The 57,663-nt window shown below is 33.5% G+C and overlaps 7 protein-coding genes and 1 long non-coding RNA gene across 15 annotated transcripts; 3 read left to right on the top strand and 5 right to left on the bottom strand.

The window, feature by feature from the left end:
* Positions 1-8,176: 8,176 nt before the first annotated feature.
* LOC110618625 (probable protein phosphatase 2C 30) lies at positions 8,177-10,159 on the bottom strand. The gene is made up of 4 exons (XM_021761799.2): positions 9,634-10,159; positions 9,068-9,412; positions 8,792-8,971; positions 8,177-8,686 (listed from the first exon to the last, which is right to left on the bottom strand). The coding sequence occupies exons 1-4, from the start codon at positions 10,066-10,068 to the stop codon at positions 8,522-8,524; spliced, it is 1,125 nt and encodes a 374-aa protein (XP_021617491.1). The 5' UTR covers positions 10,069-10,159; the 3' UTR covers positions 8,177-8,521.
* Positions 10,160-13,535: 3,376 nt separating this feature from the next.
* Positions 13,536-33,317, top strand: LOC110619217 (anaphase-promoting complex subunit 1). Of its 8 annotated transcripts, none has more exons than XR_002488623.2 (39): positions 13,537-13,867; positions 14,394-14,457; positions 14,894-14,978; positions 15,522-15,805; positions 15,915-16,020; positions 16,122-16,282; positions 16,642-16,829; positions 16,942-17,011; positions 17,567-17,737; positions 18,240-18,721; positions 19,103-19,562; positions 20,870-21,208; positions 21,525-21,608; positions 22,130-22,222; positions 22,335-22,394; positions 23,446-23,544; positions 23,792-23,932; positions 24,137-24,217; positions 24,395-24,466; positions 24,934-25,005; positions 25,781-25,874; positions 25,969-26,051; positions 26,228-26,284; positions 26,437-26,514; positions 26,653-26,774; positions 26,863-27,023; positions 27,839-27,915; positions 27,998-28,111; positions 28,207-28,308; positions 28,841-28,981; positions 29,299-29,472; positions 29,666-29,729; positions 29,811-29,950; positions 30,042-30,199; positions 30,744-30,822; positions 31,017-31,115; positions 32,092-32,543; positions 32,669-32,778; positions 33,176-33,317. XR_002488623.2 is itself a non-coding variant. In XM_021762508.2 (37 exons), exons 1-37 carry the CDS (start codon positions 13,641-13,643, stop codon positions 32,485-32,487), a joined length of 5,478 nt encoding a protein of 1,825 aa, XP_021618200.1. In that variant the 5' UTR covers positions 13,537-13,640; the 3' UTR covers positions 32,488-33,288. The 8 variants fall into 8 exon arrangements, 3 of the variants coding, with proteins under 3 accessions (XP_021618202.1, XP_021618200.1, XP_021618203.1); XR_006351175.1 differs by having other exon boundaries at positions 32,884-33,288; XR_002488622.2 differs by having other exon boundaries at positions 32,092-32,778.
* Positions 33,318-33,558: 241 nt separating this feature from the next.
* Positions 33,559-36,528, bottom strand: LOC110619218 (protein trichome birefringence-like 30). Its single transcript, XM_021762512.2, has 5 exons — positions 36,086-36,528; positions 35,757-35,928; positions 34,618-34,820; positions 34,376-34,534; positions 33,559-34,092 (listed from the first exon to the last, which is right to left on the bottom strand). Exons 1-5 carry the CDS (start codon positions 36,511-36,513, stop codon positions 33,744-33,746), a joined length of 1,311 nt encoding a protein of 436 aa, XP_021618204.2. The 5' UTR covers positions 36,514-36,528; the 3' UTR covers positions 33,559-33,743.
* Positions 36,529-37,979: 1,451 nt separating this feature from the next.
* LOC110618875 (protein ESKIMO 1) lies at positions 37,980-40,674 on the bottom strand. The gene is made up of 5 exons (XM_021762150.2): positions 40,008-40,674; positions 39,735-39,906; positions 39,041-39,240; positions 38,763-38,921; positions 37,980-38,632 (listed from the first exon to the last, which is right to left on the bottom strand). The coding sequence occupies exons 1-5, from the start codon at positions 40,580-40,582 to the stop codon at positions 38,284-38,286; spliced, it is 1,455 nt and encodes a 484-aa protein (XP_021617842.1). The 5' UTR covers positions 40,583-40,674; the 3' UTR covers positions 37,980-38,283.
* A 2,106-nt stretch (positions 40,675-42,780) lies between these two features.
* On the bottom strand, positions 42,781-44,779 carry LOC110618612 (gibberellin 2-beta-dioxygenase 1). The gene is made up of 2 exons (XM_021761786.2): positions 43,952-44,779; positions 42,781-43,308 (listed from the first exon to the last, which is right to left on the bottom strand). Exons 1-2 carry the CDS (start codon positions 44,729-44,731, stop codon positions 42,970-42,972), a joined length of 1,119 nt encoding a protein of 372 aa, XP_021617478.1. The 5' UTR covers positions 44,732-44,779; the 3' UTR covers positions 42,781-42,969.
* Positions 44,780-47,159: 2,380 nt separating this feature from the next.
* LOC110618574 (eEF1A lysine and N-terminal methyltransferase) lies at positions 47,160-50,356 on the top strand. Its single transcript, XM_021761730.2, has 2 exons — positions 47,160-49,049; positions 49,577-50,356. Exon 1 carries the CDS (start codon positions 47,340-47,342, stop codon positions 48,741-48,743), a length of 1,404 nt encoding a protein of 467 aa, XP_021617422.1. The 5' UTR covers positions 47,160-47,339; the 3' UTR covers positions 48,744-49,049; positions 49,577-50,356.
* A 2,428-nt stretch (positions 50,357-52,784) lies between these two features.
* LOC110619516 (omega-3 fatty acid desaturase, chloroplastic) lies at positions 52,785-55,326 on the top strand. Its single transcript, XM_021763019.2, has 8 exons — positions 52,785-53,499; positions 53,667-53,756; positions 53,877-53,943; positions 54,039-54,131; positions 54,204-54,389; positions 54,467-54,547; positions 54,639-54,776; positions 54,874-55,326. Exons 1-8 carry the CDS (start codon positions 52,979-52,981, stop codon positions 55,057-55,059), a joined length of 1,362 nt encoding a protein of 453 aa, XP_021618711.1. The 5' UTR covers positions 52,785-52,978; the 3' UTR covers positions 55,060-55,326.
* Positions 55,124-57,252, bottom strand: LOC122724104. Its single transcript, XR_006351376.1, has 2 exons — positions 57,026-57,252; positions 55,124-55,904 (listed from the first exon to the last, which is right to left on the bottom strand). It is a non-coding gene; the product is annotated as an uncharacterized LOC122724104 (long non-coding RNA).
* Between the last annotated feature and the right edge of the window lie 411 nt (positions 57,253-57,663).

The raw sequence follows: 57,663 nt of genomic DNA, 5'->3' as shown, positions 1-57,663 counted from the left end.
TCTTGTCTCTGTGACAAGTTTCTTAGTTTTATCGTTTTCTGTATGTCTCGTTGACTTCTGTTATGGCTGATGAACGGATGGAGACGGATCGTGCCTCTGTTGATATGGCTAGTTTGACTCTAGCAGATGATGAGGAGGGTGTGGTGATTGTGGATGACGAAGTGGGGCAGGAGTATGGGGATTCTGACCTTTGCGTTGTTGGTCGTTTCCTAAACGCTCGACCGGTCAATTTTACGGCAATGAAGCATACTTTGGCTGCACTTATGCAACCTGCCATGGGGATGTCTGTGAGAGAAATCAATGGAGGATTGTATGTATTCCAGTTCTTTCATAAAGTCGATATGAATAGGATTCTTGATATGAGTCCTTGGACCTTTAATAACAATCCTCTTATAATGGAGAAACTTGGTGATTTTGAGAATCCATGGGATGTTCCACTGAATCATATGTATATGTGGGTAAGGGTCTTTGGCCTGAAATCTGGGTTTCGCTCGGAAAGCGTGATGAAGACTTTGGGGGATGCGTTGGGGGAGTTTATCGAGGCAGACCCAGAAAATTTTACGATGAAATGGCGTGAGTATTGGAGGATTAGAGTGCGGTTAGATCTCAGTAAACCAATCAAAGAATCGATGACACTGAAGAAGGAGAAAACAAAAGAGGCTATGGGTATCAGTTTTACCTATGAACGAATCCCTACATTCTGTTTTTTATGTGGGATTATTGGCCATGGAGAACGATTCTGCCCTCTCCTAGTTAGTGTTAATGGTGCTCTCATACCCAGAAAATTTGGCCCCCACTTACGGGATAGCTACCGGCGAACTAATAGTTTGATTGGTTCGAAATGGCTCCGGGATGAGCCTGGCATGGAGGAGGCGGTTACCGGCGGGAAGGAATGTGGGTTTGGTGGTGGAGGTGATGGAAAAGGAAAGGCGGATTCGAAGGGAGTCAACCATCTCGCTAAAGGAAAGAATCCCAATAGTTCGGGAGGAATGCAAGGCGGGGATGAGGGGGTTTTAAAAGAAGTGAATCCTTCTTTAGTTAATACAGATAAGTCAATGATAGAAGAGGAGATTCTGGATGATTCTATCCAAATTAATGACCCTAAAAGAAGGAGAACTGGGCTTGGAGAGCCTCTGGAGGGAGAGGAGATTGGCCCATCGGGAGGTGATGTTGAGCCCATTGAAGATGATAATCTTTTTAATGATAATTCTAGTTTTACAAGTACCCATTCAAGCAAGGGACCCAATGCTTCAAAAAACGGGGGGAAGGCGGGATCTGGTTTCCAGACCCGCCGCAAGAAATGAGTTGCTTAAGCTGGAACTGCCGCGGACTAAATAATGATAAAGCTGTCCAATTCCTTAGACAGCTTACTATGGAGAGACGGCCAAATTTTATTTTTTTAATTGAAACTCTTTGTTTGTCTTTGAAAATTGAGGAAATTAAAAATATTTTGCATTATGATGGTTTCTTTGCTGTTGATTGTCATGGGCGTAGTGGGGGCCTTGCCCTCCTCTGGAAAGGTGTTGACGCTATCCACTTATTGGGATCATCACCTAGATATATTGATGCTGAAGTTAGAATTTTTGGTCTTGATCCTTGGCGGTTGACAGGTTTTTACGGGGAGCCTGATAGGAACCGAAGGAATTTGTCGTGGGATGTATTAAAATATCTAGCCTCCTGTAATACATTACCCTGGGTCTGCATTGGGGATTACAATGATATTATGGGGCTTAGTGAGAAGGTTGGAAGACTGGGCCAACCTAATCATCTAATTCAGGGATTTAGGGAGGCAGTTGGGCATGCTGGGCTTGTGGATATTAAGTGTGATGGCTATAAGTTTACTTGGGACAACGGACGGCAAGGCAGGGACCACGTTGAAGCTAAGCTTGATCGCTGTATGATTAATGCTAGTTGGAAACAACTCTTTAGCCACGCTACTGCGTCTGTACTTGATATATCTTCCTCTGATCACTTGCCCATATTATTAACCTTCCGGATTTATGTTCGAAGAGGGCGGGTTCAATTGTTTCGATTTGAAAATGCTTGGGTCAAGGAACCTGAATGTGTTGCTCTGGTGGAGGATTGTTGGCATGACCTGCAAACTGTGAATCTCATTCCTAAACTTGCATCTTGTAGTCGAGCCCTAGACCGTTGGGGGAAGATTTATAAGAGTAAGTTTAAGGATAGTATTGATTCTTGTCGACAAGAGATTGCTCGTCTTAGAGGGAAGAGGGGGACTGAGGACCGGCGTAAATTTTTGGAAGCTAAGGCTCGATTTGGTGAGCTGCTCCAGCAACGAGAAATTTTCTGGAAGCAACGAGCTAAGGTTGAGTGGTTACGCGAGGGGAACAGAAATACAAAATATTTTCATGCTAGAGCCACTGAGCGGAAAAAGAAAAATAGTTTTGAGCAGTTGCGTAATAAGGAGGGTGTGTGGTGTAATTGGGAAAATGGTCTACAAGGAGTTATTTCTGACTACTTCTCGGAGCTGTATACATCCCAAGCCTCTGATTCTTCGTTGATCCTCAACTACTTGCCAAGAGCTGTCTCTGATGAGGATAATATGGAGCTGCTTCGGGGCTTCACAAGAGAAGAAGTTCGTGAAGCAGTCTTTGATATGGGGGCAGAGAAATCTCCTGGGGATGATGGTCTGAATCCGGGATTTTTTCAGCGATTCTGGAATATTATAGGGAGTGATGTTGCTGATTTTTGCATTTCTTGTATCGCGAGTGGGAGAATTCCAGATGAGGTGAACACAACTTTACTTGTTTTGATTCCTAAGAAACAAACTCCAGAGCAGATGACGGACCTACGACCGATTGCTCTCTGCCAAGTCCTTTATAAAATAATGGCCAAGATGGTAGCGAATCGGATGAAGCACTTGCTACCAAAACTAATTTCCCCTTATCAAAGCGCCTTTGTTGCTGGACGTCAAATACAAGACAATTCTATTATAGCTTATGAAGTGTTGCATCACATGCGTGGTAAGAGACAAGGTAGAGCGGGCGAGGCTGCCTTAAAGATAGATATCAGTAAAGCCTATGATAGGCTAGAGTGGGGGTTTCTAAGAGATGTTATGATTAAGATGGGGTTTTCTGTTGCTTGGGTTCAAATTATTATGTCCTGTATTTCCACAGTTAGCTATAAAATTTACCAACAAGGACATTTGATTGGACCGGTGATTCCTTCGCGTGGTTTACGACAAGGTGATCCGTTAAGCCCCTATCTGTTTATACTGTGTGCTGAGGTGCTGTCCAGGTATATTCTTAGTAGAGTAGCGGCGAAGGAAATTCATGGTTGTTGTGTGAGAAGGGGGGCCCCAGAGATTAGCCATCTGTTTTTTGCTGATGATAGTGTTCTGTTCTTTAAAGCTACTGAAAATGAGGCTGTGAGAATTCGAGATATGCTACAAACCTATGAAATGGCCTCTGGGCAAGCTGTTAATCTTGCTAAGTCCCTAATATATTTTAGTCCGAATACCCCAGTGGAGTTTCGGGAGAAGATTTGCCAAACTTTTAATGTTAGGGAGAATGAGAATCTTGGGAATTATTTGGGCCTTCCTACCTCAATTGGTCGTAATAAGAAAGAGATCCTTTCTTTTGTCAAGGATAAAGTTTGGAAGAGAATTCATTCTTGGAAGAATAGGATGTTATCTAAAGCGGGTAAAGAAGTGCTAATTAAGACTGTCCTTCAAGCTATCCCAAATTATGTTATGTCATTGTTCTTATTGCCTATTGGTACTTGTGAGGAGCTAGAGAAAATTTTTGCTGATTACTGGTGGGGGAAGAACGAGCATGGAAATCCTAATCTTCATTGGATGTCCTGGGAACGCTTATGCAAACATAAGTCTCGAGGGGGGATGCAATTTAAGAGGGTCCATGAATTTAATATTGCTATGCTTGGTAGGATCGGATGGCGGTTAATACAAAATCCCCAGTCTTTGATGGCCCAGGTCTTGAAGGCGCGTTATTTTCCAAATAGGAGTTTTATGGAGGCTGAGCTAGGGGTTTACCCAAGTTACACTTGGAGGGGCATATTGGCGGGTAGGCAGATATTGAGGAAAGGTCTCTGCTGGCGAATTGGTTCTGGGCGAAACATTTCTATCTGGTCCGATCCTTGGATCCAGGATGTTGATAATATGAGAGTCACTACTGAGTTCAGTCCAGAGAAACGGGTATTTATGGTTGAAGACTTGCTACAAGATGGTAGATGGCATAAGGAGCTAATTGAGGAGAGTTTTAATGAGAGGGACGCTAAATATATTCTCTCGATTCCCGTTAGTAGGAGTGCAACGGATTCATGGTTCTGGCTTTTGGACAGAAATGGCATATATTCGGTAAAAACTGCTTATCGCAGTCTTATTCAAGAGATCCCATCGAGAGTGGAACAAAGTGCTAGCCTTATGTGGAAACGACTTTGGCGTCTCCATCTACCACCACAGGTAAAGAATTTTATTTGGAGGGCCGGAAACAACATCCTCCCAACCAGATCAGCTCTCCATCAGAAGAGGGTGTCTGTGCCTTTGACGTGTCCACTCTGTAATTTCTACGATGAATCATCTCTTCACCTGCTTGTCCAATGCGACTTTGCAAGCCAGGTTTGGTCCTTCTCTAACTCTGGTTGGTTTCGGCCGCAGTGCTCTAGTTTTCTTGATTGGCTTGTGGCAGTTATGAGATTGTTTAATGATATGGATGTCTGTATGATTTTGGTTGTTTGTTGGGCTATCTGGAATAGCCGTAATTCTGTTATTTGGGCGAACAAATTTAAAACTCCTGCTGCGACTTGGTTTGCTGCGAAACGCACTCTAGGTGACTGGCAGAATGCTCAAGAGAAGAGAGAACAAGGTGCGAGAATTGCTAGGCCACGAATTTGGAAACCCCCTGATCTTGGGTGGATAAAAGTAAATATTGATGCTGCTACGAACGTGGATGACGCGTTTACAGGTGTGGCATTTGTTGCTCGGGATGAACATGGCAGGTTCGTAGCTGCTAGGAATAGCCGAATTGTTGGTCTCTTCTCTCCTAGAGTGGCTGAAGCTATTGCTTTCAAAGAAGCTCTTAGTTGGATTCAAGCTGAAGGTTGGACACATGTGTGCTGTGAAGGTGATTCTTTGGATGTTGTTCATGCGATTGAGTCTGCTTTTTTGCTGGATTTAACGTCTTTCGGTGCTGTTATTAATGATATCAAAACTCTTGTAAGGTCTTGGCGTGGTAATTGTGGAGTTGCTGCAGTTCCAAGAACAGCTAATTCGGCTGCCCATTGCTTAGCTCAGGCTACTAGAAATCCTGTTTCTGTTGGTGCGTGGAGAGGTGTTCCACCCAACTTTCTAAATGTTGTTTTGTTAGCTGATCTAAATTAATAAAACAACGCATTTCCCTCAAAAAAAAAAAAGAAACGTAGCATACAAAACATAAATGAAACACAAAATTAATTATACTATTGAACACTAAAATATTTATCAAACCCATAAATCTATATAGCGGAAAACAAAATGAAGCAAACAAAAATAAAAACCAACTACTAAATGTAAAATTAAAATACAAAGAAAAAATGAGAAATATGCAATATTAAAATAGAGTTTTAAAAGCATAATCAACTATGCACGTAAAGATTCATAAGAGAGAATGTTACTGAGCTTAATCAATCATAGTGTGTACAAATATAAATTATCAGATATAACGGCACGGTTTCAAAATACTAATACTATCAAAAGTCATCTCTCTTTTGACAGCAATATGAAACCCTCACCCAACCTAAATTCATGAAAAAATTTATATAGAAAAATGAACTACACGAAAAAACAATAAAATCACCAAAATAAGACACAGTTTATAATACATGCCAAACAAAAAGAGAAACCCTAACTAAAACCAAAACTTGACTTTCTCTCATTCCTTCTCTCTTTCCTCCTTTTCGTTGCCTAAGATACAAGTCACGCTTTCTTTGCGAACTTTTTAAAATGATTTATGATGGCTAAATTATACGATATTTATGATAAATTATTATATAATTATTAAAATTTTATTTTATAATAGGTGGAATAAATATTTTTATTTTAATTATTTATAAATTCAACAATACTTTTTTTTATTAATGATATTAGTTTTTTTCCTTATTAATAATAAATTAAGTTTAGAAACTAAGTTTAATTAAATTAAACTTAACATATTTTATTTTTTAATAAGCATATATATTATAACAATAAAATATTTTTTTAATTAATTTTAACCATAGTAAAAATTTATCTTAACTCTTTAAACTCATATATATAATTTTAGATATTTTTAAGTATGCAATATTGAGTATAAATATTTAAATAAACTTTTAATTTTAATAGATATTTCAAGAAGTAAAAAATGCTATTAAAATTAAATTAAATTAAAATACTGTTTTGTTATTTAAATATTTTTTTAATAAAATTTAAAATATGTGAAATTTAATTTAAATTTAAAATTATTAAATTATTAAAAGAAAACAACATAATTTCAAAGAAAAAATGATATAATTAATAAAAATACATTATTGAATTTAATAATGATAAATAAATACTTGATTATAACAACTTAATTGGCTAAATTCTCACTTTTCTATTGATTATTTGTGATTATGTAAATATTTGTTGAGATATTAGATAAGCCACATTTGCTGTTAGCGTAAACCTTGAAATATGTTATTTAATTAAAATAAAAATATATGTACAAATAAAGTGTTAAATCATTTATTTTATTTTATTTTTACGATTAATTTCTAAATGCACTCTAAAATTTTATTTTATTTCCATTTATTCAAAATAATATGTTTGTTGAATGTTTGACTTCCCCTATATAATTAACCATCCAAATTAAAAGTTAATGCCAAATTTATGAAATCAAACCAACCAAATCGATTCTTAACTTTAAACTAATTCATAATAACAATCATTGTCCATTTATATTTTTCCCACCTAATACTTTGTGTTAATAAAATGAAATAAGATTCTTTAAAGAACGAAGTTATCAAAGTATAGTTGTTATTTTAAAAAAGTTTATAATTTTTGTTGTTTGAAAGTAAAAGAAGAAATCTCAAAGTTTTTTGAAATATTTCTTAATCCATAAAATCAGTAAATTAAAAATAAAAATAATTCAAAATCATACTATATAAATTCATAAATATTTTTAAACACAAATTTAAAATTTGTTTTTAAAATCTGTAAAGACCTTCATTTATATCATAAACATCATTCTGGTTGAGAGAATGAGTTGTGTTCTTGACTTCTCATACTGACACGGCGGCCAAAGATTTTTTTTTTTTTTCTTTTACATTTAGGGTTCCGTTTCTTAAAGGAAAAATAATTTTTAAAAATATATTTTTTCATATTTTTTTACTATTTAAAATACTTAAAAAATTAGTTATTAAAAAATATTTTTATAATTAAAAGAATAATTATTTCATTTAAAAAAATTATTTGTATTAAAAAATGAAAATTTTATCAATACAATATATTTTATATTTTAAATTATAATTAAATAATAAAAATAAATTATTATGAAAAAATATTTTTGTAGAAAATATTTTTTTAAATATAAATTATTTTTATAAATAAAGAGAGGCTAAATTTTTTAATATATACTAAAATATGGTGAAAATAAGAAATGATGCATAGCTTAAAATTATTAAATCCAGCAGCAGCCAAACAAGACCGACCAGGTCCCACTCCCCACACAACAAATGCTAGTGCACCACGCCCTGCAGCAAAAATACTAGCTACGTGTCAAGGGAATCTTCAAAACGACACAGTTTTCAATGGTCAAACTCTTTGCAGCAGTAGCAACCAGCCGAGATTGCTGCCCTGCCTGCATAACTCTAAAAGACCTTGGCTTGAAAAATTAGTCCAGCCAATCCTTATACAATCTAACATAATTAATTTATTATATACTTTTATAACATGTTATTGTAATTATCCTTGAAAAAGCATTTTTATAAAATAAAATAAAATGCAAAGAACACTAACCATAACTATTATGTAATCCATCAATCTGAATCAGGATTTTGAAAGCCTACTTTCTCTTTCTTCTTGCTCAACACAATGGTTATGGACATGCCAGATTATAGAAGCTATCAGTTAATGATTTGCACAAAATAACGTAGGCCTGTGAAATGAGAATGGCCGCTCAAACCAAACAATGCCCTCAAAATGTAATAATCAAAACAGGAAAATTAAAATTCTCCATATATAAATGTTTGTAATTATATATATTTGGAAATTGAATACAAGGCTTAGATAGTTAGAGGCATGCTTCCAGATTTGGACTCTGCATACATAAGATTCAATTGAAACAGAAGGGATAGCATTACAACCAGGACACCTCCGTCACCAAAGGCCAACAGGATGATGAGGGTAAAATTTCAAATCATCTGCTTGCCATCCAAAATTCTGTAGCTGCAAATTTCAATGAGCAAGAAGAGAAAACACTTGGAGGAGATGCAAATTTCAACCATCTCCATCCAAAATTCTTCTATACGAGAAGGTCCGGAACTATTATTAGGAGCTGAAACTACCCAACTGGATTATCATCACAGTTATATCATCAATTGAACCCCTTCTCGATGACAATTGGCTCAGCTCTTTACAAGCAGAGGATAGTTCTGGCTGGTTAACACCCATGCATAAAGGGCGAACTATATCTACTGCCTCCTGATTAGTTACCTGGAGACGAGAAGAAGAAAAATCAATCTTGAATCTAAATGATAGAATATAACTTTCCAAAGCAAGCACACTTGATTGAGTATAGTTTTAAGACAGTAAAATTACCTTGTCCCAGAGGCCATCAGAGGCTAAGATCAAGAACTCGCAGTCAGGCTCAATCTTTAAAACTTTAGTTTCTGGTTCTGAAATCACCCACTGTTTCAGACTTCGATCTCCAATTCCTCTAGTTACAGCGAGAGTCCCTTGTATTCTCCAAACACCACGGCAGATGTCCACATAACCACCCTGCAAAAACAAAATCAAGAAAATATAATCAGCAAATGAGTCGGCTCAGCTACTACATTTGCCAATAATTGCAAGAATTGGAATTTGATTGCTTACCAAGGCTTCTATTCTGTCTCTCTCGTCTTTCCTGGCAGGCTGGTGGTCTGATGTGAGAGCCTCAGCAACCCCACCGCGACTCATAACAGCTCGACAGTCACCCGCATTAGAAACCACAAGGTTGCCGTTATGAATTAAAGCGGTGACACAACAAGCACCACCACCAACGTTTTGCTTGAGGAACTCTCTATCTGTGGTCAAGTACCCATCTCTAATTGCCATTTCAATTCCCGTTTTCTCTTCGCTTATGCTTGAGACCACGGCCATAATGTTCTTCTCCAAATTCTTAGAGGCGAATTCAGCTGCTTTTGCACCTCCGTGCCCATCAAAAACGCCGAAGAAAGCCTATAAACGCATAAATGTATTCAGGTCAGCTTCAGATTGTAAAATCAGATTATCAAAATAGAAAATACAATTGGGATATCATTATGTAATCATTACAATTTCTTACGCTCAATTAAATTGATAGAGGGGAAAAAAGGGAGCTCCTTTTTCTATTTTAATTGTATTACTTTTCACGGAAACCAAACAAAACAAAGCCAGAAAGTGATTTTTAGAAAGGGTACCCGTTTATAATCTGCGTTGACATCAATAGAAGCAGAGAATCGATCCTCCATAAGCCCTCTTCTCCCTCGTTTACAATAAACCGAATACCCATCCCCTTCGGCCTCCATAACCTCCATCCTCTCCTCCTCACGCCTCGACGTCTCTAAACCAAATCCCAAAATCCCAGCCACCACCGGTATAACAATCCTCCCCGGTCTCTTCCTCTTTAACACCGCAGCGGAATTCGCTTCCAACCCTGTTTCATTAACGCGAATCACCAAAGGCGATCTCGGGGAGCCAGAAGGTGCAGACAATGACGGTTGTAACGACAACGATGTAGGGGATTGAGACCCAAGGATTGTAGGAGACGGACATGGCTTGATGAAGATGGAAGGGATTATCGGCGATGAAAAAATCGGCGATTTGGGCACCTGTACCGCCACCAGGCCTGCCATCTCGTTTTGATTTCGGTTTCAAAAGGTAACTAAATTTCTGATTTGCGTCCCCTCTTCCGTTCTTTGCGTTTTTATAACTGCTGCCGAAGAAAATAAACCGGGAACGTTATATATATATATAATGCATGAAGCTATGATACGGCGTCGTGTTTCATGTGACATGGATTTGACCTGTGATTAAATGCTGGCTCTTTTTTTTAATAACTTAAGATTATTATTAATTAGATTAGATTGGATTAGGCAGAGCGTGAAAAGGTACGGGTTTGACTTTATAGCAGGCAAGCAAGAGAAGAGCATCAGCGAGTAGAGAGTCGAGTGCTGTAAACGCGCTTTGAACGAGAGTGATATTTGGTAATATATTAAAGGAATGAAAATGTGCAATATTATTATTAATTAATGGGTTGAGTTATATGGACTAAATCATTCAATGGTCAAAGGCGTTAATTTCTCCGGCTCTTGGTTGGAGACTCGGTCTCTCTCTCTCTATATATATATATAAATTTTATTTCTTCTTCTTTTAATAAAAAAAATTAACTGGGCACCTGCTAAGTGATCTTTAATTATACACGTAGCAGATTCTTGTTGGACCACGTCGCTGGTCAAAGCTCCGGAGTTGATAATTTAAGCCGGTGATTATGTGAGACTACGGTTTGCGGTCGGTGTGCATGTGTTTAAGGGTATTTTTGACTTTTAAGCAACATAAATAATTAACAATAAAATTATAATTTCTATATCTCAGAAAAATAAACTTAATATCAATATAATTAAAATAATAAATTTAAATTATATCAATTAATTAAAATTATTTTAATAAACTAATTAAAATATTTTCTTTAACGTTAAATTAAATTTGAGTTCCCATTTTAAAGTAAATATCACATACACAAATATAATTATTATAGTTATTTATCTTTTATTTTACTTAATCTTTTTTATATTATAAAAATAAGATATTTTCAAATATTAGTACGTTCAAAAATTCATACATTATCCACTATGATCGTTAGTCATAAAAATATCAAAGAAAAATTATGTTAAAAAAAATTAACTAATGTCATTGGAGTTTTCTCAAGCCTATAAAATAAAAGAGTTTTAAGACTCTGTTGTTGTTTAATAATAATAATTAAAAAATAGTCAGAGCACACTTCTTGAAAAGAGAAAAGTTGAATTATATATATATTTACATATATTGCAAACGATTTAACAATTAATTAATTGGAATATCCAAATAAAAACAATATTTTTAGTACTAACCTAAGGCCGGCCCACTGCAAAATTTCCAACAGTGTCACAAGTAGAGAAAGGGCGCGTACTTTGACGCGCCACCAACGGATACCCGCAGGCCAGGTTGTGAGAGGCAAAATCCACCAGAGGAAAAGGCCAAAAGAGTTGAAAGAGATAGCCGGCGGCCGGCGGCGGCTAAATAAGAATATTTCAGAACAATAAAAGTAAAGTGAATTGTTAAAAGGAAATTTACTACTTCAACTTTATAAAAATTCATTAATTAATTTATTAATTTTAAAAAATATTTAATTTATCTCATAATTTTTATATTTTTCATCTATATTAATAAATAAAATATTTTTTATTAACTTTAATTTTTATTAAATAATAATAAATATTTTAAATATTTATTAAAAAATAACATTTAATAAAATATTAATTTAAAAATAACATAAAATTAAGTAAGATTATTATAATAAATTTATATATTATTAGAAGCTTAGAAATTAATTATTAAATATTTTATAAACACGAAAGACGTTATAAATTAATTAGAAAATATTTAATAGCTAAAATTTATAAAGTGATTAATTAATATATTTTAAAAATATTAAAATATTTTAATATATTTTTTAAATTAACAATTAATTAATTTACCTAGGACTAAATTAAAACAAATCAGACATGGCCTTAACAAATACAGATCTTTATTTGTTATGTCATGGGTTATGAATAGTCTCGTTCCTCGCATAGAAAGATTCGCATTTTGATTAGGTAAATTTAAATAAACATCAGCTAATTAGGTGCCGTAGAAAGATTTTTTCCATTACCGGCAGCTGATATCGTCTTCTCGAAAACCATGTACTGGCTAAGTCATACGTTGTCTTGAAACAAAGAAGAGCAAAGACCATAACATTATTATTATCTGAATCTTCGCACAACCAAAAAAAGCACAGCTCTATAAGAATTGAAAGATTTATAGATGACTTGGTAATTTGGCGGCTAATACGGACAGCTATATAAATCCGAATTTATCAACTAATGACACTTAGCTATTACCAAGAAAAATATTTTGTTTTTACTTTTTGATATCCCACTTTTTATAAATAAAATACAAAAAATAAATAAACATTAAATATTAAAATATGGTAATACTTCATATGTGTTTTGAAACGTTTTTATAAATATTTCTGATTTTAATTTTAATTATATTTTTATTAAGTATTATTATTAACAGAAAACCAATTTAAAACTTTTATCTAATTAAATTTATTTAATATTTTATTTTCAAAAATAAAATAGTGTCTAATAGAAGGATGATATATAAGTGGACAACTTAAAAATTTTATTTTTCATTTAAACTTTTAATTTTGATGAGAAAAAAATAAAAATAAATTTACAACAAATAGTCATTTATCATATAATATTAAATATTTATAATTTATAAAAAAATTGAGTAGACTATAACTTTTTATTTTAATACTTATAAACATTGAATTTAAAAAATTTATTTAACTAAATGAGTTACCATATCACGTTTATTTAATTTTAAAATTTCACTGTACATATTTTATTTAATATAATTTTTAATAATAAATTTACTTATAAATTAATTATTAGTCAATTAACCATTTATCAATTATTTATAAGTATTTTAACAAAACATGTCATTATTATAAATTTTAAATACTTATAAGTTCTAAATAGTTGTAAGCATTATAAGTTATTCTTTATAAAAAAAAGTCAAAACACCACTTAAGTGTGTGGGTATACAATAAAAGTCACATGTTTTTTATCAGTTTTTTTATATAAGAGTTTATAATTTAATTTTTATCAAAATAGTATATCATAATATTATAATATAAAAAATTATAATATAAAAATTATATTAAAAATAATATTTTAATATAAATTAAATTATATATTTTAAATTATAAATGAATGAAATCACATTATAATTATTTTATATTTTTCTAATAATATTTAAAATATATCGGTATTTATTAACAATTTGATATTATGATATATTATTTTTTTATAAATTAAGAGTGGAATGACATTATTTAAAAGGTTTAATTTTAAAATATAGATATTAAACTTTTTAATGTTAAAATTTGGAGGCCAAATAGTATTTTATCTTAATACTAAACCAGTTGAGGACGAGGCTGCTCTAAAGCCAGAATATGCAACTCCATGAAACCAAACATAAAGAACCACTAGGGTTTAAAACGGGACACGGTCGCTTAAGAAGAAGAAAAAAGAGCGGGAGCGAGTAAAATATCGCTTCTCATTTCTATTGGAATTTACCTCTCTCGCTGAGCTGACTCGTTCACAGTTCCACTCGCCAAATGCCTTCTGGACTTCGCGAACTTACCGTACTTGGCGAGTTCAAGCCATTTGGCTTGATCGCCGAGGCTCTCGATGGCAAGCCTGCTGATAATGTGGCGGATAAGTACGATTACTTCCTTTTCGACCCCGAAATCGTCAGAGACAGATGCGAAACGGACGACGCCGACGCTTCGGCATCCGCTCTGAGAGATCGCTGCGATCATGAGCTCTTCATTAGAGGAAACAAGTAACTTTTACCGATACTATTAGCTGGGTTGTTTATTTAAACTTAATTTTTAGTAATTATTTTAAATTGAAATCTTACTTCTGGACAGTGAAAATGGGTTGGTTCAGCTCCATTTAGTAGTCTTACAAGCTAAATTGTACCGTTGAAAATGACCAAACAATCTGTATGGAACTGTACCAACATGAAGTATAGTGAAATCCAATTGAATTCTGTATTTTAGAATTCATATGCATTCTACATTTATAGTTGTGATTTTAACCAAACACTATGCAACTGTTAAAGGCTGTATTGATGGATATTTATCGATCTCTATTCCCTCAGCCTCGGTTAGAAAAGAGAAACAAAAAATTGAAAAATTTTAAAGTCATTTTTATCTACAGTAACGGTATTTCTTGTAAAGTTTGTCACAATAATATTATTTTTTGAATTTGATAGCTGGTAACCTTTTTTTTGTCTCCAAATCTGGCTCTACTTTCTTGACTACTTGCCTGGATTTCTCATAATTTTCTCTTCTCATGTATAACAGGATTATATGGTCCACAGGTTCTCGAGTGTTCAAGAGATTCACCTCTCCCTCTCCGGTTATCACGGTAATTTTGTTCCCATGGTGAAATTGTTCTACATATCACTGTGGACATCTTATGGTGCATTGTTGCCACATCCTAAAAGATGGTTGTCTGCTTCTTTTTTCAAGTACCTTTATTGTATTATTTAATCATGCACCACTCAAAATGATTACTTGGGACTATAATCTTTGGCCGATGGTTTCTGAAGGTGCTCTGCATGGGCTAGATATCATTTCTGGCTTGTTATTTATACTTGAAATGTGTGCAACTCCTTCCCCACCTGGGTTTTTTCTTCAAGGTGATAGTCAAATTGACCTGCATTCTGGTTATGCCTCATTAAACATTAACCTTGCTTCAGTCCAAGTTTCAAACTGTCTTTATTGCAAGTATCATTGCGATTAATATTTTTCCCTTTTCTGGTATTGTATTTCTATTGATAGTTAATATATTTATGTTATAGGCATGCTGGTGTCATGTGGGTGATGTATCTGAGGCTGTCCTTTGTATCTTGCAAAGTGATTCTCTAACAATATACAACATATCAGGTAAGCAGACTGGGATTATTTCAGTGATATTCTAATAATGTGATAAAAAATGTTCTTTCTCTGGAGGGCCTTAACCTTTTCTGTTTTTGCCAAAACACTCATTCCTGTAGAGTTTAGAGTGAAATCTTGCAACTCAACATTGTTTATTATGATCTTTTATAAGCACTATTGTGTAAAAAATACTTGGTTGTGTTTCCTCCCAATTTCAAAATACTGCAGAGATGTTGAAGAGAGAGAATTATCTGATTGTTACAGTATTTTGATGTTTGAACTGGGATCTTTTCTTGTGATAACCTTATATTGGTTGATTGTGTACTATCACATTTTGGATACTGGCAATTTGAGATCCTGAACTTAAATGTCCTATGTATAAAGGAGTGGCATCTGCATTTTTCTGTTGCTGGATATTGCTTTGGATTAACCCATTAATGTGCCATAATATTATCTATATCCAGGATCTTAGACTCATTTTAGCTTTTCCTTCATTTTATGGGTGGAACTTAACTATTTCTGCATTTTCTTTTTTGTTGTTTATTTAACCAGGTGAAGTATCCATTCCCCTCCCATGTACCATTACATCAATATGGCCTCTTCCGTTTGGTTTACTACTTCAGCCAGCAGCTGAAGGGTGTTCATCTGCACAATCTACTTTTTTATCCACAAGTCCGTTATTAGGTGCATGCGATATATCCCGTCCTAGAAGAGAAAGTAGGCATAGTCCCCAACAAAATATGACTTTTTTTAGAGCATTTGATCATTCAATCAAATCAGATATAGTAACAATGTCCTCGCATCTGATTCTGAAGGATCTGTTGGAAGAGCCACAGGTATATATGTTCTTGTATTCTTTTCTTTTGGTTTATATAGTTATATAGTTTGCTTTCTCTCTTTCTCTTTCTCGCTCTCAAGCAATCCATGTTACTTGAATTTTGGAAGGCAACTTATATTGAAGAAAGAGGAAAATTAAACATAATGAAGGATTTTGATGAAAGAACAATTTGGACGAGTGATCGAATTCCTCTAATGGCATCATATAATAAGGGTATCTCATATTGCCTTCCACTAGATAAACTGTCTTTTGCTTGCCTCTCTTTTTCTCGTTGTTCCAAGTTATGCTATATGAACTTGTCCCCTCTTACACAGGAAAGATGCAGCATTCAGTGTGGGTTGCTGAAGTCATCAATTCCAACCTTGAAGTGGCGAGTGCAAGTGTAATTGATGCAATTCCTGCTGATGTATTAGCTAAACAATTTTCTTTTCGTAGAATATGGCAAGGGAAGGGTGCCCAGACAGCTGCTTGTAAGGTGCCTTGTCACATCTATTATTCAGTATCTTTGGATTCTATATTTAGCCTATCCCTTTCGATTCCCACGAGAGAAAAACCAGTTTTAGTAATCTCTTTAGTTTCAATTTCAGCTCCTTTACTTTTCTTTTCTTTTTCTTCCGTCTTTCATGAAAAATAACATTTTGCTTACCATGGTTTGCTCTTCAAATCAGTTACTTTCAATTTTTATCCTATCTTTTTTGAGCTGCTGCTATTTTCAATTTATGGTGCACTTATTTTGTATTTGGATATATTAATTTTGATATTTGTTCCACTATTGTCTTTCTGAGCAGTTGATGATGTGTAATTTTGCAATTTGTTCTTTTCCTTGTTTACCAGATTTTTCTTGCCACTGATGATGACTCAGCTCCTGTTATTTGTTTTCTTCTTCAAGAACAAAAGAAACTGCTGTCAGTAAGGCTTCAGAGTCTTGAAATAAATAATGAGATAATCTTTGATGTTAAGCCTGACATGAGCTGGAGCCTACCTGCAATTGCAGCTGCACCAGTGGTTGTAACTCGTCCAAGGTAGGGCTACCTTTGTTTCCCTACTACTTCTATTCCCTTCCATTTATTCATTTTGTCTTGTTAAATTGTATATTCACGTATGAAGCTCTAATTTACCTCTTTTTCTTCTCAGAGTGAGAGTAGGTCTCCTGCCATACACAGACATCATTGTTTTGGCTCCAGACAACACAATTCTTCTTTATGTGAGCTTCTTTTACTGCATCCATGAGTGTTTTGTCATGCAGATTTAAAAATTTTTTGATTGTATAACGTGGATAGCGTTATGGCAAACTGAGGATCTTAATCTTACAAAAAGTGGTCTGTTCATTGATGATACATATTGATGTAGCTAATAACAAGCATTTCAGTTGTCTCATATTGAGCAGAGCTGGCTAATGAATTGCATTGCATATAAATTTTGCAATTTTCTTTTTTGCAATTAGTTAAAAAATTATTAGTTGCTTCTGACAGATAGTTTTGCATACCAAAGTACCTTTTTTTTCAAATGAAAATTCCTAATTACTATTCTTTATAAAAGAAAGAAAAATATAATTTTCTAGCTGTCAGGTACCTAATAAAACTTCCTATTATTCTCCATATTGTGTTCTACATGATATACATTCTTATCTATCAATATTTTGATTGTATTTTTCCCTTGGGATAACAAACAGTTGTTTGCCAAGTTTCTTTTGACCTTTTTTTAGTATAAAGTATAATCTTGCTAGAAATGCGTCATTGATATATGTGCCATACTGCAGTCTGGGAAGCAATGCCTGTGCAAGTATTCATTGCCATCTTGCTTGGGTAAAGGTTGGATTTCACATAATTCAGAGTTCTCAGAGACAGTATCCACTCCCCACAACATAAAGATTTTAGGATTGGCTGATGCTGTGGAGGGGCGTGTCAATCTAATAACCAATAATGGGCAGGTATGCTAATTTGTATTTCTGGAAGGTTGTTGCTTAGCAGAGAGATCATATATTCAGTACAATACTTGTGCTATTGTTTTTATTTTCAAGTTCACTTTCAGTTGGGTGTAATCTGTAGCTTTGTTGACTTTTTGTCTGGTCATTAATCTGGAACCTGTTCATTTGTGGCATAACTTTGTCCATATTTTAGCTCCATATTGTGCTAGAGTTTCATTTGGCCTAGGTAGAGAAGATCGAAGAAAAATAATTCTTGGACCCCAACCCAACTAGTTTAGATCAGGTTTACTTGAGTTCAGTCAGCGGTGTAGAAATATTGCTAAGAGTTTGCTAAGGCTTAATGCTTTTATGAATCCCAATTTTAGATTGAGAAAGTCTGGTGGTCGTAAACTAAAAAAATTGTCAGAGTCTAATTATGTTTATCTGTTTTCTTCCTTCAGCATTGCGTTATTTGTTATCTTATTGTACTTGACTATTTATATATATTTTTGTTTTTTTTCCCAAGATGTTTCGATGTGTATTACAAAGAAGCCCTTCATCTGTATTGGTGAATGATTGTATCACAGCAATGGCTGAGGGGCTCAGTTCAAGTTTCTACAATCATTTCCTCGGTGTTCTTTGGGGAGATGCTGACTCTGAATATTTGTCAAAGGTCGATTCTAGTGTTGATGCTGAATGGAACTCATTTTGCGGTCTTGTACTTGGAATGTGTGGAAAGTCCAATGAAGTTTCTCATAAGTATTCAAGTTCCCTGATGCTTTCTTCCTGGGAATTCCTTCTTAACAGCAAATTTCACATGAACTACCCAAAGCTAAACTTCACGACTCGAATTTCTTCTGCAATGTCACTTGATGTGAAGGATATAGATTCTTCTGGACCAAATACAAGATGTAAACAAAGTTCAGAAGCATCATGTTTCTTACAGGGGATTCTGGATTCTCTGCATGCATTATATGAAAATCTGAAACTGGATAATCTTCGCAAGCGGTAAGTCTAATGCATACGATGTTGCTACCATACTCCTTTAGAACTATATTATTCTCTAATTAGTACTTGTTACCCACATTTTTTCTTTTATTTTGATGTCTCTGTTGTATGACAAGTTGAGAATCAATGGAAGTGCTGTTTATTGGCATTAAGAATTGGATTGAACATAAAACTGGTGGACAACATTTGCTTTTTATGATCTCCACTAGTTGAAATGACCTTGATTTTGTGATTGTCAGATACTGAACAATTGTTTCCTGTTTTTGTGCTAAATATATGAATTTTGGTTTTCCTCTAAACAAAAATGTTTTGCATGATATTATTTACACATGTTAGTTCTATGTTCTTTAAAATTGGCAAGTGAAATTTTTTTTTTGGTAGGGACTTGGAGCTTTTGGCTGTTCTACTATGCAACATTGCGAAATTTCTTGGCCAGGAAAGTTACTTAGATCATTACATTCGTGATTTTCCAGGCCTTTTTAAGAAAATTGGGATATGTGCTAAGACTTGCTCCCAAAAAACTGCCTCTAGTTTATTCAGGTGGCTTGAACACTGCTTGCAATTTGGTTGTAGTTCTGCTAATAAAAATGATCTCCCGCCTTTAATTTACAAAGATGGAAGTTCTGTTATGAGCCGGGCGCGAAAGATAGTCTCCTTCTACAGTTTATTATGTGGTGGTAAACAGATAGGCAAGAAGCTATCTTCTGGTGTTCACTGTAATGTTGCTAGAGGATCATACACAAATAGTGAGGAGCTCACTGTCTTGGCAATGGCTGGGGAAAGATTTGGACTGCAACAGCTCGACTCCCTGCCTTCTGGTGTATCTCTTCCTCTGCGACATGTAAGTTGGGCTACTTTTTGTTCTACAGCATGAATGGACTTGAGAAACTCTGTAACTACTTGTGGTAGTTTCTGGGAGGAAAATGACGTGAACAATGCTTATTATTATTTTCAATATTGAAGCTATTACTATGTTTTTTCTGCGGAAGCAAGGTAGGAAACTTGATTTTTATTAATTTTCAATATTGAAGCTACTACTAATTAATGCTTACATGAGGTTTGGTCATTGATGTCCTATCTTTGGACTCTTCTATTGTGTGGAAGAAATTGAGTTAGCAAGTGCAGTGCTCTTCTAATTACTGCTGAGCATTGTCACTTGTCAGGATTATTCCTTAGCCATCTTTTTATTTCTTCTTCCTCTTCTTCAAGCATTTTACATCTGGGTGCTTCTAATTACTGTTGGCTTATTCTCAGGATTATTCCTTAGCCATCCATCTTTGTTTGATTGTCCTCCTCCTCTTCGCTTTAATGTTATATTTTTTTATCCAAGAGGCCTCCCTTTATCATTTTGCTTTGTTGAATCCCACATCGGTTGTGGAAAGGGGTAATGTGGCTCTTGTATGGGTCATAGGCACTCCTCCCCCTTGAGCTAGCTTTTGGGGTGAGTTAGGCCTGGCCCAAATTTAACATGGTATCAGAGCCTCCCCATCCGATGTTGGGCGCCCTATAAATGTGTCATGCACCAGTAAAAATTCTGGGCGTGAGGGGTTGTTGAATCCCACATCGGTTGTGGAAAGGGGTAATGTGCCCCTTATATGGGCCATAGGCACTCCTCCCCCTTGAGCTAGCTTTTGGGGTGAGTTAGGCCTGGCCCAAATTTAACATGCTTGAGCGAGAATTTTTATTAAGTTAAAAATAATCTTAATCTTATTAAAAAAATAATTTGATAAATAGATTTTGTAATTTGAAGTCATTAAAAAAAGGACTTCATGGTTCATAATAACTAATATAGTCATGAGTAAACCAAATCACAATAAGAGTTAAGTATTCTTACTAGTGACCAAACATTTTTAGTTAAGTCCAAGTTTCAAAGTCATGCTGTTGTAAGTTTGTTTCTAGATGGTAATGGCAAAATGTTTGTTTCTAAATGGTGATGGCAAAATGTTTGTTTCTAAATGGTGATGGCAAAGTATGGTTACTTGAACAAGCCCACAAAAAAAAAACTCCATTGGATTGTAGAACCTAGGAAAACCTATTTGACAATTATTTTGACTATTTCAAGTTTAATATTTGTTGTCTTCATGCCCTTCCCATTTGTTTGAAACTTGTAGAGTTCATCAAGTGTATAATTATTTCAGTTCTTCATAGGTGTTAGATAAGTGCCGGGAATCTCCACCAACCGACTGGTCTGCAGCTGCATACGTTCTTCTCGGTCGAGAAGATCTGGCTTTGTCACATTTGACGCATACTCACAAATCTAAGGAACTTGAAACTCAATCCAATGTGAATTTGATATCAATGTCGTCGCCGTACATGCTACATTTGCATCCAGTGACGATTCCCTCTTCTGTTTCTGACACAACTGGATTGGAGAGTTCAAAGTTTGAGGATACAGATTCTGCTGAGGGACCCATGATGGATGGTATGGAGCACATCTTGAACTCTAGCACTCAGTTGCGGTATGGTCGAGATCTGCGATTGAATGAGGTCTGCTTAGGTCTTTTACATTTTATCATTAATACTTATAGGATGCAATTTGTAACTGCTGTCAACTAATCTATGGTATTGCCTATTTGAATCCTTAGTGGAGGTTAGCCAGAACCTATAGGGTTGAAATGCTTCCTGATGTAAATTTTCAATGTTTGAAAGTTACATGGTTAATATTCAATCTTGTGGTGTCATCTGTAATCTGTCGGTTGGTTACCTTGGATTTTACTCGCATTATTGAAAATGCACTTTGTCTACACGGTATCTTCTATGCATTTCAGATCTTTCTTTTACCTGCTACTTTGACCTCTACTAGGTTAGACGCCTTTTGTGTTCTGCAAGACCTGTGGCTATCCAGACATCAGTTAATCCCAGTACTTCTGATCAGGATATCCAGCAGGTACACTTTACTTGCTGTAATAATATTTGATTTTTTTCTCCTATCACCTAACATTGTACAATTAAAATGTTAAATGCTGGGATGTGCTTAAATAAAAAAGCATAACCTAATGTCTTTTAGAGATCCACTCTCTCGTGCTCTATATTCCAAAATTCAAATTTCCTTCTTGGACTATAATACGCTTGAGATTTGAACACCCTAGAAATATATTGTTGAGCAGAATGGAGGAACACTAACCAGATCCATGTTGTAGAGAGAAGCAAAAGGTTAGACCTAAAATGATGAGTACCACTTTGGTAAACATAATTTCATGTTGTGATAGCTATAGAAATTGTGCCTAATCAAGTTTGAATTCAGTGCAAGGATCTGTATCTTAGACCTAGAATGATTAGGACCAACGTGACATAATTTCATATTTTGATAGTTATATACTCATTTGTAAAAGAACATTTTTGGTCTCCCAATCACAATCACAAATGAAGCCTCATGCATTTCTTTTTCCCATTTGTTTATTTGGAAAGGCTCAATTGTGGCACCTAGCACAAAGGACCACTGCACTTCCCCTGGGCCGTGGGGCATTTACTTTGGCAACAATATCTACTCTCTTAACAGAGGTAATTCTGTTTATTACTGCTCTTTTTATTTTCCCTTTGATTTTCTTGTTTGAAATTGATTTCTGGAAGATGCACTTCTGTTTGCTTATTGAATTTCTTTATTTTTTTGTAGGCTTTCACTGTCCCAAAGCTTGTTTTAGCAGGTCGGTTGCCTGCCCAACAAAATGCAACTGTATGTTCATGTTAGATTAATTCATCTTTTATTTTCCCCCTTTTTCAGTACATGAATTGATGTTAGTTCTGACAAAACTTTCTTATCTTCATGATGAATTATTCCATTGTCTATGATAAATATTAATTATGGAAACTTTTGCTAGATGCTCTATTATGTGCATTTTTTCAAAAATAATTATTAGAATCCAGTTTCCTATCATACTATATGGTGTTGCATGTTTTTTGATAGAAAAGATTAGGTACTGATGCTGTTTACCAGCAGAAAACAAATTTCTTTTCTCCGTATCCTTTTCTTTTTTCCCACCTATCATGTTCCCCTGGAAAATTATTCCCTTTTTCTCTATTTCTATGCTTCTTATTCAATTGGTTATGTTTATATATTAGGATTATGGAATAAATATAAAAAAAATATACAGGTGGTGCTGGCCTTCATATGAGGGTCTGTTGGTGGGCAGAGATAGTGCTAATAGCATGGTGGTGGTGTGTGGTGAAGGATGTGGTATTTCTGGTGGCAAAGGGAGTGCTATTGGTGGTAGTAGCATTGACATTAATGGTGGTGGGTGATACTGGTGGTGTTGATAGTGGTGATGGTTGCAATGATTTGGTTGTGGTGGTGTGGAGTGCAGCAAGATGGGAACGTTGTTGATGATTGGGTTGTCAATGGTGGTTTGTTCATAAAATGTGTGTTTTACAATTGGAAAAAAGCCAGAAAACAAAATGAGTCTTATAAAGGAAGACTGATAACACAAGTTTTAATTGTCTTCCTCTGGTAGTGTAGATTGGGAGTTTTCCATCTTTAAGAAAATTGTTTGCACTTGAACAGAATAGTCCAGTTATTTGTTTTTTTGGGATATTTTCTACTTTTCTATCAGTAAATAAGCCTTTATTTCTTTTGCTAATTTGTTCTCTTTTGTTGTATTCTTGGAGCTATTTGTAATCTTTTTGCTCCGCAATCTTTTGACCTTGTTCCTTTCATCCCTCTTAAGATCATACACTCAAATCGTCACCTTTTATATATTTTGACCTCTTCTAGACATTTCTTTTGATAGGTTAATCTGGACCCTAATATAAGAAATATTCAAGAACTTAAGTCCTGGCCAGAGTTTCACAATGCTGTTGCTGCCGGACTAAGGTTGGCACCACTTCAGGTAAGATCATATGTTTCTTGTGACTTGTGAAAATATTGTCCATCTCACTGTCTTCCATCTTTTGCTAAATATACTTCAATTGTCCTATGGATGCATGATTGCCTTAAAGTTTATCTTTTGTTTTATTATTTTCAGTTTGAGATTTATGTTCATTTTCACTGTTTTTCTACCAGTATGTACTATCACCATGTGACATAATATTTTCTTAAATCTTATATTCTATTTTTTTAAACCCTTTTATGTGCAGGGAAAAGTGTCCAGAACATGGATTATATATAACAAACCTGAGGAACCAAATGTTATTCATGCTGGACTTCTCCTTGCTTTAGGATTACATGGGTATCTGCGTGTTTTAATTATTACTGACATATATACATATTTCACACAGGTTTGACACCGGTTATGTTCCTCTCCTACATATATATATATTTTCCTTTTAGATCTCTTAGGATGTAGTAGTTAGCAATTTGATGTCTATTATCTACATTCAAGAGTAGTATCAACAATTTGTTTTAGATGTCTCTTTATTTTTCCTTTCCATATATCTTTCTTCTTTGACTGTCTCCATTTTCTTGACTCTTCAATTCAATAGGAACATGAGAGCACAACTGTAGGATTAATGCTTGGCCTGGCTGCTTCCTATAGGGGGACAATGCAACCAGCAATATCAAAGGTAGTGTTATATATATGATACCCAATTTTTCTTCCTCGCCAGCCTGTGTGATGGTTATTATTACTGAAATCTTTTATTTTTCTGTTTGAAGGGTTTAACAAATAATTTTCTATATTCTTCATCCACATCCCTTCAATTCACAGAACTGAGCTGAACTGGTTGTGTTTTATGTGGCAGACACTTTATGTGCATATACCTGCTCGACATTCTTCTTCATTTCCAGAATTGGAATTGCCAACCCTTCTGCAGGTATGTATCATTGAGCTGCACACATCTTTGTTTCTTGTTTAGAAGTTAGAACATCAAAGATCACTTATTCGCTGAACTTACATTTTAAAATGTGATGATTATATGTCCTTTTCTTCTGTAATCCACTATAAACAACTAATCCATCTTCCTTGGTGTTTCTATCATCAACATCTCGCTCTTATGCATGAAACATTCAGCTTGCCCGGTTGCACCTCTGTGTGTGTCTAATGTAGCTCTAGATCTGATTGTAGTGATTTATATGTCAGTTTAATGGAGTTGACTCATCATGGTTATAGTAGTTGCTAAACTCATGTTATGGTAACATTGTTTCTGAAACGTCTAAAATGATTTGCATAGCCATGCAAAATGCCGTAAGGGCAAAATATAATTGCAGATATTATTTACTGAAATTTTAAATGGTGATTTTGACCTTTGTGCTCTATTTTTTTCCCCTCTCCCTCCTCCAGTCAGCAGCATTAGTGTCACTTGGGCTTCTTTATGAAGGATCAGTGCACCCACAGACAATGCAAATCCTTTTGGTATAGTTTCTTCTCCTTTTGTGATAATGCTTCTAAGTTCTTACAGATGTAAATGACTAAGTTTTGTTGCATGTTTTTACCATATGCATGTAGCTTAGGGACTTGGTGTATTTACTACTGTTGAATCCCATGTTGGTTACTTTAGAGGCTTCTCCCTTGAGCTTACTTTTGGGATGAGTTATATTTGATCTAAATTTAACATGGTATTAGAGCATCCCATCAATGTTAAGCCTCTCTTAAATATTTCATGCTCTAATGAAGTTTTGGGTTTAAGAGGTGTGTTGAATTTCACGTTGGTTTGGGATAGGGGCTTAGAGACTCCCCACCTATGTATAGTCCTGGGGAAATTTTAGTTTAAAATCTCATATTCACTATATTCACTTTATGAAATTTATAGAACTATCTAATAACTTGTTAATTGTACTTAAAAGGAAATGATTTAGTTTTGAAATATCTAAAAAAGACAATCCTTGCCCTGTTTACGCTAAGGGTGTTACAATTAGTGGTCTGGGATAGGGGACGAGTCAGGTGTAATGAGCCCCTTGTAAGGGTCTTAGCTAGTTCTACCCCTACCCCTTAGTTAGCTTTTGGACTGAGTTAGGCTTGACACAAGTTTAACAACTATTTTGTGTTGTAAAACAATGATGCCACTATAAAACCATGTTTATTTGAACTGGAATTGAATAAAAAAAGAGCTTGCTTGGTCTTCTTTTTAGATGAGATATTGACAGCTCATGTATGCTTGGAGTTATCTTAATATAAATTACTTTGGCAGGGTGAAATGGGCCGTAGAAGTGGAGGTGATAATGTACTTGAAAGAGAGGGCTATGCTGTTTCTGCAGGCTTTGCATTGGGTCTTGTTGCATTGGGTATGAGTGGGTCAATACTTGCAGTCTTGCGCTACTCAAATGAGAAAGTTTACTGTTCTTTAATTATGTTATGTTAATTATGCTGTTAATTCAGGCCGAGGGGAAGATGCACTTGGTTTTATGGACAGTTTGGTTGATCGATTGTTTCACTACATTGGTGGCAAGGAAATTCATAATGTATGCTGTTGAATTTCTCTTAGAGACATCACTGCTATTCTGATAACTATACCATAGCGTTAACTCATGAAGCATCTAAAACAATATTAATATGAGTATTCAGGTATTGGTGATCATAGATCCGAGTTCTCTTAATTTCACTGTATCATTTATTTTCTGTTCTTTTTTCCTTTCAGGAAAGACCCCTGTTCTTGACACCGTCAACTGATGAACACAATCGTGGAATTGGGCAGGTCAGGTTATCTCAGCTTGTTCGCCATGGCAATCTTTCCATAAGAGTAACCTAGTCTTTGAAAAGCTGTCTCAGAAAAATTTCCCTTTTCTTTTTCTTGTTTTGAGCAAATGTTCATGTCACTGTTATAACTTTGCTTCCGATGAATTATAGATGATGGATGGAACTGCAGTCAATGTTGATGTTACTGCACCTGGAGCTATAATTGCTCTTTCTCTAATGTTTTTGAAGGTATTTAAGTGTTGATATTACATGATTTTTTGCAACTTTACTTGAAAGGGTTTAGACAGTGAACTCCATTTTTCTAATTTTGTGGAAATTTTACAAAAGGCTCAAGCTAAGAGTTTATCATTTTACTTGTTGAAACAGACTGAATCGGAGGCAATTGTGTCGAGGCTTTCTATTCCTCAGACTTATTTTGATTTGCAATATGTGAGGCCTGACTTCATAATGCTTCGAGTCATAGCCCGGAATTTGATAATGTGGAGCAGGTAGTGCTGGTTACTTAAGTTAGTCCAGTCAATAAGATTTGCTCTATATGGGTGGACATCATTTCCAAATATGGGTGCTGTTTGTCAGGGTGCATCCTTCCAAAGATTGGATTCTCTCCCAGATTTCTGAGATAGTGAAAAATGGTCTTGAAGGCCTTAGAGACGACATAAGTGATATTGATGAAATGGATGCAGAAACCTTTGTCCAGGCATATGTAAATATAGTGGCAGGAGCATGTATTTCATTAGGTATGTAATTGTGTTTGATTCCTGAGATTTTGTTTTTCTATTATTTGTTACTTTGCTGCTTTTACTGTGTTATAGTAAGTCAACTATGTAAATATTGTTAGCATAATATAAGGATATTTTGTATATAAATATTGTATCATTCTCAAAGAAATTAAAAAACATAGAAAATTCAAAGTTCACATACTGTAATGATTATATAAGACCTGGAATTTGTGGTGGCACTCTATATCTAGACTTGCTTATGCTTACTGAAGGACTAACATTAATGAAGAAGAAATTAGGATTCATACAACAAAAATGCAACTGGTTATTAGTAATAACTTGAGAAAGTAAGGATGTTTATGAAGATGAGCTGACCTGACTGATAAAATAAAATACAAATCATGTGCTAGACTTTATTAATTATTGACAAATTATGTAGTTTTAACAATATTTAGTATCTCAGGATTTGCTGATTCTGACTTCTGTCATACTAAACTTTCTTTTGTTTAGCCACTTTAGGGAAGCTTAGTAAATAAAAACCATCGACACATTTGGACTTGTCAAAAAGTTTTGTTTACTATCATTTCTATCTAGACATTTTTGTCAGTATAAAAAGAAGTTGAAATTCTTAGAAAACATACAATGATTTTATTTTGATGTTGTGTTCACTGTTCCAGGGCATATATACTTGATAGAATGGATTTTTTATATGGTGTTTTTGCTTTGCATTTGCATTTTTTTCCCTGAAGCATCTTTGTTTTTCTCCCTTTTTTGTTTATTTCTTTGCAATTGTTATTATTGCTATTGTTATTATTATTATTTCATTTGGGCAGGTTTGAAGTTTGCTGGCACAAAGGATGGAAATGTGCAGGAATTACTTTATGAATATGCTGTTTACTTTCTAAATGAGGTTGTGCATCCAGCATATGTAATTTACTCGATTAATATATATTGGTATATTGATACTAGAACATGTCTGCAAACTTTTCCAGATCAAGCCTGTTTCTACTACTGGTGGAAATACCTTTCCCAAGGGATTGTCTCGATATGTTGACCGAGGCACATTGGAAATCTGCCTTCACCTCATTGTTCTTTCCTTATCTGTGGTATGTGGAAGTTGAATATCGACATTACAAGTTCAATGTCTTTATACTGTTTGGAATGGAACTTCTAAGTGTGTGGTGGTGATGTTATGAGTCAGGTTATGGCTGGTTCTGGACATCTACAAACATTTCGGTTACTGAGATTTCTTCGAAACCGTAATTCTGCAGATGGTCATGCTAATTATGGAATTCAAATGGCTGTAAGTTCCTCTGGTAGCAATCATGAAATTTCCTGTTTCCCAAATGAACTTATTTATTTGAATGGAATCATTGGTGCTTTTCTATCTTAATATATGGTTTAAGATACTTGGTTTCTCTGAACAGTTTTAATAGTGAATGCAAGGTGACTGGGGTACTTAAGTAGCTTTTGGCTTCCTATCTTTAAATTTCTTGTCAAGCTTTTTTCAAATTTTTTTTTCATGCGTGGAAGAAGCAAAGCATATCTAGGAGCCCAATTGCGTAAAAAATATATTATAGAAATATTTTCAGGCTGTTGCTTTCTAGACCATTATTAACAAGAGATTAACATGATTTGTTGGCATTCATGAATGGGGATGAATTATTAATCCATTTAGGCCTTACTTGCATTCCGATGATACCATTTTCATTTGCATTAAAATTCAATTAAGATGAGATAATTTACATCAGTTGGCTATTACATTTTATACGAGTCCTAAGAAACAATTTTTGCATATTAATGCTTATTATTGTGCAACTCTGCCTCGATTTTAGATAAGCTTGGCAATTGGTTTCTTGTTTCTTGGGGGAGGAATGCGGACATTTTCAACAAGCAACAGTTCTATTGCTGCTTTATTGATTACTCTCTACCCACGTTTGCCTACTGGACCAAATGATAATCGCTGCCACCTTCAGGTACATGAAAGTGCTGACCTAATGAGGCGAATCTGCAGAATAAATGCTGCAAGAAACCACTTACTGTTTATGAACTGCAAAAAACACAATAATCTCCTGTTTGAGAAGTGTATTGGTTTTTGCACCCCCAGGCTGGTCATGATTATTCATTATCTTCTTGGTACTGTTATTGTTTAATATAAAACATTGTACTTCAATAGATGGCTGTTTAATCTTAAGCTAAAGAAAAAAAAATTGTCATATCAATAGATGGGTCGTATCTCCTGTTCCTTTTGTGTTGCCACCAATATATATGCTTATGGAGGGGAGTTTTTCAGGCATTTAGGCATTTATATGTCCTAGCAATGGAGGCTCGCTGGATTCAGACAGTTGATGTTGACAGTGGTCTACCTGTTTATGCTCCTCTTGAAGTTACTGTTAGGGAAACTGAACATTATGCAGAAACAAGTTATTGTGAAGTTACTCCTTGTATTTTGCCTGAACGTGCAGTTGTAAGTTCACAGAACTAAACTCATTAAAATTTTTGAAATCTATGCACACACTCTTTTAATTGGTGCTTTTTTATTTTGATTTTTTGTTGCCAACTCTGTGGCTTTGAACATATAGGAGTATATTTCCTAAAATCAGTTATATCTTTGTTTTAATATTTCTCAGGCTGATTGATTATTAATGTGCTGGTTGCAGTTGAAGAGTGTACGTGTGTGTGGCCCTCGGTACTGGCCTCAAGTGATGGAGCTTGTCCCTGAAGGTTGGAGGATGCTGCTATAACATTGCTTCTATTCTATATTGTTTTAAGGTTTTTAAGAAATATTCTGTTACTCATTGACAGATAAACCTTGGTGGAGTTTTGGCAACAAAAATGACCCATTTAATTCTGGTATTCTCTATATCAAGCGGAAGGTTGGCGCTTGTTCATATGTGGATGATCCTGTAGGACGCCAATCATTGCTTTCACGAGCAATGCATAAGGTAATTGTTTTTCTGCTCTACCCTAATGACCTTTGCCGAGATTGATTCCTTTCTATGCAGCTTTAGCTTATATCAACTTATGGTTGCTCAGGTTTTTGGTTTGACAAGTACAAGAGCATGTAGTCCCATTGTTAGTGGCAAAAGTGGTTTGAGTTCTGTTTCAGTTGATCAGTTGGTCAGTACCTTCTCCTCTGATCCTAGCTTAATTGCCTTTGCTCAACTCTGCTGTGACCCTTCCTGGAATTGCAGGTAAGTGTACAGATCTTCCCTTCCATTTTAGTGTTACTCTCATCTGCTTTTGATACTTGTTGCACTAAAATCTGAAATACTTCATGTGGTCAGATACCACTTCCATTCTGAAAATGTCAAAATGGCTGGGCAATCAAGTTTGTGATAAATTACAATCCCATACCTTGGGTATAAATAAATTAATGGGCTCTTGCTGTGGCCTCATTTGGACCATTACTTGACCACAACCTTCTCTTCTTTCTAGCAAGAAGTGGAGGCACTATGAATTGTCATGCATAGATGAATCTGTGTTGTTGGATAGTGCAGATTATCAGTCCGGCATCTTGAGTTCAGCAGATTATCATGGAAATCCCTCTTATGACTTGGGTCTAGATTACTTTAAATAGTATTCTAAATGTTCAATTATGGAGAAAAAGTTATTTTGTTATTTATCTTATATGCCCTAGTTCGGTTATATTGATCCTGAAAAACAGGCAAAGGACTGTGTAATTGTTTTCCATGCAGGAAAAGTGGTTTAATTTCTCTTCTTTTCTATTATTTGCAGATCAGATACTGATTTCCAGGAATTCTGCTTGCAAGTATTATATGAGTGTATTAGCAAAGATAGACCAGCTCTTCTACAGGTACTTGTACAAGTATATGCAAATTATTCAACTAAAATTCTGGTGCTGCCAATCAAATGTGGTTAGTGGAACAAATTATAGAACGTGAAATAAACATGCTTCAGTTATTTCAGTTGTGGGTTTTGCATTGCATTACTTAAGTTATTGGTATTTCTCATTGTCTAGGTAGATATAATTTTCCAAAATATTTGCAGGTCTATTTGTCATTATATACTACTGTTGGGTCCATGACTGACCAAGTTACAAATGGCACTTTTGTTTCTGGAGACTCGCTGGCTATTTCTAATTTGAAGGTAATTTTTCTTTTTCCTAGCACTTTGTTTTATCAGTAGTATTCAATCTCTCTGGGATTATATAGTGCATATTTCAGGTGCTCTAAAATTTGGGACACTGTGGTACAGTAATGCTGATAATAGTTAGCTGACCATATATGTTCTGTAATTTCAGAGGAACTATGTGAATTTGTAGAATGCTTATTGTACCATTTTAATCAGTCACCTAAAAACCTATTCTTCCATAGTATTGAACTACTTGATGGTTTAACTCAAAATTATATGATGGTTTAACGCAAAAAAGTAGGATTAGCTTTGGCATGAAGAAGCAATGAATGTTTCATAAACAAGTTTCAGTTCTCTGCATTTGATCAGTTTATGAGAGCAACTCCACTTGGTTGGATCTTTTTAACCTTTGTGTGCTATGCTTTCATGGAGCTCTTTATTTTAAGACAAAATTTTCCATGGCATTCATTTGGATATCCTAGTTGAAGGCTCTTTTGCTAGCATCAGATGAAAGATCATGTGTTGAATGTTGATGCTATGCAGCTTCTCTGGAACAGCAGCATCAGTTCATGGAATAAATAATGTGGTGTCAATCCTACTAATTGTGGAAAACCTAGAGCTTCGTGTTTGATCTGCTCTGCGTAGCAAATATTAAAGCTGGAAATTAATTTGTTTGGTGGTTTTGAATATTGTCGTCAACTTTCCTTGATGGTAAAGAACCATACACCAAAGAACTTAATTAGGTGGAGAAATTTCACATGTCAAGATAATATCATTACCATCATAATCCTTGTGGTATGCATTGCTCCATCATTTGTAGACCTATCAATCATGCTCAACACAAAGCTACTTGACAATAACAGGAAACAGACTTGTTGTGAGCAATTGTCAAACCAGCACAAACATCCCTTTTTTTGGCAAGATGACCTTTGATATATATATATATATATATTTTGTGTGTGACAATAATAGTGCGATGTTCTGGTTGCAGCTTGCGCTAACCTACAATGAGGCTCTTCTGAGTGGAAGATTGACAACTTCAAGAGGGGGCGTTGTTCAGTCTGTCTTTCTAGGATCTCTTAGGAAGCAGGTCGAAGAGCTCCTAACATTTTCAGAGGCACTGAAGAATGATTTGTGCAACTATTTGAATTCAGCACGATGGCCCAGTGATGAGAAACAAGGAGAGAAGAATTCAGTACTTCTTTCATGGTATCTTCAGTGGTTTGGAGTCCCAGCTCCTTCTGTCATCAGGATAGCATTGGAGAAAGTCAAGCCCAAGGTCTCTTCATCATCTTCAGTTCCATTATTGCGTTTGTTATTTCCAACTACTCATATCAATGCTATTGGCGAGATGGATAAATCCTTGTTTTCTTCGTGGAGTCATTAGATGAGGTTTTTCAGAAAAAAAGGGTATCATCATGAGCAATGCCCTTAATGTTTTCGGTAATTCTTGTAATCCCGATCCTTTAGAAGGGTTTTACATTAGGCCTTGAGATGAAGAAACAATCAGGATTGCAATTATATCTCGTGATGGCTTATGTTGTGAGTCTCTTGTACATGCTTGTAAGGTTTCATAAAGTGACTCAAATCGTTCTATAAGCATGACCGTTCTGAAGATTCATATTTCAGCATGTGGCATAGCCTTGCGGCGCAACTATGGAAATGCAAGATGTTTGAGGTAAATGCTAGCATTTGTTCATTTATGAAATGAAATTACTATGTCCTGGGTTTGGAGTCAGGGGTTTGCTAAATGTATTCGTAAAGCAATTGGTTCCATTATCAGGCAGACCAAGGAAACCCCAATGAAGACAATCTGAATATATGGCAGGATTAGAATTCTGCTCTGGCGAAAGTTTACCACCTTGTTTAAACAGAGATATGCGAATCTTTCCTGTAATCCGAGAGGGTTGTTAGGTTGAGAAAGTGGAATTCTAGCTCATTGAGTCAACCCTGTGGGTTCTTCCAGCCTATGCAGTTGATTTAATTTTTTATTGTAAAATTTGAAGTAATATCTTATTTGATTTTATTCAGGAAGTTGGTTTTTGGGACAGCTAATTAGTTTTTTTCTTGTTTAGGATTTCAAATTCTAGCAATGGTAGAAACTTGGATTCAATTACAAGGACTAGGCATTATATAGGAGATGTGAAGAACTACATGAAAAAAAAAGTCAGAAGTTGCTTTTTTTTTTTGTTGGTAAAAAAAAATTGTTTGTATGCATTCGGATTACTTTTGATTCTTGCCATTAACATTGTGTTGGTATGCTGGGAGCATTCAAGGCATAGGCCAATTTTCTAAAGTAATGATCCTGAATTTGGTATCGGTTAAAAGGTATGTAATATTCATTTCACCCACTCATTGCAACTGGTTATTTTTGTTCACTAAACTTATTATTGAATTGAATTTATTGTAATGCCTTGAGAGTTCAATTATTGACAATCTGTCTCTTATCAACAATCCTTTAAAAAAAATTTCCTACTACCTTTTCACATTAAGACATATGACACCACCCATCGTTCATGTGAAAAGTGCAAGGTACCACAGAATAATCTATATATTAGAGGGAAAGAACGGATGCTATTGAGAGTCGTCTTCTGATTGTAAAGTTGAATTTCCATAGTCGACAAATTAAAGGCGAAAAAATGGTCAAGACTCTGCTATAATACGTGCATAAAGCAATTCATTCCAAGTATCAGGCACTCCAGGGAGACACCAATGAAGGCAATCTGCATACATTGCAGTATTCAGTTTCTGCTCCGGCGTAAGTAATTTACCTTCGCGAGAAGTGTACATGGAGGTATGTGCGTCTTTTCTATACTCGGAGAGATTTGTTATATTGAGGAAGTGAACTGGAATTTTCATTGATTTTGTCACATTTGCAGCAACTGCAAAAACTTTCCTGTCTGTGCTCACACCAAGTGAAGTCGACATGTTTATAATTGGCATAGTCTCCTTTGCACAATTAATCCCATCTGGGTTGTTCCAGTCTGAACTCCTGTTCAAGTTTCACGTAACGCATTGTTAATTGGCTGAATATATACACATATGGAGATTAATCCATTGAACATTTAAATTAAAATAAGTACCATTTCAAAAAAAACAATTAAAATAAGTAATCTATTTAATACTTAAATTTATAAAAATCATAATAATTAAATATAAATTATACATATTATCAATGATTTAATAAATTAAATTTTAATTCAGTTGTTCTTGCTACTTTCTTGATTCTGAAAAATACCCAAATGGTTAAGACAAAAGAAACAATTCCGTAATACCTTAGATGCTGAGGAAACATGCTGCTAAAGAAAAGAGAAGTACGTTTAGGATCAACGTTTTCCTCTACCCACTTTGCCCATGTTCTCATAACTCTCTCATATGCTATATGCCGTTCGATTTCATCGTAGTCTGTGTCTCCTTCATCGAACGATCCTCGTCTTTCTCATCAATTACAGAAGGAAGAATCAGCAAACTAAAAGAAGACTATAGGTAACGAGAAAATTGAAGTAAAACAGCTTACAATACTTTGATGGTGGGATATTTTAGCCACCAGGTATATGTGTTAAAGATTAGGAAGTCCACATTTTTCCAGTTATCTCCATGCTTTGAAATGGATTCAGGCATTATTACAGCATCTGATTTTCCATCCCTCATTGTTGGAGGGTCTACATTTGATTCCACTAGAAATGGTGCCCAGTAGGATTCTATGGTGGCATTATACTCCTGTTTAAACGCACTCTCATATACGAGTTAATAAAATATTGAAAAGTTTTACTATTTAGTCCTACACGAAAATTTATTTTTTAATTTTTTGATTTTAAAAATTATATTAAATTTTTTTTGATATTTTAAAATTTTTATTCATGAATTTTTCGTTAATTCTAACGATTAAATATTATAAAAAAATACTCTCAATAAAGTGAGATTAATTAGTAAAATTTTTACCAAATTAAAAAATTAATTAATGAATCTTTTTAAATCATAAAAATTAAATAATAAAATATTTAATAGCTAAAATTAATAGATACACGAATTAAGTAGGTTTTTAAAATGTAATGGATATTTTAGTGTATTTTTCAAACTGAAAAATCAATTAATTAGTTTTTTTATAATATAAGTAATAAATAGCAAATGTCCCTAAAATATTAAATACTTCTCACATTAATTTCAGCATATAGATAGTAGAAGAAACTTACTATGTAGCCCTTGTAGTTTAATCGAAACTATTTGATTTTTTTTATTTTTTAAAAACCATTAATTAATTTGTCTTTTCAAACCCTTAATTATGCAGTCTCTAGTGAACTACTGGGTCTAAATTGTTATTATTTTAAACTCGTAGGAACCGCATAATTGTAATATTAAAATTATAGAAATTAAATAATTAAATAATTTCACTAAATCATAAGGACCAAATAATAAATTTACCATCTTAGACCCACTTCCATTTTGCATTATTCAGATAAATAATCCCTAATTGGTTCAATAGGATGATTTAACTATTACTCTATTATTATTATGAGCCAGGAGAAAACCTGCAAATAATGGAATGATAAGTCTAATAATGGTTGAATTTCTCCTACTTTCCCCCTCTTTTCTTCTTTCTTGGATTGGTTGCATGAATCATCAAATGCTAAAACATAAAGTAATAGAGAAAGGTACCTCAATTTTGAAGACAAAGCTATAAGTTGAGTAATCCATTCTCTTCTTCTCTGGTGGAATTGAAGATTGAACCAAACAAACCAAAGATTGCCACTGATTAAAATGTATAGAGTCTCCCACAAACATAAGTCTCCTTCCCCTTAGTTTCTCCAGCAACAGTTTTACCTCAAACCTTCACACAGCAATGTAAAAGATATATTAATGTATTTTTCAAAAAAAAGTAATCAACAAATAAGTTTTTAGGGATTGAATAATAAAGTTTTCCTAAATAAAATCAACCCTTTTCACATAAGCAAAAAAAGAAGGAAAAAAAAAGAAGAAAATCTTACCTGGGCAAAGAACAATCTCTGGGTTGCCATCTCCAATTCTGATATAAAGAATCCTTTCTTCCATTTCTTATACAGGTGACCCATTCTGAAAGAAACTCACACTCATCTTCTTTGTACAGAGGATGTGTTTTGTTATCCAAAACCCATTCTCCTATGAAGATATCACAGGATTCTAATGGCACTGCCTCTTCTTTTTCAAGAAATGGCAGCTCCTTTTCTTCTTTCCCTTCAATGCTTTCTTGGAATCTAGGTTTTGAAAATTTGAATGCAATCAACTTAGAATTTTCCATATTAGAGAGTAAAAATCCAAAGAAAGATATCAAGAAAAAAGCCACAACTGCTAAATTTGAGATGGAATGGCATTTCTGGCTGCTGCAAAAATTTTTCATTGTTGACTCTAAACTATCAATCTGTTTCATCCGATCCATTTATATATGTACACAGGTCTAGGATTTTTATCAAAAAAAAAAAAGTATAGAGAAAAGCTAAGTCAAATTGTTAGTTGACAAGTTCTTTTGTCTTTCATTTTTTATTATGAATGTAATTTTCAGAGATAAACCATAAATGAAGTAATTTTCATTTTTCCAAAATCTTTCCACCCATATGAATTGTTCAGCTTTTTAAACAAATTAAAAAGATGATTAAATATATTTTGATGAAGTTGGAGGGTCAGAATCTGAAAAGTAGTGAAGGACTTGGTTGCTTAGTTCAACTACTCCATAGCCTTGAAAGGGGTTACTAAGATACTGTTATACTTAATCCTCTATCACAACCATTCTATTCAAAATAATTATAAAATAAAAAATAGAAAAGACTTGCATGGATTGAATTATATTTCTGGTCTGGATTGATTTATTTTATAAAAAAAATAATTAAATAAATTTTGATAAAATTATGTATGATTTAATTTTTCTTATAAATAAAACTAAAAGAAAATTCAAATAATTCTCCTCAACTTGGAATCCATATTTCTTGAACCATTGGATTGGTTGGATAGTTCTTGTGAAGGCTAGCTTCAAGTCTTGGAAATGAGAGCTAGCTGTATTTCACATTTTAATTTAACAGAAAATACTTATAAAATTAATAACATTCAATCGATTTAATTTAAAATTAAATTAAATTAAATAAATTAAAATTTTAATATTTATACAAATATAACTGAATTGATTTTAAATAAAAAATAATTGATTTGATTTAATTTGAATTGATTTAATTTTTTATGCGTTTTAACAGACTTTTTACTTTTATAATATATTTTTAATTTTTTAAAATTTAATTGAAGTATTTTAATTTTAATTATAATATAATTTTTTTATATTATTAAAAATAATATATTATTATTATTAATTGATTAGATTTTATCAATTTTTTTCTAATTAGAATTAAATTGAAAGAACTGAAATTTAAAAAAAAAATTAAATTAAATCTAATTGAAAAAAAATAAAAAATTAAATTAAAAATTTGAATTAATTTAATTCCATTGATTCTATCCTTATTTTATTTTAACAGAAATAGGGGCCAGGACTCCCATAATACATAATTCTTTTATCCACTACTTCAATTATGTGGAATTTTTCTTTATTTGTTGAGGCAAAGAGAATAAAAAAAAAATTAAATGCCAAATTTAATACACTAAAAAGCATAACTTTTAGTATGAAAGAGATTAACTTTAAAAATTTTAGAATCCTTGTTGGATCTTACCCCTTTGCTTAAACTGTTTCTGACTCTGATTAAGAAATATGTATCGCAAATTCATCTGTCGAGTAATAGACAAATAAGTAAAAATAAATATCTCATAATAGCTATATTTAAAGAAATTTAAAATAATATAATAATAGCAATTATACTTAAAAATGAAAAAGACAAGCAAACAAACAACATAAACTTAAGACAATTTACATACAATTTTGTATTTACTTTATTAAGTTGTTTCAACATATGCATAATACACTTTTTTTTTCCCATCTTAGGCATGATTTTTCATCCAAAATTAGTGCAAAATTTCCATGCCTAGTAATAATAATCTCCCCACCTCAGTCAAGTAAGGATGAACAAAGTTCCCAAAAAAAGAAAATTGTTGTGGATGATTGAACCCTAGAATTCAAGCTAAAAAGAGCAAATGTGGGGAAATTACAAGAATAACACAAATTTTAACAAAATAAAAAAAAATAATAATGGCATGTGAAAGTCTTTGAAGGTCACGAGTGAGAAATGATACGTGTGTATATGAATTCATTCCACGTGTCAGGCAATCCAGGTAGACACCAATGAATACAATCAGCATAGGTCGTCGGATCGGCTTGCTGCTCTGGTGTAAGCATCTTGCCTTGACGGATGGTGTAAACGGATGTATGTGCATCTTTTCTATATTCAGAGAGAGTAGTGATGTTTATAAAATGAACAGGCACTTTCATTGTTTCTGTCAAATTTGATGCTATAACAAGCAGCCTACGATCTGTCCCCACATTCAAACGCCTTGTCGTATTGAGTACTGGTGTTGTCTCTTTGGCACATTTTATTCCATCTGGATTGTTCCAATCCAAGCTCCTGTAAATTCAACACAAATAAATATTTACTAATTAAAATATTAAAAAATTTACTAATTAGTTTTCTCTTATAGAAATAATCTTTAATTAATTTATAAAAATAATTTAAAATAAAATTAAGAATTAATTACTTGATATGGAGAGGAGACATGCTACTGAAGAAGACCATGGTACGATTAGGATCCACATTTTCATCTACCCACTTAGACCATGTAGTCAACACTCTCCTATAAGCTAATGGCCGTTCGATCTCATCATATTCAGTGGCTCCTTCATCGAACGATCCACGTCTATTCAATCAAATAAAATAAAAAAAAATCAACCGCACGATCAATTAACAAATCATAGAAACAAATTACGGGATTAGCATATTAAGATTATAAGAGTATTAATTAAATTAATTACTTACAGAATTTTCATGGAGAAAGTGTTCATCCACCATATGTATGTGTTGAAGATTAGATAATCCACATTTTTCCAATTAACACCGTGTTTGTTAATTGATTCTGGCATTATTATACGGTTCAGTATGCTGTGCATATTTGGATCATCAGAATTTGATTCCACTAGAAATGGTGCCCAATAAAACTCTATCGTCGAATTATAGTCCTGCAAAAATTGAAAAATAAGCGTCTCATAATCATTTTTCGATTCGAATACTTGAGTTTTAAAAACTATAAATTTAATTTTGTATTAAAATAATATTTTGTAATATGATAATGTGAATAGAAAAGTATTAAATTCGCAAATGCAAAAGTTGTTATATTAGGTCATCTTGAAATATAATAATTTTTGGTTCACCTACAAGTATATTTTTTTAATTAATAAAAAGAAACTCTTTTTAAAAAGGTTTATTTATAGCTAATCTTCTTTAGATATATTTTTAAAAAATTGCATGAGAAAAAAAAAAATCCATTTCTTGATCATCATATGCATTTCATGATCAATTATAATCATTAAGAACAATGAAAGAAACTTAAATATTGGACAAATGTTGTCAAAAAAGATATGGAAAAGTAATCAAGGACATTGACATTGCACCTACAATGCTTAGCCCAGAAAGAGAGAAAGAGAAAGAGAAAGAGAGAGGAAGGAAAGTGTACCTCCATTGTGAAAATAGCAAGAGATCCTTCCTTCCTCCAGGTTTTCCTTCCAGAAGGAATTGCAGATTGAACCAAACAGATCATTGATTCCCATTGATTCCTATTCAATGAGTCTCCAACAAACATAAGCCTCTTGTTCCTTAGCTTGTTCAACAAAAGCCTTGGCTTGAACCTTTTGCAAACAAAACCCAAATCAAGAAAATCAATAAAAACACTTGCATTTATGAAAAAGAGAAGAACAAATCCAAGAATCTATCAGATTCAATTGCTTACTTTGGTAATGAACAATCTCTTGGCTGCCATTTCCAATTCTGATACAAAGAATCTTTTCTGCCATTTCTAAGACACGTCACTTGAGCTGTAAGAAACTCACACTCATCTTCTTTATACAAAGGACGTGTGAGATTATCAAAAACCCATTGCCCTGAGAAAAGATCACACTCTTCGGGTGGCAATTCAACGTCTTCATCATCTTCCTCCATCACTGGCAATTCAATCTTCTGATCAACAGATTCTTGACTCGTAGTTTCATCAGAATACTGACGATGATCATGAGGTTCTTCTAACGATAACGTTCTTGAACTGCTAGAAACAGTACCTTCATTATCATTGTTGATACTTTCTCGAACTGGGTTTTCTTGTTTGGATTGTTCTTCTTGAATTTCTTGAGATTTTGGCCAGGAAAATGGGAATTCAGCCATGGATTTAACGTCCTCATTGTACATGAAAACTCCAAAGAGAAAAACAGAAAAAACTACAACAAATACAGAGAGATTGTTGTTTTTCTTGTGCTTCATGGCTACTGTTACTGAGGAAAAGATAGGATTTTTCCTTCGGGATGGATGCATGAGACAAGTGATGAGAGAAGAGAAGGAAAAGGGATGGAAATATAGAGAAACATGAAGCAAGATAAAGACACAGTTGATAGAGAGAGAAGATTACAATGAATTAGGTCAATTTTTTTTCTTTTTTTTTTTTTGTTAGTTCAATAAGGGATTTGGTGAGATGGGTTTTTCTTCAAGAAACTTGTTAGGCTTCTGGTGGAGGGAGAGTTGTCTCTCTCAATTTTTTGATATATATATATATATTTTTCTCTTTACAATCCATTTTTTGCTAACTACTTTCCTTTATATCTTGTTCTAACTGTATCAGTTGGAGAGAGATGAGTGATTTCAAAGTTTTAATTGGCTAATGCCTTGTTGGTCTCAATCTAAAAAAAATGCTAGAAGAAAAGTAAAATTTCGGCTTAAACAAGAGTAATGTATAGGATTATCAACCAAATTAAAGTATATATGTTGATCAAACGGTCAAGAATGCATCTTAGATGGCGTAGATGAGATAGAGGGCCCATAGATTTCTTATGAGTTTATATATTAGTCCTATATTTTCTTTTTTTTTGTGGTCCTCTATCACTATATTGTAATAATTTACATTTGGTGGTGGGGTTATATAAATTAATGATTTAACATCCTTCATCATGAGTGTTTAATTTATGTTTTCAAAATAAGATTTTAAAAAAATTATATGGTAATTGAATTATTTTTATTTATTATTTGTCTTATTAACCTAATCTCTTACCCTTTTCTTAATATTCTTAAAAATTATAAATTAAAAATAAATATGAAATTATTGAAATTGACATTTTAGTGATGATTATAAAATTATTATATTAATATTTTTATAATTGTGAAATGTGATTCAATTTTTATACATAATACAAGTCTTGGTTTTTATTTTATTTTATTTAGACTCGTGGGAAGGAAGGATGCTGGATAAGCCTAATCATCATCTCATGTATGTTAGTTTCTAATTTATTATAATTAATAATTGAGATTCATGATTAAATTACATGAAGAATTAAATTTTTTGATTTAATTTTATTAATTTTATCATTAAAAGACAGAAACTCAATTAATTAATTATTAGGCAGCTCGATAAGCATTAGTTTATTAGATCACTTGCCACTCATGAAATGTTGTTTCATTTAATTTAATCCAATTCTTCATGGGTCACTCAATATATTTCATATAAAAATTTTAAATGAAATGATAAATTAATCAAATTTAAAATTATTTAATTAAAATTAGTTACTAGCTTTACTCCTAATTAAGCAAGTAAAGTTGTTAAATTCCCATTTTTATTGGTAAATCTTTTATAAAGTTTTAAATCTCTCTATTTAAACTTAAATTAGTTTAAATTTTGAGAATAAGTTAAACTTGATTCATTTTTTGAAAATAGTATCAGAATTTCCTTAACATTCTGTAAATATTTGATTTTTCGGGTGTTCAATCTTAAAAAAACCTCACCTAATCATCACTTCAAATGTCTACGTTTAAAGTTGGTGTAAATTAATTACAATGTTATTTATTTTAATTATTATTTTTGTTTAGAATGAGCAGTAAGCATTGAGATTTTGATAGCTTTTCAATGTCTCCAACAAGAAAAGCTCCAACAACTACCAAAGTCAGTTGATGCATTATTAAGACTCTTTATTAATGATTGTTGTAACTTGGTTTTAGAAAGCGAAACAACTCAATATATCCATATCATTGCTAACTTTATATTTTAGAAAAGTAATCCCTAAGAAATCTCTCTTCTCTTCATTTTCTTCGCTCACCACGGTTCGATTTAAATTAAATCAGTATTTTTATTCAACCATTTAAATGAATTACTTTTATTCGTGTAATTTTAATTATATATAAACATTATAATTAGAGTGATTTCAAATCAAATAATGTTATTTTGAATTTAAATGAAATTGATTTGATTTGATTTCGAATAAGATGGATCTTATTAAAGTACTACAACATTATCATAGTGCTGTACTTTGGGTGGTGCATCGCTTTTTTTACAAGTTAAGGAATCTATTATACTCACTAGGCTTTCTCTCAATTACACTCTTTTTTTCTTTTGTTTCTCAATTCTTATACCCAATTCTCTAACACTCACTATCATTGATTCAGCACTCAAACTTGTATGGTAGGTCAACCCTCCCATTCCAACAACATAGGATAGCTACATACAGAAATGAATTTCAATTGCTAAATCGGATAAAATAGTAAAAGTACATTCGTATTGAATTTCAAGTTTCCAAAATACTCTCATTTAACATAAAACTAGAGAATAAATTAAGCATCACCCAAAGAAAAACAAATACAAAAAGTAGCAAACAAATAAAAAAAAAAAGAACAAAGAAAAGAATGTGGGAGAGAGATTAATGAAAATTATAATGACGCTAATGAATAATACGGTACTTATGAAGTGGGTCTTTGAAGAGTAGAGGCTCATGATAGACTCTCCAAGCATAATCCTCAAATGAAAATGACCTGAACATTAATCTTTCTTCCGCCTTGCTCTTGCTTCTATTGCCATGGCTTTCATCTTCAACTTCTTCTGCAATTTCAATTTCAATTTCATTCGCATTTTCTTCATTGATTGGAAGAAGAGGAGACACTTTGCTTTCTGTTGGAAGAGTTATAAGTAATGTCATTGTTATGCAGCTTGAACTTTTGCTTTCTCCCATACTAGCCGTTGGTCTTCCTCTTACTTTCTTCAATTTCCCATTGCTCCACACCTGTCAATTTTTTAATTAATTTTATCTTCAATAGCCATAAAATTAATTTATTATAATTAAATAATATTATTTATATAAAAAAAAGTTAAATGTACAGTGAAAATTAAAAATATCAAATTTTATTTTTTCAATTTAAATTTACTATTAAACTATTTCCAAATAAATTGCTGTATTATTATTTACTTGAATACTTCTATATATTATTCCTATTTTCTTCAGAATGATAAACCGCTACATTATTATTGTCAGAATTCGCTAGCTAAATTTGAATTTGACTTTCCTATAAATAGATAAAATTAATTTAAGATTCAGAAAATACATTAAAATTCAAAAAAAAAAGAAGATTTATAGTTTTAATTCATTTTATTTTTAGTTTATTTTAATCCTTTTTTATTTCAAGCACAGAAACCATTGATTGGTCAGACACCATCATTTGGCACAAAAAGCCAAAGTGGTGGAGCCCTGAAGTTCGAGCCAGATGCCTTACCCACTGTGGTCCACTTGGACCCAACTAGACAGGACTCCCATCTTTAAAAACAAAAATAAACTACATACCGTAAAAAAGCAAAAAAAAAGAATGTTTATATAAATATTTAAAATATAGCAATAAAAATATTCCAACCATAAATTTCCAAAAACTCACCTGGGCAATATCGCCTACAGTAACCATAACCGAGTCCATTCGCGGTTCCACAGCGACCCAGCCCGAATCCGACAGCAATGAATACTTCTGGCTCCGGATTTGATACTGTAAACCAACTATATATGGATAAAACCCACCCGACATAGCAGGTTTATCCTCGCATGAGCTCTCGTGAACCAACATCAATGAACAATTCCGGGTCAGATCTTCCTTTAACGGGTTCTCAAATCCCACCTCGCGAGCAAGATTGTCGATAATCTCCATCCCAACTTTCTCCATTGCCTGAGTTAACTCGCGCAGAGAAGATAAGTTCAACTCGGTTGATTCAGTGGAACACGCCGCGTCCAGCCAGAACGACTCGCCGTTTCCATCTTCATCGTCCTCAAAACCTAAAGGCCAGTTCTTAGGGAAGTACGATTCCTTTTTATCTCTCGTAAGCTCAAAGAGAGAGCGTGCTTCTGACTCGGATGAGTGAGCGAGCTGAGAAGGAATATCATGATCGGTGAGTTGAAAGAAGCCGTGTTGAGAAGAGGCAGAAAGGAGAAGATCGCTAGAGTTTGGGTCGGAGAGGGAGATGACAGGAGGAGAGGTGGCAGGCGAAGAACGGCGAGTAGGAAGAGAGAGGATAGGAGGGAGGCGATGGAGGAGGCGAGAGAGAGCGTCGGCGTCAGCGGCTGAGGTGACGTGGTGGGTGTTTGGTTGAGACGAGGGCGTTGGCGGAGGAGCTGAGGCGGCGGTGTAGAAGTTTGGCAGGTGTTGCTTTTGAGCTGAAGAAGCCATGAGGATTGAGGATGAAAGCGAGAGACACGGACGCTGCGTATTTTAGTTGTCTGAGCGCATTTTTATAGAAACCCCTGTGCATGTCACACGTGCGTGTCAAAATTGAAATTGACATTTCTCACACGCGTACAAGTCTTTTATTGAAATTTTGTCAAAGATTAATGATTAAATAAATAATTTAAAATTTTCCGCTATTCAATTTTAAAATAACAATATGGATATGTGATGTTGAAAATATGTCACAGGTAATTAAAATATAATTAATTTAAAGTGCACTATTATAAATTCAATCTTACATAAAATTATCCTTAATAATTATTAAATTAAAGTTTAAATTATATTAATCAAAATTGATTAAAAATATAATTAATAATACAAATCATAAGTAAATTAATATGGGAATTAATTGGAGAGATCATGATTTGGGGGTGATCTCAAATGGAAAATCTCATTATTATATTTCCATGAAATGAACGAAAATAGAGAAAGTTCCAAAATTGAAGAGAATTTCTAAAAAGATAGAATGGAAATTCCAATTACGTGACGAAATTGAAAATATATAATGAAATTAAGCTTTGATGAGAATGCTATTTGCATTTGACAACTCAAGATTATCTCACGTTATTGAATTTAAAATTGAATGATGGATCCTCAGGTTGGTTCATTTTAGAAATTATTTTTTAAAAATAATTATTTTCTTTTTTTCAAAAAATTTAAATATTTTCATTTTTTGACCGTAATATTATATAATTATATTTCTTATGAATTTTCATGATTTTTTTTTATCTGCAAATATTGTTTAGTGAGCCCAACAAATCCGTGAGTTTTATATGCATGTAGTGGCAGTCTGTTGGCCTGTTATATGGGAAGTTGTAGCCATGTGCAGTGTGCTTCTGGTTACATGGGATTACGTGACTAAATGTTTAATTTCCCTCATGCGTGTTTATATTTAATTTAGATAATTTTTAATGTTTTTAAATATTAAAAAAATAATTAAAATTTAATTTAGTTAAAATTTAAAATTTATTTTTAAAAAAATATTTTTATCTTTTTTATTTTTTCGATCGATATATTAAAAGAAGAAAATTTCTATTCTTTATTGAGTTATTTATTTTCTTTATATATAAAAGAAATTACACATAAATGTATAGGGATAGGCAATAATTAATTACGATGAAAAATTAAATGAAACTACTTTAACAGTATTTTAATAAAATATTTTTTATAATTTTTGCAAATAAAATGAAAGCTTAAATTTTAATATAAAACATGTTATAATTTAAGCTAACATATTTATTTATTTTTTTAAAAAAGAAAATGATAAATATAAAAAAATATATTGACTTTTTATATATAATAATTAAATATTGATAATTAATTATTTTGCCATATATTTAAAACTAATGATGGGTAATAGGAAATAAAAATGGTTATAATGTAAAATTTTAAAAAATTTAGGAAAAAATAAATTGTAAATTACTATTTTTATGTAATTTTAACCCAAAACAAATCCATGAAGAGACAAACTTGGAAAATCATTGAAATAATTATCGACGTGATTGACGCCATTTATTTCAACTCTTTTTATTTTATATTTAAAAACATACATTTATATTAAAAAAACATACTATATTTAAATAATCCACCTGATTTCATTTTAAATTAAAAAATATATATATAAACTAAACTTAAAATTAAATTTATAAAAATTAAATTAAATTAAATCGATTCGATTTAATTTAAAATAATAAAATTTTTTGAATGTTCGTTTACCTAATTTCTATTTTATTCATTCACACTCATCAACTAAAAGAAAATCAATTATATTATGTTAAGAGCAAATTCAATTAATAAAAAAAATTTGAAGAAATAAATTGAACTAATTACAAATAAATAAACAGTATTTTAAAAAATTTATTAATTTGCATTGGATTGGTTTGATAAGATATGATTTTTATAATTTTGATTGATTCATTTTAGTTGGATTTGAATAAAAAAATACTAAAATTGATTAAAAAAATAAATAATTAAATCAAAATAATAACCATTAAATATAAATTAATTATAATATTAATAATTTATTTAAAAATAAATATTAATCACATATATTATTTACTGCGTTTTAAATTTTAAAAATTATATTATAAATTTTTATAACTATTAAATAAATATAATTATATCATTTTATAAAAATTAAATATTTAATTAACAAAATTTTTAATACAGTTAATAGCAAATTTGAATTATTTTTATTTTTTATAATTATAAATGATATAATTAATTTATATTTAAATATTACAATTTATTTAATATATTATAATTTTAATTTAGATATTTAATAAAATTTTTTTAAGAAATAATTTGCCACGTTAACAACCCAGTCATAGCTGGCCACTCTTAGTAGATCGGCCGCAAGAGCCGTTACACACAACCAACATTTTAATAGCACCTGATCGAAGCTCCAATTTCCTCTAGGCCCATGAAGATCCAAAGTGACAAGGCTCTCATTCGTCTTCTTCACTGGCAGCAGGCGCTGAACATATGGATTTTGAGCTCAGATAGGTGCTAATCAGAATACTTTTCCTTTCCTCTCTTCATTCCGCAAACCATGGCTCTTGATGTTGCGACCTTCGAGACCATAATTCCCTCTCGTTTCCTTTCCTTCACCATCCCTCACCCTGCACTTCACACCCAACTTCTCCGTGTTGCTGTCCTCGACTCACCCGTCCAACCCAGCGACTCGCCCGTTGTCGCCGCGCTTTTTGTCCCTGAAAACCGCGAATCAGACTGGATTTTCTTTACAGAGTCCGGTCATCTCCAGCTTCTCCTCTCATCTCCTGGAATTTCACGGCTCATTTTGGTAGGCAAAAACCCCACCAATGTTCCTGATTCTATCATGATTTCCCACAAGAGAGAGAAAGATACCCAGTTCGTGAAAAACCTTGAGAATAGCTTAAAACCTCTTTTTATCGCGTTATCTCCCAGGATTTCTGTTAAAAATAGGATATTTGATATACCCATATTGCATTATGAAGATAACTTGATTTGTAGTGTAGTTTTAGAGAGAAGCGTTGGGGTTTTGGTGGGTGAAATGCTTGTTGAAGATGTTGAGATAGAGAGTGACAATGAATTGGATGATAATCGTAGAAAACGGGAGTTTCGGAGGAGAATGAGGTTTAAAAGAATGCCGAACTTGATTCAAACAGAGATCCGAATAGTGCCTGAAGCAGAATTTGTTTTAGATCGTGTAAGAATTGGTGGCGAAGTGGAGTTTAGGCCTGATACTGGGGTTTTGGTGCATCCATATTTGATACCAATGGTAGCTGGTATGTCCATAGTAGGTCCTCATATTGAGGATAGGATTCAAAATGGGTTAAAGCCTAAAGCTTTGTGTTTAGGAGTTGGAGGTGGGGCTCTGCTCAGTTTTTTGAGAATTCAATTGGGATTTGAAGTTTTTGGAGTGGAAATGGATGAGGAGGTTCTAAGGGTTGCAAAACAGTATTTCGGATTGCAAGACTCCGAAATTCAGGTTTTCGTTGGAGATGCAATAGAGTATTTAGAGACACTTGCTAGTGGAGGCCGTTCCTCAAATTTGGTTCATAGTGGGGTTGGGGAAGATCAATTGAATCTTGCAACTGGTTTTGCTACTAAGTTTGACGTTATTATGGTTGATTTGGATTCCTGTGATGCCAGAAGTGGTATTAGCGCTCCTCCATTGGAGCTTATTCAGAGGCATATTCTTTTGGCTGCAAGTTCTATTATCTGTGAATTTGGAGCTCTCATTGTCAATGTAATTCCTCCAAGCAGATCATTCTATGATACACTAATACATAAATTCAGGGAGTTTTTTCATAAGTTGTATGAAATTGATGTTGGAAACGGAGAGAATTTTGTTCTTGTTGCCACAATGCAGCCTGTTTTACTTCCAGCAAGTGAGAGCCAAAATACATTTCTCAAGGAACTGAAGGGGGTGGTTTTGGAAAAATACTTGGATTCCATCAGGAAAATTTGAGGTCCTAATGACCTAAGATTTCATTGTAGTTTTGTTCACGAATATTACCAGTGAAGGAGAGTAAGACCACCTACTCATCATTTTCTGATCCCGCATCAGAACTATCCAAGCAGCTTGGTTGATTAGAAATTAAAGCCAAACGTGCCAGTCTGAATTCCTGGTTTGAAGTTGAAGTCCATTAAAATGTTTACTAATGGCATTCAAATGAAAGGCTCCATCTTAACATTTTTGGCTCTAAGCTTGGAATTTTGTGAAGAAGTTTAAGAATAACTGTCATGATTTCTTTCTGATGATTGAAGTAAGAGGGTAAGTTTTTGTTTTCCTTCTGTTATTCAATTTTTGTTTCTGGTAGGAGGCCTATCTTCCAACGGACTTACATTATGCAGTAAGATCTTGTTATGGAATTGTGGTTGAGTTCAACTTGTTTGAATACATTTATTATCTTTCTTTACCAGTGAGTAGTAGTATAACAATTAAAACTAATTCATCTTCTTCGTTTTGGTCTCTCATGACATTGACCAACTGGGCATGGCAGTTTTGCTCTGTCCTATTTTAGTTACATATTAAGTAATTATGTAGTCCACACTTTGCACAAAGGGGATGGGCCTCAATACACAGCCATCTTTTCCTTCCTTGGTTCTCCATTGTGCACCTTACAGTTACCAAATTGTGGAACCAGACTTGCTGTGAGATTTCACTGTGGCAAGTTAGGAATCATTCGTCTCTCCTTTTTTCTCTGCCTTATATCTGTAGTATTAGTTGAATTATCATCTGGCAAGCCAAGTTGTTATCATATGGATTTCAAGAATTGATGTTTGAATTTGATGTTTCAGGCTGCAGTGATTGATATAAGTGCATTACCAGTGTCATTTATCCAACTTTGTGTCACTTGCAAGTCCCTGGCTATGAAGTAATTTTCAGAGCTATTAGCTCAAATAAGTATCCACAGCACACTGACTCCGAAAGCAAGCAGATATAGTGAAGTGGGAAGTGTTCCCTATGAACAAAGATGCACGTGTTATCGTTAAAGGTGATAACACTGGCAGTATAGTATGCTCTAATCACTACTAAGAAAAGGCGTCGATTGCAATCTCTATGCATTTCATGGGCAATTATGTTCATCTAGGTGGAAAATAGATATCCTTTGCTGCCTTCAAGTTGTATGAATTTCTGAGAACTCTTTATTAAGACGGGTGGAAACTTCTCGTTATAGTGGCGCCATTGTCCAGCAAAAAAATATTCAAAAGACTCGACTCAGAAATCAGAAAGAGTGAAACTGAAAGTGAACATGTTCAGGATGTAAACTTTCCTGAGGGCTGAGGAAGATGGATGTAAAACTCTGCTGAAACTGCGTGTTCTAGGCAGAGAGTAGAACATTCTCTTCTTCTGCTTTGTTGTGAGGATGAGTTACATTTATACCTGTAAGTCTCTGAATGAGGTGCCTTTGATTTTATTCATTTTCAGTTTCGACTGTTGAAACTTATGCATCTCAAATTTCCAGTGTAAAAATGCAGAAAGAAAATGTCGACAGACAATTAGACTAGATAAACTTATTGCAGTATGGCAAAACTCAAATCGATTATTTATATAAAACTTGATGAGATATTTAAATATTTTGCGACTCCTGTATTTGTTTTCTCCAATTTTTCTCTGAATTACACAGAGTGAAGACATTTCTCTTATTGGTAATCTAAAAATCTTCATACAAAACCTGCTAACATGATGTATCTCATATAAGCTTGGTTCCGATGGTGCCATCCTGCAGCTGGTAGTCTCACATCGATTTTTGAATTGATTCTCACCTTCATCCTTCTGAAGTACAAGAGGGAAAAAAAAAAAAGGGGAAATTACTATTTGATCATTTGTGGTACGAAAAAACTTACTGGGATTTAAAAAATATATTAAAATATTTTTAATATTTTAAAAAATTTAGTATGTAGTCTTTCGATTAATTTTAGCCTTTACTGTTTAATTTTATAGTTGAAAAAAATTTATTAGTTAGTTTTTTAATTTTAAAAAAAAAATTATTAATTAATTCTTTCGTATCTAAGGTATTTTAAATTTTTTTATAATATTTAATGGTTAAAATTAATAGATAGATTAATTAATAAATTTTTAAAATATTAAAAATATTTTAATGTATTTTTTAAATTGAGAGATGAATTAATAATATAAGAATTAAATAATAAATTAAAAAAAAAAAGGTAAAAACTGAAGTAGACTAAGGACATGATGCTATCACAGTACTATCAAATCACTAACCCCATTGCCCTATTTATCACACATATAACTTCTATTCATCACACATAAGGGCCTCGAAGCTGGTAAAGGGAGCACAGTGTGGATCTTCCTGAAAGTTTGCAAGAATAAAAGCCTCTGGGCTGCTTCCATCTCTATTGTTCTTTTCTTACATCTGCTTCTTGCTGTAGAAGACATTAATATTGATGAACCTCTTGTTGTCTTGTCTCCATCAGACAGGCGTTAAAGATACAAAGGTTTAACACAAACCTCCTAGTACTCTGATATATTCGTTAGTTTGCATGTGCTTAAACGATTCTGTTTTGAATGTGCGGATAGCACGCACAGCTATAAATAATTTTGAGAGGCTTCATATTTTATTTTCTTAATTTTTAATTTTGGTATATTCGTTAGTTTCTGTATGTGCTTAAATAATTCTATTTTGAATTTATGGATGGCATTCACGGCTATAAATAATTTTGAGAAATTTCATATTTTATTTTCTTAATTTTTAATTCTCAATTCAAAAATGAACAGTTGAAAAAATTAAGGGAAATATAGAAAGGAGGTAATCTACCATCCATGCTTTGGAAGTTTAGTTTATAAGTTTAGCCATGCATGCAAGTTCTCAAATTGAAATGAGGATACAATCTGGGCTTCAGTTGCATGAAAATTTATGTTATAACAAGTGCTTGGGGGGCTCAAAATTTCTGTGTAAAGTGATGATCTGTACATTGATATTATTACTATAACCTATAAACACCAACCTCAAATGAAATAATTAAATTTTTAAAAAATAAATTAAATTGGACTAAATTTATAAAATTAAATTGAATTAAAATTTTAAATTAATTTAATTTAATCGATTATTTTAACCGAATTGAATGTTGTTCATTGCTAATGTAACTTTTGTGTGTATCTTCATTTGAGTTTTGGGTGTCTTATTATGAATAAATTTTAGTTATTATCTTTTGATTTATAACTCAATGAATTTACATTTTAATAATTTCATTCTTTTTGAAAAAAACCTTAAATTAGAAAAATGTTTGAAAATTATGTGGGAGTTGTAGATCAAACTTAATTAAAAATTTCCTTTTAAAAACTTACGTTGAAAAAAAAAATCAACGATTATAATTCCCAAAATTTCCACGATGATTAATGGGGTTTTTTTTTTCTTGAATTTTGAGGTACTCCAAAATTGAAATAACAATTTTTTTTATAAAGAAGTTAACATCGCTGAAAATTTCAATAACATTCCTTCACCGCCTTCCATTTTTTAAAGAAAGATTTATATATATCCGAATATATCTATTTAATTAATTAAATTTATATTAAAATATATTAATCATTTTTAATTGATTGTGAATTTTCCCCAGTTGTCGTGACTGTTTTGTTTCTGTTTGACATGAAGTGGTCGGAGGCGGTCGGAGTGAACAGTCGGTCAATTAGTGGTGTGAATCATATTCCCATCTAAACACTTAAAATCCCTATTGATTTGCCGTCGCAAAAAAAAAAACGTTGATCAGACAATTTATACTGACTAGTACGACACGAACTAAATCTGATCGAACATCCAAGATTTTGCCACGTAAGCCTCTTTCCCACTCTCCTACTCGTTTTTCAGGTCAACTAATTGAAAAAGTTCCAATTTTTTTCACACCCCTTAATTGACAATTCCAAATTTCCCACCGAGCCAAACGTTAGGCACACGTATTGACGTACATGAAGCCCCTCAGCCACCACCACCACCATCTCACAGAGCATGAGAGAGAGAGAGAGAGAGAGATACAAGTGTGTATGTATATATACAGCTAGAGGGATAGGGATAGAGATAGAGAGGACAAGCAACAAGAAGCACAAGTTGAGATTTAGTAGTTGCAAGTGGAGGAGAGAAATTCTTGTGTTATCTCTTCCTCTTTTTCTCTTTCAAATTTTTTGGGGTCCTTCCTTTTTCTTTCTTTTTATAAATACTTGATTAATCGGTCTCTGGTTCTTCAATGGCTGCTTCCTGGGTCTTATCAGAATGCGGCCTGAGTCCTCTCCCCAGAATTTACCCTCAACCCAGAACTGGCTTTGCATCAAAGAACACCAATCTTCTCAAGCTCAGACCATTACCAGTTTCAACAAGCCACAACCTCGGTTCTTCTTTTAAGGTTTCAAGTTGGTCCAAACAGAGGAACTGGGCATTAAATGTTGCAGCTCCTGTAAATGTTACTACTGTGAGCAGAGAGGAGGATGAAGAAAGAGAGGAAATTAATGGAGTTGATGATACAGAACGTGAATTCTTTGACCCTGGTTCTCCCCCACCTTTTAAATTGGCTGATATAAGAGCAGCCATACCAAAACATTGTTGGGTTAAAGATCCATGGAGATCTATGAGCTATGTTGTGAGAGATGTGGCTGTGGTTTTTGGATTGGCTGCTATTGCTGCTTATTTTAACAATTGGGTTGTTTGGCCTCTTTACTGGTTTTGTCAAGGGACGATGTTTTGGGCTCTTTTTGTTCTTGGCCATGATTGGTAAACTCCTGTCCTTTATTGAAATTTGATGTTACATTTCCTTGTGGATTCAAATATGTCTATGATTATATAGATTATGTTTGCAGCTTTTTCTTTGTGTTTCAGTTTTACATTATCAGTTCCATTTTCTTGTTGGATTGTGAATTTGATTGGTTGTAATTGAGCAGTGGTCATGGGAGCTTTTCAAATAATGCAAAGCTGAACAGTGTGATGGGTCATCTCCTTCATTCTTCAATCCTTGTTCCTTACCATGGATGGTTAGTCCCTGCAATTTCTGCTAAATTCTAGGTTTCTGTAATGTTTTTTTTTTTCTTTTTACATGCAAATTAGTTATTTAACATAATCTGATGTAGCTGCACATTTGCTAATTATTTCAGGAGAATTAGCCACAGAACCCATCATCAAAACCATGGACATGTTGAAAATGATGAATCATGGCATCCAGTGAGTGTTATCAGCAATATAAACCCTTTGTTTCAATCAATCTTGTCTCTTGTGAAACCTGGAATTCACTGGAATTCTTCCCTTTTCTACTGCAGTTGTCTGAAAAAATCTTCAGAAGCTTGGATAATGCTACAAAGATGTTGAGATTCACTTTGCCTTTCCCCATGCTTGCCTACCCTTTCTATCTGGTTAGCCTTTTAACATCTTAATTAATTCAATCTACTTATGGACTTAATTAATATGTGTTTATGATCTTACAGTGGAGTAGAAGCCCTGGAAAAAAGGGTTCTCATTTTCATCCAGACAGTGATTTGTTTGTCCCAAATGAGAGAAAAGGCATTGTTACCTCAACAGCCTGTTGGACAGCAATGGCTGCATTACTTGTGTGCTTAAACTTTGTAATGGGTCCTGTCCAAATGCTTAAACTCTATGGCATCCCTTATTGGGTAGGTCTAATTCTGCAATGCCTTATCAAACCCTTATGAATCTTATTTGTACTAATGAGTTTGCATTGAAAATGCAGATTTTTGTCATGTGGTTGGACTTTGTGACCTATTTGCATCACCATGGCCATGAGGACAAACTTCCCTGGTACCGCGGAAAGGTCTGAAGACAACCTCTCCGTCCTGTCTTGATCAAAATTTTTTCTGCAATCAATCTGATTTTCTTTCATTGTTTTGGCTAATCAACAACAGGAATGGAGTTATCTGAGAGGAGGGCTTACAACTCTTGATAGAGACTATGGATGGATAAACAACATCCACCATGATATTGGAACTCATGTGATTCATCATCTCTTCCCTCAAATCCCACACTATCACTTAATAGAAGCAGTAAGCATAATCTTCTTCCTTTAATCATCACTCAAAGGTTATTATTATTATTGTTTTATTTCATAATTCTATTGTTTCCACATTAACCCATTTGCAGACTGAAGCAGCTAAGCCTGTGTTAGGCAAATATTACCGGGAACCGAAGAAATCTGGACCTCTGCCATTTCACTTGCTGGGAAGTCTTATAAGGAGCATGAAACAAGATCACTATGTAAGTGATACTGGAGATGTTGTGTATTATCAAACAGATTCTAATCTGTTTGGAGGTGAGAAAAAAGAGTGAAGCTGCTTAAGTATTTTTTTTTTGTGTCACAAGTAAAAGCATTACAAGCCTAGATTCTTTGTAACCAGTGATTTCAACTTCTGACAACAGCAAGATATTGCATTAGAGCCACTGGGGACAGCCATTCTGCCCCACATAATGTATTGTTTCTGGTTCGTATTTGATAAGAGAGATTGCAGATAGATAATGTTAGCCAATTATGTTGTAATATGGGCACAAAAGGGCTCACCATATTATGTGTTTTATGACAAAATCTCAATCTTTCAATGGCTCTCTCTCTCTCTCTCTGTGCATGTGTGTCGTCATATGCATTGCAAAATTGCATGGCACAGAAAGAAGATCGTGTCCCTCCTACAACTGGTAATTGGGCACTAGTCACCAACTGTTTAAAAATAGATAGACATACGTATTGAGTACCGACCCTATCGAAAAGAATGGCATATCATATTAAATACACCTCTGTTAGCTTGAAATACATGCCAAGGTACTGGAATTTTCGTTTTAGCATGAAGAAATGCCTATGCCACAATCACATTTTTAACCCCAGAGAGAAAATAAATTATAACTGAATACACAGTAACAAGGAATGTCTTGATCAGGTGGGGTTGCAGTCAGGTATTAACTGATGAATTTCCTTGCTCATGATCAATCAATAGCGCACTGACAGGGCTGCATTCATGAAGGAAGATATTTGTGGTTGGTCCTTCTTGATGCTATCTGAGCCACAAACTTCACAAACATTGTCAGGGTTGATCCATCCTGCCAAGAGCCACCCATGCTTGCTTTTGATTAGTGGTAGCTTAAACTAGGACTAGTCACATCCTTTTGCCAGTGGAAACAGAATCCTATGAAATATTTTAGAACAAAGATTTCAAAAAAGATTTCAAAAAAATTTTCAATACTGGATATATGCAATTGATTGTTTCAATTGAAGTACACCTAAAAAGCATGTTTATGTATCAAAATTGATGCTTATGGGATGAAAATGTAATTTAGGCTCCGTTTGTTTTACAAAAAATATTTTTTTTAATACTTTTTAACATTTAATACATAGATAAATTAGTCAATGAAAAAATTTTCAGTTAGAGGTAAAATTAAATTATTTTATAGATTTTGAGAATTTTATTAATATCATTATATATAAACTTAGTAATGCTATTTAATTTTTATGTATGAAAAACTCATTAGTTGATTTCTCTATTTTGAAAAATTAATTAAAATATTTTAAATATTTTAAAAAATTTATTAATTAGTTTCTCTATGAATTTCACCTGTTAAATATTATAAAAAAATCTAAAATACTCTTAATATAAAAAGATTAATTAGTAGACTTTTAACAAATTTGAAGAATCAAGTAATAAGTTTTTTTAAACCATAAAAGCTAAATAATAGAATAGATGATTAAAATTAACGGAAAGACTAATTTGACGTTTTAATATATTTTTAAAAATCGAAAGGCCAACTAATATAATAATTTTTTTTATTTTTTAATATTAAAATTATAATAATATTTTACACGTATAAAATTTATATTTTCTGTAAAAAGAAATAGCGTTAAAGATTAATGAGAAGTTCATTCCTATGCGCGATAAACCAAAAAGCATTCTTGGTGTGCTATCAAGCAATGCCTATGGAATGAAAATGCAATTGAAAGATTCATGAGAAAGTCATTCCTAAGATTCTGCAAGACTTGCACCAACCATTTTAGTCTTGGCCAATTTTTTCAATAAGCATCAATATACAACTCAGCTTAAGGTGTTGCAGCAGTAATGCACTCAATTCCAAGACCTTGTTGGACAACATTAAGTGCATTAATTACTTATAATGATAACATCAGATAATTAAGTTTCAAGACCTTGTTGTACAATATTAAGTGCATACCTAATCAATTTTGCAAATAAGCAATTTAATGATATCGTAAGATAAGCCAGTTACAAATCTGTGAAAATAAGGATTATTTTCTTACCTGTCCCATGTTGCACTATCCATAAGAATCCAATCATCCAGTGGAAAGTTCCCTTAGATCGTGTCACGAGTCTGCGGGTAGGAAAGCTGCTTTCAGCTGTGACGTTGCTTTTATTGCCATTCCCTCCTCTCTGAGTGGAACCTATGATGAAGAAGTATGAGAGCTGGGGAGTTCGGGCACATCAGAGCTGGTTAGAAGAGAGCTCCATATCTTGTAAGAATTTGATAAATGATGACCGCTGGATTTCCCTACCCCCAATCTTGGGCCTAGATTACGGCCACGGCCATGAAAGGAAGGCCCGCACGCCCTCTCAAGTAAAACAGGCCCGGATCACCAGATCCCTGAGGCTGGACTCCACCAGATTCTTCCTCATCGAGATCGGCCCAGCTCGTATAACCTCCCCACGGATTCCTTCTCCTCCTGGGTTTAGCGTCCAGCTCAGCTCTCGGCCCAGCCCAGAATCCAGAACGAGACTCGTCATACAGCCTGGCAGATCCGCTCGAGTGTACGCACGGGGGAGAATCAGAGGCCGTTACGCATGGAGCAGGCGCCGATATCCTCGTACGCCCATATCTGTATGGCAGAGACTCGTGGTCCAATCATGGGAGAGCCGTTATACGTCACCAGCAAGCAGGAAG

The sequence above is a fragment of the Manihot esculenta genome, chromosome 7 (genome assembly GCF_001659605.2).
Source record: "Manihot esculenta cultivar AM560-2 chromosome 7, M.esculenta_v8, whole genome shotgun sequence".
NCBI lineage: Eukaryota > Viridiplantae > Streptophyta > Magnoliopsida > Malpighiales > Euphorbiaceae > Manihot > Manihot esculenta.
The sequence above is the reverse complement of the archived record's forward strand: the minus strand, read 5'-3'. Positions and strand labels throughout refer to the sequence as shown.

What these genes read in the sequence shown, in the direction of transcription:
- LOC110618625 (XM_021761799.2), bottom strand. Translation starts at nt 10,068, where the DNA reads ATGGCAGGCCTGGTGGCGGTACAGGTGCCCAAATCGCCGATTTTTTCA. An exon ending in GAGACAGAATAGAAGCCTTG is followed by an intron (nt 8,972 to 9,067) that starts GTAAGCAATCAA and finishes TTGTTTTTGCAG; the next exon opens with GGTGGTTATGTGGACATCTG. An exon ending in CTGATGGCCTCTGGGACAAG is followed by an intron (nt 8,687 to 8,791) that starts GTAATTTTACTG and finishes TCTCGTCTCCAG; the next exon opens with GTAACTAATCAGGAGGCAGT.
- LOC110619217 (XM_021762508.2), top strand. Translation starts at nt 13,641, where the DNA reads ATGCCTTCTGGACTTCGCGAACTTACCGTACTTGGCGAGTTCAAGCCA. An exon ending in CCCAGACAGCTGCTTGTAAG is followed by an intron (nt 16,283 to 16,641) that starts GTGCCTTGTCAC and finishes CTTGTTTACCAG; the next exon opens with ATTTTTCTTGCCACTGATGA. An exon ending in TATCTCTTCCTCTGCGACAT is followed by an intron (nt 19,563 to 20,869) that starts GTAAGTTGGGCT and finishes AGTTCTTCATAG; the next exon opens with GTGTTAGATAAGTGCCGGGA.
- LOC110619218 (XM_021762512.2), bottom strand. Translation starts at nt 36,513, where the DNA reads ATGGATCGGATGAAACAGATTGATAGTTTAGAGTCAACAATGAAAAAT. An exon ending in AGAGATTGTTCTTTGCCCAG is followed by an intron (nt 35,929 to 36,085) that starts GTAAGATTTTCT and finishes TGCTGTGTGAAG; the next exon opens with GTTTGAGGTAAAACTGTTGC. An exon ending in TATCCCACCATCAAAGTATT is followed by an intron (nt 34,535 to 34,617) that starts GTAAGCTGTTTT and finishes TTGATGAGAAAG; the next exon opens with ACGAGGATCGTTCGATGAAG.
- LOC110618875 (XM_021762150.2), bottom strand. Translation starts at nt 40,582, where the DNA reads ATGCATCCATCCCGAAGGAAAAATCCTATCTTTTCCTCAGTAACAGTA. An exon ending in TTGCTATTTTCACAATGGAG is followed by an intron (nt 39,241 to 39,734) that starts GTACACTTTCCT and finishes CAATTTTTGCAG; the next exon opens with GACTATAATTCGACGATAGA. An exon ending in ACTTTCTCCATGAAAATTCT is followed by an intron (nt 38,922 to 39,040) that starts GTAAGTAATTAA and finishes TTGATTGAATAG; the next exon opens with ACGTGGATCGTTCGATGAAG.
- LOC110618612 (XM_021761786.2), bottom strand. Translation starts at nt 44,731, where the DNA reads ATGGCTTCTTCAGCTCAAAAGCAACACCTGCCAAACTTCTACACCGCC. An exon ending in CTGTAGGCGATATTGCCCAG is followed by an intron (nt 43,309 to 43,951) that starts GTGAGTTTTTGG and finishes AAAAATTGACAG; the next exon opens with GTGTGGAGCAATGGGAAATT.
- LOC110618574 (XM_021761730.2), top strand. Translation starts at nt 47,340, where the DNA reads ATGGCTCTTGATGTTGCGACCTTCGAGACCATAATTCCCTCTCGTTTC.
- LOC110619516 (XM_021763019.2), top strand. Translation starts at nt 52,979, where the DNA reads ATGGCTGCTTCCTGGGTCTTATCAGAATGCGGCCTGAGTCCTCTCCCC. An exon ending in ATGATGAATCATGGCATCCA is followed by an intron (nt 53,944 to 54,038) that starts GTGAGTGTTATC and finishes TTTCTACTGCAG; the next exon opens with TTGTCTGAAAAAATCTTCAG. An exon ending in ACTATCACTTAATAGAAGCA is followed by an intron (nt 54,777 to 54,873) that starts GTAAGCATAATC and finishes ACCCATTTGCAG; the next exon opens with ACTGAAGCAGCTAAGCCTGT.